Raw genomic sequence first — 68,651 nt, 5'->3', positions numbered from 1 at the left:
TGCCGCCCATGCCAAACGGGAGTATCTGTGCCCTAACTTTGCACCTAACTTTGTCCCTCCTCCCCACCCTCTTCATCATTAGGAATGCTCCAGGCAGATATCCTCCTATCCAACAAAGTTAGGACACAGATACTCCTGTTTGGCACAGGCTGCAAGTTTAAAAGTTGTTTTTAGGACAATAACTGCATTACTTGCCCAACGGACCCCAGGACAGATCTTGGAATAAAAACAGCTATCTGAAGGTACAAGTGGTTTGGGGGGGGGGGCAGATTGTGGGTACAGAGTCACTTTAGATACTTATTTTCCCCACTGTGTAATATATCTATATATACACCAGCTAGACCAGAGCAGAGTGGTGGTCTGTAACCTAGACAACAAGCTGTCAGCAATGGGAGGGAATGAGCAGCAAAAGACAAGTTGGCTAAATTAATGTACAGTATATGCAAAAATATTAAACTAAACAGGCCTACATTACTGTACAACTAACTAATAATTGTATAAGTTAAGATGAGAATTAAAGATAAGCGAATTTACAGTATTAACAAATTGAAGTGCTTGGTTAGCTCGGCGGTAGGCTTATTAGCCGGCTGCCTTTAAACTCCATGTTGCTCCTCTCTGGGTGCCTGGAAAAGCTCGATCCAGTCCTGGGAAACTGGGAGAAGTTCATGAAGTTCAAAGACAGCAGGCTGATGAGCTGACTGCAAAGCTAACAAAGCGCTTTGCTTCACTAAGGGCCCATTCACACTATGGAATCGGTGGTGAAATTCCATGCAGAACGCCTACGTGCAGACTCAGTGCCAAAGCCAAAATGCTTGCTATCTGTTTGAATGAGAGGGCTCATGCGCACGAGCCCTCCCACTCAAACACATAGCAGGCAGGATTCAGCGTGGAATGGAATTTCGGCGCTGATTCCGTAGTGTGAACGAGCCCAAATAATATAAATTCTCTAATCTCTTATGAAAATACCCTTTAAACTTCCCCAACTTAAAGGGCTCTGGAGAGTGTTCAGCTGCCTCAAATGAGATTAAAATGGACACAAAGAACTTCAGATAATGTCCTCATTATTTATTAGATAAACATTTTAAACCAAACACTGGCTGATAGGTGGGGCTATAGCTATGCAAATACACCAAAAATTTTCAATGTATCTCTTTTTATTTTCAACAATGCTCTATATTCACAAAAGTGTATTCTCCACCACTCAATACATTGAGACAGCTTTAATCACTACAATGTGCTGATCAATTCTGCCCTTTAGATCTGACACTGATGCAAGTCTGTCACCTATTGGGGTGAGCAATTGTTGTTGGTAAAAAATGGCTGATCACACATGCATCAGAGAAATGCTCAATCAAAGTATCATCTCAAATGCCTGTTGAGAAAGTTTAATTTTGCCAACTGTATATACATATTTTAAGGATGAATGTACTTGAACAACTACACCTACAGGAGCTTTAAGGACAATAAATTCTACATTTATGATCTTCTTGGGTGTTTCTGATCACTTCTGGTGTTCTCAGGAGATTTTCTACAAGATTTCATCCAAAAGAGCATGAGGTCAAACACTGAAGCTGGACTAGAGGGCCTGGCTTGCAAGGTCAGAAGTCTGTGCTACAAGTTGTTCCAAACATAACTTCCCCAGCCTTGCCTTTATGAGCCTTGCTTTATGAGCAGTCATGTTTGAACAGAAAAGGGCCTTCTCCAAACTACAAAGTTAAAACCGTACAACTGCCCAAAATGGCCCAAATATTTTCTTTCCCTGAGAGGTGGGCTAAAAAGAAAGGAGAGGCGCCATAGGATAATAACATCAGGAGATAAAAGAAAAGCGAGAGCACATATGGTTATGCTCACCTTTAAGTGTTGTACGAAGAGTGCAACACCTTGTAGCGCTATCAGTGGAGATAGTACGGGTGTCCGCAGCAGCCAGTCCCAAGAATGCTGTCGGGGATCATCAAGCCACGGGATCCACGATGCCAGGAGATAGTGAAGTGTCGCAGCCACGGGATTTAGGCCGGGCTGAAGTATGGAGGACCTTGCTCGGCGCTGGACGGAACCAAGTGCAGTTTCGTATATAAAGAATATTTATTGTCTCACAAACAACGCGTTTCGAGGTGTAGTACCTCTTTGTCAAGTTAAAAGAGACATAAAGGAGACCATTCTGTTTGTTTTTATATGTCTCTTTTAACTTGACAAAGAGGTACTACACCTCGAAACACGTTGTTTGTGAGACAATAAATATTCTTTATATACGAAACTGCACTTGGTTCCGTTCAGCGCCGAGCAAGGTCCTCCACACTTCAGCCCGGCCTAAATCCTGTGGCTGCGACACTTCATTATTTCCTTTCCCTGAGACTAAAGGACCTAGGCCAACCCCTGAAAAACAGCACCTTAGTATTATCACTCCTCCACCAAACCTTGGCATAATGTAGTAAATCAGTTAACATTCTACTGGCATTCCACTTTTCCATCAGATTTACAGAACATGTTTTAACTCCTCCAGGGTCCAGGGGTGATGTGCTTTATACAATTTATACAATGTGTTTGATGATGCAGGGCTTGTTTGTGGTTACCAGGCTATAGAGACAAATACCCTCAGAGCAGTTTTTGTGGTGTTTTTATTGGCAAATGAGGTTTGAAATTCAGCAGTGCTTTGACGACTTTCATGTACTATGCACCTATAGGCCCCTGCTATGTATCTGTACATGGACTGTCGCTTCATGGCTGAGTTTCCACTATTCAATAATACCACTCACAGTTAATGATGGAAGATCTAGAAGTGAAGAACTGGAATTCAGTGAACTTTATAGAATCACCCTCAATTCTTTCACAAGTGTTTGTAATGGTAGACTACATTGGTTGATGCTTGATTTTAAACATCTGTGGCTGTGAGACTGAAAATTATATCTTAACCAGTTGACTACACAAGACAAGCATACTTATAGCTCATAGCATCTCATAGCTAGCACAGAGCGACCCTCTGTACTTGTAGCAGGAGTGATTGTTCAAAAAAAGGTTGATGCATGTGCCAGAGTAGAAAAAAAGATTGGTGCTAGAGTTCCCCTTTAATACAGTAACTAAGATTTGTGTCCCAATGTGTCCATATGCAGAACTGTGTATAAGCATTACATTTCTTTGAAAGGGGACCTGTAGCCAACCCCCCAAAATTAAAAACATTACTATTCTTATATAGCGTGTAGTGCTCTGATTACAATTTCTTTTACAGTTTCTTAATGTGACCATAGTTTGACAATTCAGTTATTAGTCAGAAAGGTGTGAACTTAATTTGGGTTCTTTAGCCACACCCCTAACATCTAACTGACATCTGAGCCCAGAAGAAACCGCAGCAGTAAGGAGAGCATGACAGACTACAATCTCTGTACAGCACTGCAGCATAGGATGGAGCTATAAACAGTAAATAATGGATAATTTTTCAAAACTTGTGCAGAGGAACAGCAAAGCAGTTGCCCATAGCAACCAGTCAGATTCTAGGTTTAATTTTTAAAGGCTTTTTTAAAAATGAAAGAAGCAATCTGATTGGTTGCTATGGGTAACTGCTCCCCTGCACAGGCTGTGATAAGTCTTCCCCTATATTGTAACTATTGTACTGTAAGGATGTACAGTGTTAGGGCAGTGCTGCAGCTGTGTGTAATATAGAGAGGAGAGACGATACTTCACCTCATGGCAGTCATCATTCTGTTTCTTGCTGAGGTAAACCTGCAGCAGAATGATGCCTCATAGAACCCCCACCCACCAGTAGGATGGCTACTGTAGTATATATGTAATACAGGACTACAACTCCTATCATGTACAGGTGTGCTGGGGTTTGTAGTCCTACAACATATAAGAGTGTGAAAAAACAAGTTGATTTGATAACCTAAGTAATTGTCAGACACTGAGCCACCATGCTGCTCAACAGGCGCTTGGAGTAATACAGACATTACCTGCCTATGGGTAGAGTGGGTGAAGCTACAGGATTGCAGAGCTGTGATGTCACTGCTGACCCCTGTGACCTGGAAGTTCTTTATGTAAATAAACACAAATCCAAAAAGCAGCAACAGAGGAGGAGGCCCGGGGACACAGAGGAGAAAGAAGGTGAGAGAAAACCACTAAGGGAAAGGGACAGATTACATATTATTCACATTACCAATAAGAAAAAAATGTTGGACAACCTCTCTAAGATTTAGGATAGCTTGAAACGTAGATTTCCATGCTGTGAGTTCGGCAGCGGAATCCGCTGCGATACCCGGTGCTGTAATTTTTTATGGCTTTACATCCTTGCAGCGGATTTCTCATATTGCTGCAAGAATATAAAGTCCCTTCCCACTTACCCACCAGTGCTGGGCTAATACGTTACCTGGCCGCACTCCCTTTAGCTTGTCATCCTCCGGGCTTCCTGGTATCCGGCTCAACCAATCAGTGCGCTGCCCTGCCACAGCCACCTATTTGCTCAGCATCACTGCATCCCAATTTCACTCTACCAGTGATACCCCCATCCTGCCTAACCAGAAAGTGAGAGCAGGATACAGCAAGGCACTGCTGAGCTGAATCAGCCAGGCAAGAAAACCCCTTTAATTGAATACTTTTGACTGCAGGCAAAACTAACAGGCAAAACTATGTAAAATGCTGCGGAATCTGTGTGCGCTATACAAATAAAAAGCATTATTATTATTTTTTATTTTGGGATTTCACTCTAGAGGCACCTAATGATACCTACACAATGGTACCACGTTCTAGACTAGAGGTTGCAGGGATGCTAAGAAGTATTTTAACAACTAAAAGTGTATTATCACATTGTCCCATATTACTTTTATTATAATTATCATTATACGGTGTGGTATCATGCTTTCTTCACATCCCATTTTACAAAAAAATAAATTAAATGTTTTGCTAATGTGGTCTAATGTGTGCAAGCTCCAAAAGCCCTAGACAGTTTGGTGCTTATGTCCTTGCTTCATCAAAACTCAGTACCTAGGTTTATCTCCTCCAGAAAGGGCTTTCATATTGCAGCTAGGTGTGGAAGCTCAGGGCTACACACACCTCTAGACTATCAGGAGCTACCATATAATGTCTGGAGTTTGTTTACATATTCTACAGCACTTTACAATTCTACACAGTTCTTCACATATCTAGCTCCTAAGAGCTTACAATACATGAGGAAAGGGTCGGAGAGAAAAGGCAGATTGGTAAAGTGCCTAATCGGACTATCATCTTTTATAAATAGGATAGTGCATGTGAAGGTGGGTGCTATAGTTAAATGATTAGGGCTCATCAAGCAGAAACAGAATAGACAGGTCAGGAGAAGAAGGAAAGTCCGCTAAATAAATGTATTTTCAAAAATATTTAATTTGACAAGCGCTACAAGTATAACTGTATAAGTCGAGATTGGAATACTTCTTTAAGTTCTATATACCAGCATGATCTAACGTACAGGATAAAAAGTGTATTTGCCATACTGCTAAAGCTCAATGTACACTATAAAATGTAAATCGATCTGTAATTATAAAAAGGTAAACTGGAAGCTGTCAGCAAGTATCACATTAATATCCAGTAGTAGACCGCAAGTAAACAAAAACGTGGACAATGAGTAAATTGTTTAAAAGTTAGTTGTGCGGCAAAAGTTACCTATATCCGAAGAAGTATAGCTGTCATTATATTCCTTTCCTTATAACTAGAGCAAGCATTTCATCTTTTTATTACCAGACAAACCTTAATTTGCTTGAAATCTTTAATTCCTCTGCTCCCCCATAGAACTTAGTATTAGTTTGCAATAAGTATACAATATGTAAAAATCTAACAAATATAGCTGCATTTTAATTATTTAAACAAATGAAGGGATAGGTACTTGTGAGGCTATTACTGGTATTTTAGATTTCTACATACAGTCTTATGTATTAGCATACTGTAATTGTTACTCCAGAAGAAAGTGTATAAAATTCTGTACTAATAATAATATAATTCCAAAATTAGGTGTTTGCCCCTACCATTAAATTAATAATTTCTTCAATGATATAATTTTATTAAGAATCAATAAATCTAATTTAAACAATGGGTTCTCCGAACTTGTGCAAGTCATGTAAAGTGAATCTGTCAGCTGCAATTCACGTTTCCAACTGCTGAAACTGTTAGGTAGCTGTTGGGTCAAGGATACACCTCATATGGTTGATTCATCTGCCTGTGCATCTAGCAGAACAATGCTTTTAATCTCCAGTGCAAAGAGTCCGAGAGGCTTTCCCTAACCCCTAAACTGCTTCAAGGTGGAAAGCCTACTCACTCTTCCTCCCATCCTTCAAGTTGCTTAGGACTTTGACTCCAGCTGACTAATAATCAACTAGGAATGGGAGGGGAGCAAAAAGGTATTCCAGTTTACAGCATTTCAAGAGCTTGGAAAAGCCTCTCTGACACTTTGCACTGAAGAATAAAAGCATTTTTTACATTATTAAAGCACAGACAGAAATGTGCAAGCTATGTTATACTGTATCTCCTTGACCTAACAGCTTTTTAACAGTGTCAGCATTTAGAATATGAATTGCAGCTGTCAGATTCACTTTAATTGTAACAATTCACTTTAAATGCAACAATTACATTTATCACTGTCTGTGTACTGTCTATTGCTGAAATACCATCTACAGCTGAAAGCCAGTCACATGTGCAGTTACATGACCATGCTCCTTTTTGACTCATCTTCTCTCACTGAAATACAGGGTGTCACATATTTTGTCCTCTTCACTGCCTGCTATTTCCATTCCCCTGGCTGACCCCACTCCATGTCTATAAAGGGGTTAGGGAGGTATATCACACTGTGGGAAGCAAGCAGCAGATGGGCAGTGTCAGAGAGTAGCGAGGGGGGGGGGGGGGGTCGACCATGGAATCCTGCCCACAGCCAGTCCTAAAAGCATGAAAGCCGTTAAGCTGCACAATGTTGGACAAGGTGATGAAAATGAAAAATAATTCTGGTGATCAATCACATATTTAGTTATTCCGACAAACCATGGCTGTCAAGGTGCTTCATAAAATACATATTGATCGGATTTTGTTACCTGATTGTTATATTTAAATTGTGTAAATGTATACATACAACTAGAGTAAAAATAGCTAATACATATATCAGTCTAGATTAGAAATACCTAATCAATATATACCAATCAGTAGTGATTCAGTTATAACCTCCCATTTGGGACCATAAGGTAAACATATACTAAGAAAATCAATGCAACATTATGAGGCCTGAAGGCCAAGGAAAAAAATGAGAGAAGAGGAAATTGAAGCATAGGAGGAGGATATGACAACAAAGAGTATGGTGGGCACAGCTAAATAACTAAGAAGATGCAAATCAGTGTGTCCACAAGGACCAAATAACACAGAGTAAAGTGACCACACTACTTATGGAAATGGAAACTCTGAAAATTATACATAAATAGACAATAATAGAGGCAGCTTGTCTCCACCTGCTACTGCCGTTTGTCAATCCAGAGCCAGCTGCATTCTGACCCGTGCATTTTAACTCGTGCCTCTTTTTCATATTACGCTTTTTGCCTGAGCCCTGTCTGTACCCTGTGCCTCTCCTGTTGCTGACTCAGATTGTCTGACCTAACTTTCAAGCCATCTACCCTGACTCTTCACCTGTCTGACTAAAATACCTGTCTCATCCCTGGTACTGCGCAGACTCTCCCGCTGATGACCCGGCTTGCTGACCATGTATACTTGGCCTGTTCCTCGGTGCCTTGTACTGAGCCTGTTTGGTTCTTTGAACCCAACTTCTGCTCACACTTGTGAAGTGGCCTGGTGCCCTCTAGCCACAGAATTTCAGTTTCTGCATCCTCGTTTGGGATAAAGGGTGAAGAAAACCCACTCCCTGCAACAGGTCAGGATATCAGAGAACACTGAAAGCAGGATAAAATGCTGAATCACGCTATCAAGAGCACTGGACAGAAGGAGATTCCTATATGGGAAACTAAGTTTAGGACCCAAAACTCATAGATACAAGCAGAGAAGCACAGACCAATGACCAGACAATAACACACAATGACATAGGATGAAAGACCTGCCCTTCAAGGCACAGCAGACACAATTAGAAACTAGGCAAAAAGTAAGGTCAGTGATTCTTTGGTGACTGGTATTGTGCCAAGGGACTGGCGTAAGGCAAATGTAGTGCTGATCTTCAAATAGGGCTCTAGGACTTACTAGGTTTTACTAAGGATAGAAGCTGTCAAACCAGAGAAGAAGTCTGGATAGGGGTGCAGCTGTGGATATAGTATACCTGGATTTTGCAAAAGCGTTTGACACAGTCCCTCATGGGTACCTGATGGGTAAGTTAAGGTCTATGGGTTTGGAAAGTTTAGTCTGTAACTAGATTAAAAACTGCCTTAAAGGACAACTCCTGCGGGACCCCAAAAAAAAAAAAAACACAGACACACACAGACACCATACTCACCATCTCTCCGGTGACGATCGCCACTCGATTCGCCCGCCGTCCGCCTCTCCATCGCCGCCGTCCGCCATCCAGCGATTTCTCCAACTTCCGGGTCCAGGGGATGGAAAAGGCTGCCGGTGCGCTTGCGCACCGGCAGCCTTTTCATTGGCTGGAGCGCATCACATGGCTTCCAGCAAGCTCAGCCAATCAGGGCTGAGCAAGCTGGAAGCCATGTGATGCGCTCCAGCCAATGAAAAGGCTGCTGGTGCGCATGTGCACCAGCAGCCTTTTCATCCCCATTCACTTTGCATGAAGACGCCGAGGAGGAAGACGACCCGGACCGCCCCTCGGCTCTGACGTCGTCGTCACCAGATGCCGCCCCGGAGAAGAGGACCGTGACGATCGTAATAGGTAATGTATACATTCCTTAACTTCCGGGGTGGGGGGTCGGGGGTCCGAAAGTGGGGGAAGGGGGCCAGGCCGGGTATTTAACCACATTACAAAGTTATATAACTTTGTAATGTGTGTTAAATGAGCAAAAAAAAATTTTTGTGGGAGTTGTCCTTTAATAATCGTACCCAGAGAGCGATGGTCAATGATTTCTACTCTGAATGGTCCCCGGTAATAAGTGGTGTACCCCAAGGGTCAGTACTGGGCCCCCTTCTGTTTAACTTGTTTATTAATGATATTGAGAATGGAATTAACAGCAATGTTTCTATCTTTGCAGATGACACTAAGCTTTGTAGTACAGTACAGTCTATGGAGGATGTGCAGATGTTACAGGATGATTTCTTTGGGCATCCACTTGGAAAATGAGGTTCAATGTGGATAAATGTAAAGTTATGCACCTGGGTACTAATAACCCACATGCATCATATGTCTTAGGCGGAGTTACACTGGGAGAGTCGCTGATGGAGAAGGATCTGGGTGTACTTGTAGATAATAGACCACAGAACAGTACACAATGTCAGTCAGCTGCTTCTAAGGCCAGCAGGATATTGTTGTGCATTAAAAAAGGCATGGACTCTCGGGACAGGGATATAATATTACCGCTTTATAAAGCTTTGGTGTGGCCTCATCTGGAGTATGCTGTCTAGTTTTGGAATCAGATTCATAAAAAGGATGTTCTATAGCTGGAGAGGGTACAAAGACTGGCAACTAAACTAATAAGGGCAATAGAGCATCTTAGTTATGAGGAGAGATTAAAAGAATTAAATGTGTTTAGTCTGGAGAAGAGACGTTTAACCCCTTAGTGACCGCCGATACGGCTTTCTACGGCGGTCACTAATGGGCCTTATTCTGCTGCCATCAGCTTTTTACGGCGATGGCAGAGAATAAGGCTGCGGGGCCGGGACGGCCCCCACCCCGTCCCCCCGGCTACCGGAGGTAGCTGAGGGGTTGGGGCAGTGTGTGAGGTCCGTCCCGGCCCCCCCCCTTACCGACGATCGCCGCTATTAACGTTATAGCGGCGACCGTCGGTAATGGAGATTACCGGTGCCGCCGCCACCTTTCATCTCCCCCCGCCGTGAATCTACGGCGGTGGGAGATGAAATAAGTATCCCCCAGACCTCAGATCAGCCCCCCCTAGTGCCCCGATAACTAACCCCCCTCCCCCGGCGGCCATCATTTCCAAGATGGCCGCCGCTATCGCTGTGAACCGACTAACGTCGGTTCACAGCGATTAAAAGGTTAAAATGAATGAAAGCCCCATGCTCTCCGCCACCGGAGGTAGCGGAGAGCATGGGGCAGTCATCGGGGACCCCCCTGTGGGGTCCCGGTACAAGCGATCAGCGGTATATACTATATACCGCTGATCGCTTGTGCCATGTGCTCCCGGCACTTTTTATCCCCTGTCACCATAAATGATTGGTGACAGGGGATAAAAAGTGATGTCCCCCCACCCCCCAAGTCGCCCCCCACCCCCCCTGTCACCCCCGTCCCCCAGTCACCCCCCCCTTCCCCATATACTCACCGGATCGACGGAGCTCCTTCCTCCTCGACGTCCTGGCTGGTTATGAAGTGCGCATGCGCTTCACAACCAGCCAACTCTGAAAATTTAAAGTGACAGAGACCAATTTGGTCTCTGTCACTGAACTATGATTACTGAGATAGAAAATATCACAGTAATCATAGTAATACAGTGAAAATGAATATGTCAAGTACAAAAAGTGACAAACATACAAAAAAATAAAACACACACTTTTTATTATAGTAATAATTGCAGTTTACTCCCAAATTACCCCTAACCCCTCCCCAGATTACCCGTAACCACCGCACGTTGCCCGTAACCACCGCACGTTGCCCGTAACCACCGCACGTTGTCCGTAACCACCGCACGTTGCCCGTAACCACCGCACGTTGCCCGTAACCACCGCACGTTGTCCGTAACCACCGCACGTTGCCCGTAACCACCGCACGTTGCCCGTAACCACCGCAAATTGCCAGTGACCCCCTCCAGATTGCCCGTAACCACCCCAAATTACATGTACCCACCCCAGATTACCTATAAGCACTTCAGTTTATCAGTAACAATCCCAGATTGTCTGTAACCCTTCCAGGTTGCACATAACCCCCCCAGGTTCCCCGTAATCATGCCAGATTACATGTAACCCCCCCAGATTGCACGTAACCACTGCGCGTTGCCTCTGACCACGCCACGATGCCTCTGACCACGCCACGATGCCTCTGACCACGCCACAATGCCTCTGACCACCGCACGTCGCCTCTGACCACCGCACGTCGCCTCTGACCACCGCACGTCGCCTCTGACCACCGCACGTCGCCTCTGACCACCGCACCTTGCCTCTGACCACCGCACCTTGCCTCTGACCACCCCAAATTGCCAATGACCCCCTCCAGATTGCGGTGCCCATGTCAGATTACAGGTACCCACCCCAGATTGCCTATAAGAACTTCAGTTTATCCGTAACCACCCCACATTGCCCGTAACCACCCCACGTTGCCCGTAACCACCCCAGATTGTCAGTAAGCACTGCAGGTTGCGCGTAACCACCCCACGTTGCCCGTATCCACCTCAGATTGTCTGTAAGCACTGCAGGTTGCCCGTAACCAGCCAACGTTGCCCGTATCCACCCCAGATTGTCTGTAAGCACTGCAGGTTGCCCGTAACCACCCCACGTTTCCCGTAACCATCCCAGATTGTCTGTAAGCACAGCAGGTTGCCCGTAACCAGCCCACGTTGCCCGTTACCAGCCCACGTTGCCTGTAACCAGCCCACGTTGCCTGTAACCAGCCCACGTTGCCTGTAACCAGCCCACGTTGCCTGTAACCAGCCCACGTTGCCTGTAACCACCCCACGTTGCCTGTAACCACCCCACGTTGCCGTAACCACAGCAGGTTGCCCGTGACCACCCTACGTTGCCCATAACCACCACACATTGCCCGTAACCACCCCGCGTTGCCTGTAACCACCCCACGTTGCCTGTAACCACAGCAGGTTGCCCGTGACCACCCCATGTTGTCCGTAACCACCCCAGATTACCTGTAACCACCTCAGGTTGCCCATAACCACCCCTGGTTGCCCGTAACCACCCCACATTACCTGTAATCTAATTTTTTTTATCTTATTTTAGTAACTGCGCTATTCTAATAACCATTACTAGCTGCGGTTTTGCTCCTGTAAATCGGCGCTCCTTCCCTTCTGAGCCCTGCTGTGTGCCCATACAGTGGTTTATGCCCACATATGGGGTACCGTTGTACTCAGGAGAACCTGCGTTACAGATTTTGGGGTACGTTTTCTCTCCTGTTCCTCGTCAAATTGAGAAATTTCAAACTAAACCAACATATTATTGGAAAAATTCGAGTTTTTCATTTTTACTGGCCAATTTTGAATACTTTCCTCTAATACCTGTGGGGTAAAAATGCTCACCACACCCCAAGATGAATTCTTTGAGGGGTGCATTTTCCAAAATGGGGTGACTTTTGGGGGGAATCTATTCTGCTGACACTACAGGGGCTCTGCAAACGCACCTGGCGCTCAGAAACTTCTTCAGAAAAATCTGCACTGAAAATGCTAATTGGCGCTCCTTCCCTTCTGAGCCCGGCTGTGTGCCCATGCAGTGGTTTATGCCCACATATGGGGTACCGTTCTACTCAGGAGAACCTGCTTTACATATATTGGGGTGACATTTCTCTCCTGTTCCTCGTGAAATTGAGAAATTTCAAACTAAAGGAACATATTATTGGAAAAATTCGAGTTTTTCATTTTTACTGTCTACTTTTGAATACTTTCCTCAAATACCTGTGGGGTCAAAATGCTCACCACACCCCAAAATAAATTCTATGAGGGGTGCACTTTCCAAAATGGAGTGACTTATGGCGAGATTTTACTCCGCTAGCACTACAGGGGCGCTGCAAACGCACCTGGCGCTCAGAAACTTCTTCAGCAAAATCTGCATTGAAAAAGCTAATTGGCGCTCCTTCCCTTTTGAGCCCTCCTGTGTGCCCATGCAGTGGTTTACGCCCACATATGGGGTACCATTGTACTCAGGAGAACCTGCGTTACAAATTTTGTGGTACTTTTTTCCTCTTGTTCCTCGTGAAATTGAGAAATTTCAAACTAAAAGAACATAATATTGGAAAAATTTGAGTTTTTCATTTTTACTGTCTACTTTTGAATACTTTCCTCTAATACCTGTGGGGTCAAAATGGTCACCACACACCAAGATGAATACTTTGAGGGGTGCACTTTCCAAAATGGAGTGACTTTTGGGGGGGTTCTCTTCTACGGACACTACAGGGGCTCTGCAAACGCACCTGGCGCTCGGAAACTTCTGCAGCAAAATCTGCATTGAAAAAGCTAATTGGCGCTCCTTCCCTTCTGAGCCCTCCTGTGTGCCCATGCAGTGGTTTATGCCCACATATGGGGTACCATTGTACTCAGGAGAACCTGCGTTACAAATTTTGGGGTATTTTTTTCCTCTTGTTCCTCGTGAAATTGAGAAATTTCAAACTAAACGAACATATTATTGGAAGAATTCAAGTTTTTCATTTTTACTGTCTTCTTTTGAATACTTTCCTGTAATACCTGTGGGGTCAAAATGGTCACCACACACCAAGATGAATTCTTTGAGGGGTGTACTTTCCAAAATGGGGTGACTTATGGGGGGTTTTCTCTCTGCTGACACTACAGGGGCACTACAAATGCACCTGGTGCTCAGAAACTTCTTCAGCAAAATCTGCATTGGAAAAGCTAATTGGCGCTCCCTTCCTTCTGAGCCCTGCTGTGTGCCCATACAGTGGTTTACGCCCACATATGGGGTACTGTTGTACTCAAGAGAACCTGCATTACAAATTTTGGGGTGCTTTTTGTCTCATATTCCTTTTGAAAATGAGAAACTTTAATCTAAACGTATATATTATTGGAAAATTTAAATTTTCAATTTTTTTACTGCCTAATTGTGAATACTTTCCTCCAGCCCCTGTAGGGTTAAAATGCTCATTATACCCCTAGATTAATTCTTTAAGGTGTGTAGTTTCCAAAATGGGGTCACTTATGGGGGTTTTCAGGATACCAGACTTCTAAATCCATTTAAAAAAAGAACTGGTCCCTAAAAAAATCAGTTTCACGAAAATGTGATAATTTGCTGATAAATTTCTAAGCCCCATAACACCCTAAAAAAGTAAAATATGTTTACCAAATTATGCCAGAATAAAGAAGACATATTGGTAATGTGACTTAGTAACTAATTTATGTGCTACGACTTTCTTTTTTTAGAAGCAGAGATTTTCAAAGTTCATAAAATGCAAATTTTTTAAATTTTTCATGATATTTTGATGTTTTTCACAAAAAACACACAAAGTAGTGACCAAATTTTGCCACTAACATAAAGTGCCATATGTCACGAAAAAACAATCTCAGAATCGCTAGCATACGTTAAAGCATCACTGAGCTATGAGAGCATAAAGTGAGACAGGTCAGATTTTGAAAAATTAGCCTGGTCATTAAGGCCCAAACTAGCTGCAGCACAAAGGGGTTAAGGAGAGATATGATTCATTTATTTAAATATATAAATGGCCCCTACAAGAAATATGGGAAAAAGATGTTCCAGGTAAAACCCCCACAAAGGACAATGGGACACTGCCTCCGCCTGGAGAAAAAAGTTTCAATCTCCCGAGGCAACAAGCCTTATTTACCATGGGAACAGTGAATCTGTGGAACAGTCCACCCCAGGATCTGGTCACAGCAAAAACAGTAGAGGGCTTCAAAACAGGCTTAGACAAGTTCTTAGACCAAAATAATATAAATGCATATGTATAGAACCTATCACCCCTCTCCCTTCCCTGTATCCATCCCCTCCTTGGTTGAACTTGATGGACATGTGTCTTTCTTCAACCGTATTAACTATGTAACTATGTAACTATGAAGGTAGAACAGAAAAATGTGGAACGTACAACTAAAGTAAAGACAATTGTAAGTAACACTGAAAAACCTATACCGGAATATTAAGGCCAAAAACGTAATCTTTGCGGCAAAGGCAAAAATGCGTGCAACCAATAGCACTTATTCACCAAAAAATTAGTGAAATGCGCTTCATGAATGCCCCTTTTTGTTTTTTATTTAACAGGCCAATATTGCGACAGAGCCCCTAAACTGTTTTCATATATCAATGTTCTAATCCGCTTAATGCAGGAAACCCATTTTCTTTCTTTTAATTAACAGGCTAAAATTGTGTCAGAGTCCAACACTGTTTTTTCAAATGTCCACATTCTAATTCCGATAATGCTGGAAAACGTTTTATTTTTTATTTTTTATTTAACAGGCCAATATTGCGTCAGTGGCCACACCCCTTTTTTCAGTTATCCACTTTCTAATTCCCTTAATTGACCAATCACTTTGTTTTTTTTATTTGAAGAGGCACGAGTTGCATAACAGGCCCAATACTTTTATTAATAAGCTACAGAATGAGCCACAATAGTTACTCTCTAACTCACAGGCTAACTGGACCAAGACTTCTGAACTCACAAAGGTTTTACAGGTCCAGCCACAGCCCCAAGTGGGTCGGAGCATGGACCCTGGTCGGAACCACTCATGTCGACTCATGTCACCCCAGTTGACAAGCAAACTCTCAGCTGGTGGCAGATGTGCTGAGTCACCTACACTATTAATCCTTTGTTACATCAATTGTGCTTTCAAATATTGCCACAGCAGACAGCGACATCTAGTGACCAAAATGCAGAATGACCTGTACCATTCACAGAATACCTAACAATACATTTACCTTCAGTGCCGACCAATGTAAACACAGAACCCCCACAGAGGAAAGTATAGCGACCGACCAGTTGTCAGCATCAGGTGAAGTTGCTTGTGAGTGAGCTGCTTACCTGGCGTGGCCTGAGGAGGAGAGTCATGGCAAGTGGTGCCCAGCTTCAGGGAGGCTATTGGCTGGAATAAGGAGCCCACCGCAATAAGGTGACCTTATGCCTGCTATGGACCCTACACTGTCTTTTGGCCTTTCCATGGCTAGTAATAAGCCTATGCTCTGGGCATGCAGAATCCAACTAATACTGGCAAAAATAACCACTTAGGTGGGATGGGTGGAGTGCACGACCAAGAGGCAGCCACTCCCCACATCTGAAACACGGGCAAAAAATCTAATCTAAACAGAAAAAGAGATTTCCAGCAGTGTCCAATTAAAAAATCCAATGTCTGCAGCTTTGTCCTGCTGGGGTCAGTACCAAACTGAGCTATACTGCTCTGTATCTTGTTGAGAGATCCCTGGCATGGACAAGGTAATCCTCAGAGGATGTCCTTTCCCCCTGTGAAGTCTAGCACTGCATGCTTGGGGTGGTTACTTGCATAAGAATAGAAAAAGAGCCTTTAGGTCCCTGACTGGGGTCCTGGCCTGAGTCAGGCCCTGGCTTCACTGCAGCGAGAACTGTCTCTGTGTTGCTCTCTCTCCACTAAACTAACTAGAGAACTCCCCCTACCAGGAACTAGCCTCCTTTAATAGTGGCAAAATTAGCTTACTCCTAATTGGTGTGGCTGTGTGGTGCAAAAGAGAAAACAAAGGATATAGGAGAGAAAAAGAGGGAAACAGGCCTGCACCTGTGATTAAAGGGAACCTGTCACCCCCCGTTAGAGCCCCCTATACTCACCTGATCCCGCCGGGTCCCGCTTCTGGATCCGGTCGGGTGACGGAGATCTCAGCCGCTGCAGCCCGGCGCGCGCACTGAGAGATGAGTCCAACGCTCATAGAGAATGACAGGAGAGTCCAGCGCTCCGTCATTCTCTATGAGCGTTGGACTCATCTCTCAGCGCGTGCGCCGGGCTGCAGCGGCTGAGATCTCCGTCACCCGACCGGATCCAGAAGCGGGACCCGGCGGGATCAGGTGAGTATAGGGGGCTCTAACGGGGGTCGGGAGCCTTTCACCCCGGCACGGGGGGTGACAGGTTCCCTTTAAGTGAAAATAGGTGTGACAAACACAGTTAACCCAATGCTTCCTTTAGCTGTGCACGCTATAAGTCATACAGAAAACACAGTAGTGACCATACCTCCCAACCGTCCCGGATCCGGCGGGACAGTCCCGGTTTTGGGGTGATGTCCATCCCCATGTGTCTTGCTGTCTCTCAGCCCCCATCCCGGCACGGTGCTGACTAGGGCCTTTTCACTGTGAGTGCTCCTAATGAGCGCTCACAGCGACACCTATTGGCCCCACTGGCTGTGACATGAGAGCTCCCCCCCCCACCAAGCGCGGCAGTGTCTGTCTGCTCCTGCCTTTAGCACCACAGCCATTGGCGTAGCTATAGGGGTCGCAGTGGTCGCCATGGCAACCGGGCCCCTAAGCTAGGGGGGCCCGCCGGCCCCCCTCGCCACTTACTCCTGTGGGCCCCCAGCCCATGCACTATGTCCCCAGCTACACAGACATAACTGATGGCACTTGCTGTCATCTGACTGGATCTCTTACCTAGTCAGATGACAGCAAGTACCAATGTCCTCTCCTCCAGATATGGCAGGGGCCTCCTCCCTGCAGGCGGCGCTTCATCTGAGAGGAAACTGAGAGGATCGCGCTGCTACAATCCACCTCTCATCTCCTCATCACTGTAAGCGGCTCCTGCAGGGTGGAGGCCCCTCCCCCAGGCCAGGTCACAATGAAGTGCAGCAGGAAAGGAAGGAATCACTGAGTATGGGGTCGTGACCTGGTCTGGGGGAGGGGCCTCCACCCTGCAGGAGCCTACAGTGATGAGAAGATGAGAGGAGGATTGCAGCAGCGCGATCCACCCAAGTTCCTCTGAGGTGAGGTGCTGACTGCAGGGACACTGCCATCCTCCTCTCCTCAGTGGTATAAGCTGGATCCTGCAGAGCTGAGGGGTATGGGGTTGGGATCCGACCAGGGGGAGAAGCCTTAGCCCTGCAGAATCCTGCTTATACAATGGAGGAGAGGGGTACAGCATCACTGGAGTAAGTGGGGGGATATGGAAAGATGCCACTATATATATATATATATATATATATATATATATATATACACACACACACACACACACACACACACGGGGCACATGGAGGAGTACTGGTCTGCTATATACAGGGGGACATGGACGGATACTGGTCTGCTATGTACTGGGTGACATGGAGAAATACTGGTCTGCTATATACAGGTGACACAGGGAGGGATACTGGTCTGCTATATACAGGGGACACAGGGAGGGATACTGGTCTGCTGTATACAGGGGGCACATGGAGGAGTACTGGTCTGCTATATACAGGGGGACATGGAGGAATACTGGTCTGCTATGTACTGGGGGACATGGAGAAATACTGGTCTGCTATATACAGGTGGCACAGGGAGGGATACTGGTCTGCTATATACAGGTGGCACAGGGAGGGATACTGGTCTGCTATATACAGGGTACACAGGGACAGTGGCGGATTATAATATGGGCGGTATGGGCGGACGCCCGAGGCTCCGGGGGGGCCCATGCCACCCACATTATTACTATGCATGATGTTACACAGCAGCACATCACTTTCGGGCCCCTGAGTGATGTGCTGCTGTGGCGCGCTGTCCCTGGAGTCCGAACTCCCCCCCCCCGTCGCACACTTAGCCTCACTTAGGACAGGAGAGCTGCTCCAGGTGGGCGGGACGCAGCGCAGCCGTCAGAGGAAGCTGGTGATGCTGCAGGAAGTGAGCACCACCGCAGCCAGCAGTCTGGGGCCCTGTTTCCTCCCCCATCTGCTCTCCTCTGCTGTCGGTGCATGGGAGGAGGAGGGGGAGGGACGGAAGAACCCGGTGCCGGGACCAGGAGGAAGATGGAGGAGGGAGGCATGGAGCTGCTGTCTGCTGACAACCAGGAGCTTCTTCATAATAAGTAAGTGTGTGTGTGTGTGTGTGTGTGTGTGTGTGTGTGTGTGTGTGTGTGTGGTGTCTGTGGTGTCTGTTACACTGGGTCAGGCTGTATACTGTGTGTGGTGTTACACTGGGTCAGGCTGTATACTGTGAGTGTGGTGTTACACTGGGTCAGGCTGTATACTGTGTGTGGTGTTACACTGGGTCAGGCTGTATACTGTGTGTAGTGTTTTGTGTGTGTGTGTGTGGTGTTACACTGGGTCAGGCTGTATACTGTGTGTGGTGTTACACTGGGTCAGGCTGTATACTGTGTGTGGTGTTACACTGGGTCAGGCTGTATACTGTGTGTAGTGTTTTGTGTGTGTGTGTGTGGTGTTACACTGGGTCAGGCTGTATACTGTGTGTGGTGTTACACTGGGTCAGGCTGTATACTGTGTGTGGTGTTACACTGGGTCAGGCTGTATACTGTGTGTGGTGTTACACTGGGTCAGGCTGTATACTGTGTGTGTGGTGTTACACTGGGTCAGGCTGTATACTGTGTGTGGTGTTACACTGGGTCAGGCTGTATACTGTGTGTGGTGTTACACTGGGTCAGGCTGTATACTGTGTGTGGTGTTACACTGGGTCAGGCTGTATACTGTGTGTGGTGTTACACTGGGTCAGGCTGTATACTGTATGTGGTGTTACACTGGGTCAGGCTGTATACTGTGTGTGTGTGTGTGTGTGTGGTGTTACACTGGGTCAGGCTGTATACTGTGTGTGGTGTTACACTGAGTCAGGCTGTATACTGGGTGTGTGGTGTTACACTGGGTCAGGCTGTATACTGTGTGTGGTGTTACACTGGGTCAGGCTGTATACTGTGTGTGGTGTTACACTGGGTCAGGCTGTATACTGTGTGTGGTGTTACACTGGGTCAGGTTGTATACTGTGTGTGGTGTTACACTGGGTCAGGCTGTATACTGTGTGTGTGGTGTTACACTGGTTCAGGCTGTATACTGTGTGTGGTGTTACACTGGGTGAGGCTGTATACTGTGTGTGGTGTTACACTGGGTCAGGCTGTATACTGTGTGTGTGGTGTTACACTGGGTCAGGCTGTATACTGTGTGTGTGGTGTTACACTGGGTCAGGCTGTATACTGTGTGTGTGGTGTTACACTGGGTCAGGCTGTATACTGTGTGTGGTGTTACACTGGGTCAGGCTGTATACTGTGTGTGGTGTTACACTGGGTCAGGCTGTATACTGTGTGTGGTGTTACACTGGGTCAGGCTGTATACTGTGTGTGGTGTTACACTGGGTCAGGCTGTATACTGTGTGTGGTGTTACACTGGGTCAGGTTGTATACTGTGTGTGGTGTTACACTGGGTCAGGCTGTATACTGTGTGTGTGGTGTTACACTGGTTCAGGCTGTATACTGTGTGTGGTGTTACACTGGGTGAGGCTGTATACTGTGTGTGGTGTTACACTGGGTCAGGCTGTATACTGTGTGTGTGGTGTTACACTGGGTCAGGCTGTATACTGTGTGTGTGGTGTTACACTGGGTCAGGCTGTATACTGTGTGTGGTGTTACACTGGGTCAGGCTGTATACTGTGTGTGGTGTTACACTGGGTCAGGCTGTATACTGTGTGTGGTGTTACACTGGGTCAGGCTGTATACTGTGTGTGGTGTTACACTGGGTCAGGCTGTATACTGTGTGTGGTGTTACACTGGGTCAGGCTGTATACTGTGTGTGGTGTCTGTTACACTGGGTCAGGCTGTACACTGTGTGGTGTTACACTGGGTCAGGCTGTATACTGTGTGTGGTGTTACACTGGGTCAGGCTGTATACTGTGTGTGGTGTCTGTTACACTGGGTCAGGCTGTATACTGTGTGTGGTGTTACACTGGGTCAGGCTGTATACTGCGTGTGGTGTTACACTGGGTCAGGCTGTATACTGTGTGTGTGTGGTGTTACACTGGGTCAGGCTGTATACTGTGTGTGGTGTTACACTGGGTCAGGCTGTATACTGTATGTGGTGTTACACTAGGTCAGGCTGTATACTGCGTGTGGTGTTACACTGGGTCAGGCTGTATACTGCGTGTGGTGTCACACTGGGTCAGGCTGTATACTGTGTGTGGTGTCTGTTACACTGGGTCAGGCTGTATACTGTGTGTGTGTGTGTGTGTGTGTGCACACGCACCTGTCTCTGTGTATGAGAGCTGTGGATGTAAACATGCAGTGTGGAAGTGTATGTGTATAAAGTGTGTTTCTGTATGTAATGTGCTCAGTAAATGTACTATGTGTGTTTAAAGGATGTATGTACACATGTACAGTATGTGTATATGATGTATGCATGTAGTGTGTGTGTGTATATGATGTATGTATATGGTGTATGCATGTACAGTATGTGATATGTATATGTGTATGCATGTACAGTATGTGTGTATATGATATATGTATATGTGTATGCATGTACAGTATGGGTGTATATGATGTATGTATATGTGCATGCATGTACAGTATGTGTGTATATGTATGTATATGTGTATGCATGTACAGTATGGGTGTATATGATGTATGTATATGCATGTACAGTATGGGTGTATATGATGTATGTGTATGCATTACAGTATGTGTGTAAATGATGTAACTGTATGCATGCACAGTATGTATATGGTGTATGTATGCATGCACAGTATATGTGTATACAATGTATGTATATGGTGTATGTATGTACATTATATGTGTAGATGTAAGCCCCAGAGAAGAGCAGAAACATTGACAGGTTATCCCTAGAACTACAACCTCCATCATGCCATGTTAACACTTCATGATGGGAGTTGTAGTTATGCAGTCTCTGTCTCTCCAGATTGCAGCACTACAATCTCCATCATGTCTACAGGCAGCTCATGATGGGAGTTGTAGTTTTGCAGTCTTCTGTCTCTCCAGGTTACAGCACTACAACCTCATCATGGCCTGCTGGCAGTTCATGATGGGAGTTGTTTTTCAGCTGGGGTCGGTTGTGTACGAAGTGGAAGGAGGGGGGGGGCAGGTAGGGGGGACAGCCCAGGGTACATTTAATCCGCCACTGCACAGGGAGGTATTCTGGTCTGCTATATACAGGGGGCACATGGAGGAGTACTGGTCTGCTATATACAGGGGGCACATGGAGGAGTACTGGTCTGCTATATACAGGGGACACATGGAGGAGTACTGGTCTGCTATATATAGGGGGCACATGGAGGAGTACTGGTCTGCTATATACAGGGGGCACAGGGAGGGATACTGGTCTGCTATATACTGGGGGACACAGGGAGAGATACTGGTCTGCTATATACAGGGGGGGGCACAGGGAGGGATACTGGTCTGCTATATACAGGGGGCACAGAGAGGGATACTGGTCTGCTATATACAGGGGACACAGGGAGGGATACTGGTCTATATACAGGGGACACAGGGAGGGATACTGGTCTGCTATATACAGGGGGCACAGGCAGGGATACTGGTCTGCTATATACAGGGGCACAGGGAGGAGAACTGGTCTGCTGTATACAGGGGGCACATGGAGGGATACTGGTCTGCTGTATACAGGGGGCACAGGGAGGGATACTGGTCTGCTATATACAGGGGGCACAGGGAGGAGTACTGGTCTGCTATATACAGAGGGACACAGGGAGGGATACTGTTCTGCTATATACAGGGGGCACAGGGAGGGATACTGGTCTGCTATATACAGGGGGGGCACATGGATGGATACCTGACCTCTATATAGGGGATACAGGAAGGGATACTGATCTGCTATATACAGGGGACACAGGAAGGGATACTGATCTGCTATATACAGGGGGACACAGGGAGGGATACTGATCTGCTATATACAGGGGGACACAGGGAGGGATACAGTTGTTGATTCAAAGGTTAGAAAACAATTAGAGAATGACACAGTACAGTCAATTAATAATAGGGGGCAGTAGTACAGTACATGAAGGGACACAGTGCCACATTAGAGGGCGGCACCTTAGAGTGACTATAAGGAGGGGGGGGGGGCCCAAACCAAAATTTTGCACCAGGGCCCATCAGCCCTTAGCTACGCCCCTGACCACAGCTATCTGTCCCCTGCTGTCAGCTGGCACGATCCCCCCACACACAGACAGACAGTGTCTCAGAGCTGCCTGCCTCCTGCACTACAACGTACTCTGAGCCCCCAGGATGCACGAGGAAGGTAAGAGCAACAGGGTTTTCTTCCTGGACTCTCTGCAGGAACGACCCTGTCAGCGCCTGCCAGACTGCTTTAACCCCTTGTGTACTGCAGTATGTAAGTGACACAAGCTTCACTAACATGCTACAGCAAAAAAAAAGGGTTAAGAGAATGAGAGGTCTGCTTCATTGATTATACACTGATAACCCCTCCGGAGCTGTAGAGGTCAGGGGTCATCAGAGTACAATTGGTGAAGCACACCTCTCCTTGTGTCCTGCTCTTACTTATCTTTGTGTTGCAGCATGTAAGTGAAGTTTGTGTCACTTACACACTGCAGTATATAGGGGTTAAACAGAAGCTGTCTCCCCCAAATCTCAGGCTCACTGGCAGTGTTTAAAGATAGAGGAGAAGTGAGGGACTGGGCAGAAGCCAGGTGAGTATTTATGTTTTTTTTACAGGGGGCAGAGCTGGACGCATTGGGGGGAATTACCAACAGGGTAGAAACCTTCAGGGGCCTACTTGTATATATGCAGATTGTACATTCAGCTTAGTTTAGTGCCTGTGTGTCAGTCTATAGTGTAGCTCTGGCATTCTGTTCATGAATCAGCAGGCTCAGGATGAACAGAGCTATCAGTCCTTACTACAGAAGGTTGAGTGCTGCATGGCATTGTGGGAAGACAGTAAGACAGCTCACAGCCAACTACTATATGGATGTACAGAAGGCCTCCAATACTATATGTGGGCACAGAGTGGCCTGAATGCTAATTAAGGTCATAACTGCTTATATGGGGGGGGGGGGGGGTAACAGGTGATGCGGCTATAGGGGTGAGGCGCATTGCCGTGAATGTCCCCCTTTCCTCCAAGAAAAAGTTGGGAGGTATGGTAGTGACCCTATAGCCACATCACCTATTACCCCCAATATGAGCAGTTATGACCCTAATTAGTATTCAGGCCACTCTGTGCCCCCATATAGTATTGGAGGCCTTCTGTACAGAATATACTTTAACTGAGTGAATTACTTTGCCCAGGTGCATAAAAAACTTAGTGGCGTGCTCTGCTAGTAGGAGAAGCTGATGAGAGAAAGCAGCTGCTGCGGAAATGGCTTCTGCTTCTGGAAGTTGGCCTCCATGTATTGGTTTCAGGCCCAGGCCCTCAGGTGTGTCAACCAGGGCTTAACATGGTTACTGGGGATTTACTTCTTCCCACTTCAAGGCCCTGGGGACAGCAAACAGCTGGGTGGGTCATTAAAGTAGCCCACTATCCACGTGGCCCTCCCATAGAGGTATACTCCACCTCTTCACCCGCTTGAATATTATGAATGAGATCCAGGAGGTAGTCCCTTTTTACAGAGCTCCTGCATAGAAACAAGGTATGGCCATTCACCTTGTCAAACTCTGTAATAGTTGCCTTCCTCATGCCCTTTACCCAGTTCAAGATACTCCAGATGCCTTCTGATATCGTACTCCTGCCGTTCCTTTCCTGGTGCCCTCTCCCATAAGACAAAGGAGGACTGGGGCCTCTAAGGGTTTTCAGTTTTTTTAAACAAAATTTTATTTGACACATTCATATTACAGTACTTTACAGTACAGGTGGTACAGGGGTTCATGCATTTAGGCTTGCATCAACCAAAAAAAACATAATCGTCCCTCATCTCTCCATGTGCCTCCAATCCAAATACAATGCATGCCATTTCTCATATCGCTAACTAGCTATGAACATGGCAGTCAGCTTTAATGACTACATGATATATCTGAATGTGTTCGAAAAAGATGAGGCACAGAAAGAGCCACGGTTAACTAATGTCAACCCTACATTGTCAAGTAACTTTTAGTTTACCCAGGGCACTAGAATTTTCCTTACAGTACCATTCAGTGAACCTGAAAGGGGTCATGAGGGATTTGTTTTCTTCAAAAGTAAAGGGTGCGATAATAAAAGGTCTCCACTTTACGGAGAGACTTTTGGCTGGCAATTTTGTCCATAAGTAAGAGATGCTTGAGTGTTTCAGTCTATTTCCAACATGCAGGGGACTGTATCCTGTAATCAGTGTCCCATCAGGGGCTCAAGCAAGCATGGTGACCTCAGTGGGACTGCTGCACGCTCAGGAAATCTGCTGAGGGAGGGCAAGAACATCGTTTTTGCAGGATCCCTGGCAGGGACAAGCAGTACGCCACTACTGAATGCAGATCAAAGCAAGCGGGTGTTGAAGTGGATGGCGGATAACACAGCCAGTCAATTTGCCACCACGCAGTCTGAAATTATGGTTTAGGAGGCACCAGAGAAGATCATGTCCACTTACAAAGAACAAAAGAAAGAGGGGCTGTATTGCAGGTATGGTGCTAACTCCGCATATGGCGTCCCTATACTGTACATCAGAGTTAGCACCATACATGGAATACAGGCCTTCTCTCTTTTGTTTTTAACAGCGCTGTAACAGTTTTGATCCTCTGAGGACTTCCCTAACAAGAAAGAAATGCATTGGGATGCAGCCACCGTAGATTGTAGGGTTTAACTAGGGACCCTAGGGATGAAAGTGGCGGAGTCGCCCTTATAAGATTCTGTTTTGGGCTTAATGCATTTATTGATAAATGATTTTAATGAGGAATAATTAAAAGTTATATTTTATTACTAGTATTACATACTCTTGTCCGTGAAGCAGTTTTTGGTTGGTTTAGTGAGAGTGGTACTGTGATATTTTTTGGCCCCTTTCAATTTTTGGCAGCCCTAGAATTTGGTACGTTGGCTTAATGAGTCTACGCGTCCATACTTAAAAATTTAAACAGGGTGGGTCTATGTCACACACATGTGCCAGTTACTAGTGGTGTATTTTGAGTTCCCCCTTGTCTACAGCATGTATGGTTGTCAGATATGATGGGAACTAAGGTGAGAGATGAGCCAGCTTTTAACGGATGAAGGAGGACTTTGTTTTAGTTTCATTTTTAGTTTCTCTACAAGTAAATGTAAGAAAAGAGTGTTTCCTAACCTTTTCCCCAATTTTAATTGGCCTTTTTCTTGAGGGAGCACAATATTGTCAGTCTGTAAAAGTAGCGTAATTCAGGGACCTGGGAGTCTTTAATGCATCCAGACATACAAAATACTCTACTCCAATATTGAAAAATTTTAGTACTCGCTCATCTCTAGTTAATACTGAAATTTCCAGACCCCTTCCATAATGTAGCTTCCAGACCCCTTGTGCCTTTTAGCATGCCAGCCCCCTCTTTAGACCCCTGTTTTAACCCTCCAGACCCCCCTGTCTCCTTCTAGATCTTCAGTTCCTATTGAACCCCCCCTTCAGATCCCTTTGTCCCCTCCAGTCCTATCTATCCTCCTTCAGACACATCTGTTTTCTCCAAACCCCTATATCATCCTCTAGGCACCTCTGTCCCCTTTAGACCCATATCTCCTTCTACAGGCACCTCTGTCCCCACCAGACACCTCTATCCTCCTCCAGGCACCTAAGTCCCTCACAAACTCCTCTACCCTCCCCCAGGAGCTTCTGTTCCCCCTAGACCCCTCTATCCTCTTTCAGGCCCCTCTGTCTCCTCCAAACCTATCTATCATCCTCCAGGCACCTATTTGATGCCTGCCCCCCCCCCCTTGAGAACCTTTTGTCCTCTCCAGACCCCTCAAACTGCCCCACCCCTCCTAATGGCTATTCATCAGATAATCTGTAGTTATGAGTAGCCAGAGTGACGTCATTGCAGACCGCTGAATAAATATTCATGAGGAGGTCAGGTCAGCAGGGACGAATTAGTTTATTGTTAGTCCCGCCCCCAGTGCATCAAACTGCCTAATTTGATTGAAGTGAAGATCTAGTTAAAATGGCGCTGAGAATGAAGGTAATAAAAGTACCTTCAGTATCAGTGTCCCTGGCCACATAAGAACATAACAGCAGTTTACAGTCTTCTAACTTGCTCTTAGTTTCTTTTTAAAGTGTTATTGTATTTAAAAACAAACCATTTAGACATATCAAAAGTTTTGGGTCTGGGTCCTGAGACCCCACATGTTCCAGGAGAGGGATTATATAGAAAGTCAATGTCTTAAGTCTGTCTTATGCAAAGAGATTGGAGGAGAAGGTGTGGTGTCCCACCACGGGTGTTGCTATTCTATACACCCCTCACAAAAGCCTGTTCTTCAAGTAGAGTGGTAATGAAGTTATGCCTAAGCTTTGCCACTAGATGTCGCTATTTTTTGTTTATGCACTTGTATATTGCACAGCTGTAGTGAGCAAGGAGTTATTGTTTGTTGGTAATCTGCACACCAATAAGAGCTCTTCTCTGTTCTCCACCTATCTCTACTCTCCTTTCTTTTCTCTGCACTTTCTTCTCCACCACTCACAGGAGGTATTACATACCCTGTAGGAAGTTGTCACATGGGGAGAGGAAGTACACGCTCACACTTAGTGAGTCTTATCCAAGTCTTGGTAGAAAGAGGATTCACATCAAGACAGTCCCTGCTGTAGTTCAGCTGGGCCCTCGCTCTGCCAGGTCCCCCCACCAGTCCAGTGTAGTCTTGTCGGGACGTATGAGAAACACAGAGACTCTTTTCTTCTTCAAAGTAACACTTATTCTTGTTATGCAGTGCTAAACCACTCAGAAGAGGACAAGTCAGAGATCACCCCAACCCACGCCGTTGAACGTCTCTAACAGTGCAGGACAGTATCCTGAAACAAGAGGAACTGATCCGGATAAAGCAAAGTTGGTACAAGCCTACCTACTCTGTCTCGCAGTGCAGGTGTAACAAGGTAATCTTGGCCACCTTGCTTAACTCAGGTAACAAGGTCTGGGGCTTGTGTCAACCTAGGAGGATGGGTCACCCGACACTGTAGGGCGACAGGTAGTACAGCGACAACATAGGTTGAAACACGGGAACCAGTAGTCTTCTACTTTTAAGTATTTTCGAGTATTCGATTTTCTAAATTCCAGCAGAGCACACTTCTACCCTGGGTTGGGACTCTCAGCACAAATTCCTCTCTATTACTCTGAACTCCAAATGGTCCTTCCATGCCATGGAGTTAGCGACTAACTGCAAGGGAACGACGCAGAGGATGAAGGTATGAGACATACCTTCCTCCTCTGCGTCTCCTGTGCAAAAGGGACATATCAGCAGGTTAGATTCGTCTAACCTGCTGATAGTAAATATTCGTAACAAATTTCAGTTTGTGAAGTTCGGTTTGCTCATCACTAATAGACACACTAAAGTAAGTAGTAAGGCTAGCTAGCACCTTTCTTGTCCTGTCATTCATCTGTGTCTGTGTGCTTTCTGCCTAGTCTTTAAGATACACAGACACAGAGAGAGAAGATTTGGGGTATAGAGTACTTGGTGTATTGTCGGGTTAAATATAGGCAGCATTCTAAAATAATAAACTTTAATACCCTTGACATCAGTCTTCTCCTCATCCTGCTATGTGCTCACACAGGTTACATCTGTAGTAAAGTGAAAGTAGCAATCCTGAATGAGCGATATATTGCACCTAGACAAAATGAGTGGGTAAAAATAATAAAAGATATTTAATAAAATCTTTTTTTTCTTTCCTTCTTTTTTTATGGATACTGATGCATTTTTTTTAAATACTTTTGTCATTTACCATAAAACTCCTTTATATGATTTTTTTGCCCAGGCATCTTTATCTGTTTTATTCTCTAAAGGTATGTTTATTTTATAGAACAGAAATTGATAACAAGCTTTCTTTGACATAAATCATGTACCTGCAGGTGCAGTCCATGCGAACCCACATATAATGCATCATTATATCACAATGAACAAAGAGCAAAAAAATTAGCAAACATTGCAAATGACAAGCTCAGGTCTGATACAAAAAGTCATCTTAAATACCCAGGGGCTTTTGTTGTAAAGCATGTAGTTGGGCCTAATCCACACTTCAGTATTTTCTGTCAATAAATCAGGAACCTTATTTACAGACAGAAAAAGACACATGTGGACCTGCTGTTATGTTGCTATAGGGCTAATTATGCAGATTGTAATGTTAACTAGTTTCCTGATGCACTGCAGTTTTCTTTTTAGATAAAATTATAAACAGTTCTATGAAAATGAGTTTGGTGCATTAGGGACATTCTACCCGCTGTCTGCCTAATAAGCCACCCCTTGTAGTAAACACTCATTTAGTTACTACACTGCAGGTGAGTAAAACACATATGGTTTGGCAGCCGATCCAATTTCTCTGCTTCCGGGTGCAAAGAGAGACTGTGCATGTACAGTAATGCTGCCCAGCTACTGTACAGCTGATGTTACTGTGCTCGCACCAAGACTATACAACTTGATTCCCTATGTCTCAGCAGGAGAAGACACATTACATTACATTACAAGACATGACTTCCTAGGCGGGTGAACCGATGCACTTGGGGGCCAGGGAACACCCCCAGTTAACCAAACTATCTCATTTACATAAAACTGTTTATAACTTTATCTAAAAAAACTAAGCAACAAATCAGGAAACTGGAGGTGACCTTACAATCCGCATAATTAGCCGGAAGACTGGTTTTACACTGGCTAACCTTTTTTAAAAACGTTGTGGCCAGATGTTAGCTGTAAAGGCCCTATTACACAAAGCGATTATCGGCCGTGTTTGCCGATACCGACCGTTACGGCCGATAATCACTTTGTGTAATAGAAGACAACAATCAGCCGACATGCACAATGAGATGTCATACTTGGCTTTTTGTAGAGTTTTTCTCTCCTTTCTGATGTTTGTTTTTTTTTTTTATTTGTTGCAGTTTCTTCAAAACACCGCAGGTAAGGGTATGATATTTTTTTTTCTGCAAACGGTGGCGTTTCTCTCCCATAAAGTTCAATTAAATCTCTTCTGTTCATCTCAAAAATGCCAAAGGCAAAAAAGACCCAGTAACATCTAAAGTCAAAAAAGTCAAGATAATCTTTTGCAGTTTTACTGGTGTTTTTTGGAGGCCATAAAAACACCACAATAAACTGTATTGGGGTGCACCCTGAAGCAACATAAGAGAAGGTTCACATGTGTAAACTTGCAGTTAGTTTCCCTTTAAAAACGTGACATTCCTAGAAAGTAATAACACATTCTATCACCAATCTTAACATATTCTCTCTAAAACATCATACTTAAAGCGAATGTAGCACTTGGTACACCGATTTGTGTTTATTACATGAACAGACCAGTGCCGGGCTGGGGATGCCAGTGCCACGGCGCTTTTCTTAAACCGCCACCTGGTTCCCGTGTACTTTGGGTGGGCCCGCCAGCCCCCACTGTGATGAAACCCCCTCCCCTCAGTGACGTGGCTCCATTAGAATCAATGGAACAGTGTCACAGAGGGAAGGGGAGAGCTTCATACTGGGGACTAAGCAGTGCTTCATGCCCATCCTGTGCTCGTGAATAGAGATGATTCAACATCGGAAAATCTTAGGTTCTATCGAACTCGAACCATGTTGAACTTTCCACATTTGATTCTTGATGCCTTCCCGGTCTGTGGGGAAGGAGGAGACAGCCCTGGTACTGCCTGGAATTCCGGGATTCAGCTTAGGTAATAGGCTTAATCCCGGAATTTCAGGCAGTACCCAGGCTATCTCCTCCTTCCCCACGGACCGGGAAGGCATCAAGAATCAAATGCGGAAGGTTCGACAAGGTTCAAGTTCGATAGAACCTACGATTTTCCGATGTTCAATCATCTCTACTCATGAATAGACTGGTACCATGTGTGGAAACCAGTCTGTTCATGTAAAAAACACAAATCAATGTACCTAGTGGTACACTCACTTTAAAGAATATTTCATTTCAGCATTGTTTGAGTACTAAAAACTATTTACACAATATACAGCCAATATAAAATTAGAAAAATATTTTCCAATTGATGTATATATACATCATAAAGGTCATTTTACATAGACACATTTATCTGACAGATTATTGAAGCCAAAGCCAGGAACAGACTATAAACAGAGAACAGGTCATAAAGGAAAGAGTGAGATTTCTCCTGTTTCCAAATCCATTCCTGGCTTTGCCTTCAATAATCTGTAAGGAAAATCTGTCTGTGTAGCAATAGAAACCAGGTGGTTGTCCCCTCATCTGTTCATCACATAATACAGATGAGAAATGGCTAGGCCTGCTACCTCAGTACTCCTAGTACGACCTGCAGAATAGTATAACATTATTATTAAAAAAATAAATAAAGTAGTATTATTGCATTCAGAAATGTCCTATTTCCAATGAACACCATTAGAAAAAAACAATGCCCCAATGCTGATTTGCTGTTTCAGGGAGCCTAGCCTCCCAAAAACATGAATTAAAAAGTGATGAAAAAAAATAATCTCTCTCCTCAAATTGTACCAATAAAAAATATAGATCATGTCTGCAAAAATGAACCTTCAGGCTAGGTTCACAATATGTAAAAACAACGACCATATTTCATAACAACGGCTGTTGTGCAAACAACGGCCATTATTTCACAAATAACAGATGTTGTTATGAAATACGGCCGTTGTATTCTCTTATTATTTTTTTGTTATTTTTTTTTTAATTATGTGGTAAAATTAAGAGTATTATTAAAAAGGACATCTCCCAAAAATATGCCCTCATACTGCTATGTTGAAATTAAAATCCTCAAAAACGCTGCTTTGGGTAGGGGTTAATTGACATAGAAGCTATAACTTTTAATAATAACCTTTTAAATACTTTCACATAGCCTTTTTTTTTACATTAAGGCTATGTTTCTACTTCGTAATAATATCGGCAGAAGGCTATTTCGATATGGCTGCTAATAATGATCATGATAATTCTGAACGTCCGTCAATGTTACAAGATGGCCACCTTCCCCGATATTTTCCTGAAGTGGGAACATAGCCATAAGATGCACTAGACCTTCAGTGCATTTTTTCAAAACACAATATGCTCTAGGTATGACAATTTTCTGCTGTTTACTATAAGCTTCTATACATGACACACAAAAACATTTGTAGCCAAAAAATGCTGTAAAAAAAACAACAACAAAACCCGAAGGAGCAACATTTATATAAACAAAAGAATTCTTTCCAATAAACATAACATTTGTTCAAGCCAGATGTGCCACGTTATTAGAACAACACATTGCTGAAAAAAGGAGACCTTGACTGCTTATATTCTTGTAGGGAGTGATTTGATGCACTAGGTCCTGTATAAAGACATGCTTCTCTCTCTCTCTCTCTCTCTCTCTCTCTCTATAGATATATATATATATATATATATATATATATATATATATATTGTTTGTTTTTGGGTGTGGGAGGAAACCGGAGTACCCAGAGGAAACCCACACAAACACGGAGAGAACATAGAAACTCTTTGCAGATGTTGCCCTTAGTGGGATGCTTCTCTTTTTACTTAACAGAAGAATATCATATTTAGTGAAATACAACTCCCAAAAAATTTTCTGTAGTTCACTGGAATATGACTCAGAGATTCTTGACATATTATATACATGTTAAATTGTTCCATAGAAGCTAGTCTATGATCAAAAAACGGTATGATTTATTGAAGATTTTCAAGGAACAAGGAGCAGTAGTAATATGGTGTCCGTATGTCTTCAATTTCATACAGTATGAATCCATCAAAAAAAATGACAACGAGATATCACCATTGGACACTTCATGCTCTAAATCATGAATGTGTATCTTGACTTTTACACTTGTGTCCTTTAAAACCAGTTACTTTAATCTGAAAGACCATAAGGTATTTATTGTTTCCAACACGTCTTGTTCATTAGCATTTTTCTTTTAGAATTTCCACCGTTAACTGTCAGAGGTAGCAAATGTCACACATGGAAGACGTAATCCAGTAAAATAAATTTTAAATGTTTCCCGGCTGCAGTTAAAAATAATATTTCAGTGAATTTGTATCATTTTTAGCTTTCTTCTTGGCATGGGAAGATGGGCAGTCTTTATCTGCTGTACCTGCTATAGTCAAAGTGTTCTTTAGGAACACTGCTAAAATGTGTTCATATATACAGTATACTGTCCTATGAGATGCATTCCCAGTGACTAGTTCTGGTGTCTCTTCATGTGCAAGGCAAGATGATCGGAACGAGAGAAGCAGCGGCCACAGGCTACACATTTAAATGGCTTGGCACCTGTGTGTTTGCGGTAGTGCCTTGTCAACTCATCAGAACGGGCAAATCGCCAATCACAGCCCTCCCAGGCACATTTATACGGTTTCTCACCTGCCAGAAAAAAAATAAACACCAAAAATTAAAACAATGACTATAATTACTGTAACAATAAGTCAGGTAATGGCTTCATATGAGAGAGCCAGGAAAGCTTACTGTTGCAGCAAAATGTAAGTTTTACGCTATTTTATTTTATTTTTTCTTTCATTATGCATTATTGTATTGTATAGTATTTAGTCATTTGTTTTTATAACACATTTAGGGCCATTTACTTTAGTGTACTGCCTGTTCCAATTTTTCATAAGATGGGTAAGAATTAATATAATCTGGTTGATTATTCCATGACGTGATAACTTCTGCGTCTATGTGATTTCTAGGCCAAGTTCACACAACGCGAACAACCGGCCATTCCGTGACATGTCAGTTACTTACGGCGCCGCACGGATCCCGTCCGGAGCGTATATGATGTGTATACGCTCCGGCCAGGATCCCATTAAAAATAAGGCATTGTTGCCGATGGCAACAACGGCCATACTTTTATGTAGTGTGAACATAGCCTAAAGCTGGACAGCATTGCTTTATTAGGCTATGTTCATACATAGTATGAGACCGGCTTTTCGGGTCACGGATCGACCAGTCTCTGAAAAGATCATCCCGGTCGCTACTGCAGTACTGGCCGGATGATCTTTAGCCCCGCAGAGTTCTGATGCAGGCGCTTCCGCGCGCGCCCGCATCAGAACTCCCCACTGCACACTACGGAGCGAGCATCGGAAGCCGCTCGCTCCATAGTGTGCACTGACAGGGTTTTCTGTGGCTGCAATTCACTGAATAGCGGCTGCAGAAAACTGCCGTCTGTTTTCTACGGTGCCGCGAGTGATTGCGGTCGGAGCGTATACTATGTGTATACGCTCCGCCCGGTATACCATAGAAGACTAGGCAACGTATGTTTTCATTCAAAGTACGGCCGAAAATATATGTTGTGTGAACATAGCCTTAGTATGTAAAAGCCATGTATGTAGGGTAAAATGTAACTCCTATTTTGGGAGATGTAATTTTAATATACTTTTATTTATAAAGTATTGATTACTTTTACAATTTTAAGATGGTATTTGACCAGTTTGATTTTACATTTTGATATTCTATTAATTATACAAAATTGTAGGATATGTAATCAATGAAGGGCTGACTTCTGGGGAAACAACCCACAATATCACTGGGGGGAAACAACCCACAATATCACTGGGGGAAAAAAAGTAATCAATTTTTTTGCAATACATTTTTTATTTAAAACAGGAAAAGGGGGTGGGTGATTTAAATTTTTATTAGGGAAGGGTGTTTTTTTTTTTTTTAAAAAAAGCATTTTTAACTTTATTGTTTTACACTTTTTAAATCCTCATATTAGTAACTTTTTGATTGCCCATGGGGATCAATGTAAAACAATAGTATTACACTGATTCATTAGAGCAGAACTGTATATAACTGCCTATAGCAATACAGTGGTCTCTGTGACCTTGGAGCATTGGTGTGGACCCAAGGCTACCATTACAGCAGATCTTGTCACGGAGAGCTGGTCTGCTCCACTAAACCACTAATGACATGAATTTAATGTGTTTAAATACCACTGTCTGTGGAATGCCATAGTGGCCTAGGAAAAGAAAAAGTAAATTTATGTGTGTATGGGTTTTTATATGGATTTAAAATGTGTTAAAAGTCACAAAATGTGTATTATTCCACTGGATGTGGTAGAAGTTCACAATGGTAGTCTATACTTACGCTGATACAAGCATTTCTTAAAATGTATCACTTGAAAGATATAGACTTACCGTCTATATCTCTGAACCCCTGCAATCCCGGCTGCTTACTGCAGCACGGGACCGCGTCTATTGGTGTGTCCCCCTGTCCCCGGCGTCTAGTGGCGGGGGGGGGGGCAGATCTGGTTTACTGAGCCGGCCAGGGCTCAGTGTCGGAATGATGCTGATCCCGGCTCGGCAATCTATTTAGATGGTCTGCTGCAGACCATTATAATAGAGCACCGATCTGATGGATCTCTATTATATACACAGCATTATTCTCAATGGGAGATCAGTGCTGTGTATATAGAAGTTCCCCAGGGAGCTTCTAATTACTGTTAGTGAAAATAAAAAAAAGTGTTTTTAATAATGAAAAATCCCCTCCCCTAATAAAAGTTTAAATCACCCCCCTTTTCCCATTTTATAAATAAAAATAAATAAATAAACAAACATATTTAACATTGCCTCGAAATATTAAATTATCACATTCCTGATCTTGCACAGTAAACGGCAGAAGCACCAAAAAAATCCCAAAGTGCAAAATTGTGCATTTTTGGTCGCATCAAATTTTGAAAAATTTTGATAAAAAGCGTTTAACCCCTTAAGGACAGAGCCTGAAATGGCCTTAATGACAGAGACAAATTTTATGAATATGACCAGTGTCACTTTATTCATTAATAACTTCGGGATGCTTTTACCTATCCGGCTGATTCTGAGATTGTTTTCTCGTGACATATTGTACTTTACATTTCTGGTAAATTGGAGTCGATACTCATAACGAATCTTTATGAAAAAACCCCAAATAATGTGAAAAAATCTGAAAAAATGCATTTTTCCAACTTTGAAACTTTTTTGCTTATACAGAAAGTGGTTATACCACATAAATTATATATTAAATAGCATTAGCAACATGTCTAATTTATGTTGGCAGCATTTATTAAACTATCTTTCATATTTTTTAGACAATAGGAAGCTTAAAACATTAGCAGCAAATTTCCAAATTTTCAGTAAAATTTCAAAATCAGATATTTTTAGGGACCTGTTCAGGTGGGCCAAGTGTATTTGAGGGGCCTGTATGTTAGAAAGCCCCACAAAGCACCCCATTTCAGAAACTGCACCCCCCACACTCTGCAAAAGCATATCTAGAAAGTGTTTTAACCCTTTAGGGGAGTCACAGAAATAAAAGCCAAGTGTGTAAGAAATTTGAATTTTTTTTATTTTCTGTGCAGAGATCCAATCCAATATTTTGTAATCCAATATTTTTCATAATTATAAACCTAATACCAGAGAAATGCACCCCAATATTATTGCCCCGTTTCTGCAGTTTATAGAAGTACCCCATATGTGGCCCTATTGCGCTATTTGACGCAACCACAAGCCTCAGATATAAAGGAGCGCCTAGTGAATTTCAATGCCTCCGTTATATTTGGTCATTTTTGACTGTACCACTTCAGGTTGGCAGAGGTTCTGGGGTGCCAATACCTAAAAAACACCCCTAAAGGGACACCATTTAGAAAACGACACCCCTCAAGGAATGTAACAAGGGGTGCGGTGAGCATTTGGACCCCACAGGTGCTTCACAGATTTTTCGAACAATATGGCGTGAAAAAAGAAAAAATTATTTTTTACACTAAAACGTTGTTCTAGCCTTCAATTTTTAATTTTCGTAAAGGGATAAGAGGAAGAAAAAGACACAAAATGTGTAGCGCAGTTTCTCCCGAGTACGGAAATACCCCACATGTGGCGATAAAGTGCCAAGGGGGCGCAGGACGAGCCTACAAAGGGAAGGAGCGCCAATTGGCTTTTGGAAGCTGAATTTCACTGGAAAGGATTTCAAGGGCCATGTCGCATTTACAGAGCCCTCGTGCTGCCAAGACACTGGAAACCCCCCACAAGTGACCCCATTCTGGAAACTACACCCCTCAAGGAATCTAACAAGGGGTGCAGTGAGCATATGGACCCCACTGGTGACGGGCACAAATGTGGAACAATGTGACGTGAAAGGGAAAATTTTCATTTTTTCACTTTCATGGCACAAATGTGCCCATCATCAAGTGGTCTATATCCTCACTGCACCCCTTGTTAGATTCCCTGAGGGGTGCAGTTTCCAGAATGGGGTCACTTGTGGGGGGTTTCCAGTATTTTGGCAGCACGAGGGCTCTGTAAATGCGACATGGCGTTCATCATCCATTCTAGCCAAATCCAACCTCCAAAATCCAAATGGCGCTCCTTCCCTTCGGAGGCTTGCCCTGCGCCCACATGGCGCTTTATGTCCACATGTGGGGTATATACGGACTCGGGGGAAATTGCTCTACACATTTTGTTTTTTTTTCCCCTCTTTTAACCCCTTGTGAAAATGGTAAATTCAAGGCTAAACCAACATTATAGTGTAAAAAATGTAATATTTCATTTTCACGCCACATTGTTCCACATTTGTGCCCGTCACCAGTGGGGTCCATATGCTCACTACACCCCTTGTTACATTCCCTGAGGGGTGTAGTTTCCATAATGGGGTCACTTGTGGGGGGTTTCAACTGTCTTGGCAACACAGGGGCCTTTTGAATGCAACATGGCTCCTCGAAATCCATTCCATCCAAATCCAGCCTTCAAAAACTAAATGGTGCTCCTTCCCTTCGGAGGCTTACCCTGCACCCGCATGGCGCTTTATGTCCACATGTGGGGTATTTCCCTACTCAGGGGAAATTGCGCTACACATTTAGTGTTTTTTTTTTACTTTTAATCATGACAAGATTAATGATTAATCATAAAATCATGACAAGATTAATGATTTAGAGTAAAAATTTTACAAAAATTACACTAAATGTTGGTCTAGCCTTGATTTTTTCCATTTCCACAAGGGGTTAAAAAATAAAATGAACACAAAACGTGTAGGGTAGTTTCCCCTGAGTACGAAAATACCCCACATGTGGGCATAATGTGCCATATGGGTACAGGGCAAGCCACCAAAGGGACAGAGCGCCATTTAGAGGCTGGAATGGAGGATGGAGGCCATGTTGCATTTACAAAGCTCCTGTGCTGCCAGGACAGTAGAAACCCCCCACAAGTGACCCCATTCTGGAAACTACACCCGATAAGGAATCTAACAAGGGGTGCAGTGAGGATATGGACCTCACTGGTGACGGGCACTTACGTAGAACATGTGTCGAGAAAAAAAACCCAAAAAAACATTTTTTTCATTTTCACGTCCCAAATGTGGCCGTCACCAGGGGGCCATATCCCCGCTGCCCCCCTTGTTAGATTCCTTATCGGGTGTAGTTTCCAGAATGGGGTCACTTGTGGGGGGTTTCTACTGTCCTGGCCGCACAGAGGCTTTGTAATTGCATCATGGCATCCTCTAATGGGAATGGCGGCCATACCTACTTAGCTGGGGAAAAGGGACAATTCTATTTTATTTGGGGGTATTAGGCCAATTATTAGTTTATAAGGTTGAAAATGACAGATGTCCATGAAATTCAACCTGTGTTGATCCAGAGGAAGGCAAAAAACCCTCGTGAGGCAGACCCTGAGGTACGCTCACAGAGTTTGTAGAATTTCACGCCATATCGTCATCTCTTATTGGGACGGTACTGGCGGAAAAGACGTGTCTGGGGGGCAGCGTACGCTACACTACCCCCAGACATGTCACTGGATGATGAGGATGAATGGAGGAAAGAAGGATCCCCCCCATTCATCCTCACTGGCTGTTTCGGTGTAGGAGGCAATAATAATGTATGCGTCCGACGCCGAAAACACCCTGGGGGCCATCTTTATACGGGGACTAGTATATGGGGTATGTAGTGGTGTAGTGTCAAACTTTATTCAATGTAGTGTGGTGTAATGTAGTGTTTTTTACGTGTTTTTTTTTACAGTAAGTATAAAAAAAACCTACACCAACAAAGGCGTTGCTGATAAATGCCGCACTTATGTGCGGCACTTATCAGCAGACCGTGGCAGTAGGATATAGAAAAAAAACACCCTACGCCAAAAAGGAGGAGTTGCTGATTAGCAGCGCACTTTCGTGCGATGCTGATCAACACTCAGCGGCGATAGGGTGTGGAAAATAGAAAAAGAAAATTTGGAAAAAAAAAAAAAACTTTTTCTACATTCTGAACATCCCTGTAGCTGCTGATAAGTGTATTACACATATCAGCCGCTAGGGGGCAGCAGAGCGCAAAATCCGGAAAAAGACGAGGCTAGAGCCGAAAAAAGACGATGGGGACCGCCGGAAAGAGCCGAAGACGGCCAGCCGTTCACGGCAATCGGGCCGGTGGCACCGTGACCACCATTACTTTTTACAGTAATGGCGGTCGGTGCCGTCCTCGGACAGCACCGACCGCCATTTTATTCCGACCCGGAAAGGTTCCGATCGCCGCTATTGGCTGATCTGAATTGAATTGAAAAAAAAATAAGGGCTTATGTGGGTCTGTAGGTGAAAAATTGCAAGTGCTATGGCCTTTTAAACCCGAGGAGGAAAAAACGAAAACGCAAAAACGAAAATATGCCCAGGAGGGAAGGGGTTAAAAACTTTGCCCAGCTGGGGCTATATATCATAAACAATAACTGCCCAAAGGGTGTATAACAGAGGACCTATAACTATCTGGCAAGATGCAGACGAAGGACCAAGAGATAACCTTAACATGTGGCCCCTAAGACTTCTAGGCATCCTCTAACCATTGATGGCACACACAGTTGGGCACCTGTGGATGCAGAGATGACAGCCATCAAGATGGAAGATACCTGCTCTGGTTCTGGGTGAATCACTGCCATTATGGGAGAAGAAGGAATAGTGTTGGCCCCTGCATGGGTGGTTTCTGCTCCTAGGAATTGCCTTCCATTTAGTTGTTTCAGGAGCAGGCCGTCAAGCATGCCAAACAGGGCTTGAGATAGCTGCTGGGGATCTTGTTCCCACTCCTCTGACTCCAAGGGGATAGAAGAAGGCTCTGATGGCAACACGTCCGGCTCTGTGACTGCAGCAGCTCACCATCCATGGAGCTTTCATATAGGGGTATACTCCACCTCCTCATTGGGTTCAAGATTATGCATTAACTCCAGGAGGTAATCCCTTTTTATAGCCATGCTAAAGATCCCTTAGGAAGCTATACCCCTTATAATTGTTGAATTCCGTTACAGTTGCTAGGTCACTGTTTACCCCAGAAATTTTCTGATGTTCCACTCCTGCTACTTTTCCTCTCCAAACCTTCTCTGAAAAGACAATGTAGAAGGAAATGGTGCTGGAGAGGATGACTGTCATCTTCCTAGCCCACATGAGGATTGTCCACTAAGGGTTGTTGGAGGGGGCTCAGGCAAGTATGATGGACATGATGGTACTGCCGCATGCTTAGTACAGCTCGATGGCCTCAGTGAGACTGCTGCACACTCAGCCAAAAAACCTGAAGGTGCAGCAGCAACCCACAGGTGCAGGGGCTCACCGTATATACTCCTCCCAGCGTACACACAGTAAACACCTGCTCTGTAGATATTAAAAAATGAGGATCTTAGCAAACTATTTGATCAAACAGATTGTACCACGTCGCCAACATTAAGGCGTCCTCGAGACACGGTCCCTACTCTAGCATTTTCACACTAGCAATGGCCTCTCCTGGGCTGAATAAGCCTACAACTGGGCAGATAGGAGCCAAATTATCTCTTTTATAGCACCCTTGGGACATGGGTGGAGTGCAGGCCAACAGGAGGTAGCCACACCCCCCCCCCCCTGCACACTCAGCATCGCTTGATGCCCTCAGTCGGACTGCTGCACGTTCATAGCATAATGGCTTCAGTGGGACTGCTGCACCATGGCTGCATAAAGTGTCACTCACATTAATGTTCATATTCATTTCCTCCCAGTATGATGGTGGTGAATCCCCTGGAAATGGCTTATGCCATCAATACCAACCAATTCTTAGACAAATTACAGTCATCACTGCCCCCTGTCTCTTCCCTCTCCTGTCCAAATCTGCCTGCCAGACATTACCATACAACTCTGGACCACCCTGGACAAACTTGCACCCCTCCCCCCATATCCCAGACAGCCCAACAAACATGGCCAAGACCCTGGCACATATCTAGAACTCATTTTCTTTGACAGTGCTAGGGGTGTTGAACTTCTGTAGATGAAATCCAGAACAACAACAAACTTTATACTTCATAATTTTGTGCTAAGAAGCTACTTCTCTGCTCTTCACTCTGCTAAGCAATCCTACTTTACTACTTTCAAATCTCTCTATCCCAAAACGCCTCTATGACACCCTCAACTCTCTCCTCAAACCCAAATTCAGACAACCATCACTGACCTCTGCGCTGAATATCTCAACTCCCACTTCAAAGACAAAATAGACAACATCCATCAAGAGATCCTCTCCCAGTCCCCAAATAGTCCCCAAGTAGTAGTACATAAAAATGTCATAGGTACTAGAAAGAGTGACTGAGGGGATTGCTATTAATGCACTTTTACATTACAAAGAAACTAGTACTGCAAAAATAACTTTGCACATAGATTGTTTACTTGCATGCTATCCATATCCATTAATATTGCTTTGTATATTGCGGTGACAATCATGAACTTGCAGTTTATTTTATGTAAATTTTATGTTTAAGTCTTAACAGTCTGTTTACTTACAATTTTGTATGTTATAGTGGTTACCAACATTAATGAGTTAACATAACGGCATGCTGGAACTTTTTTCTATCTTCAGAAGGATACCAGTGTCTGCCAACCTATTGTCTGCCAGACTTATAAAAATGTCAGGCCCAGGCTCAAAACAATGGACACTGAATCAGAAAAGGGACAGCCCTATTGTGTCAGAGTCTGGCACATTTATTGGAACACCACGGAAGGGCTACCCTAAACAATAGAGAAACATCATATCTTCATATTCCCACTGCCTGGGCCCAGACTAATGTTCTTGCCTAATACAAGTTAGCATAGAAATATAAATTACTGGCAGAAAAAGACCACTTGGTCCATCTAGTCTGCCCTTTTAGTATTCACTTATTATATGTATTCCTATTATTTCCTATCCTATGGGATAGATATATGTTTATCACAGGCATGTTTAAATTCAACTATTTTATATTTACCTACCACATCTGCTGGAAGTTTATTCCAAGTAATATTTTCTCATGTTGTTTCTGATCTTTCCCCAAACTAACCTCCAACTGTGTCCTCTTGTTTGAGTTCAGATTTTTATTTAAAGCACCTCCCTCTTATGTAGTCACTTCACATATTTAAAGGTTTCAATCATGCCCTCCTTTCCCTTCTTTCCTCCAGACTATACAGACTTAGATACTTAAGTCTTTCCTCATTTCCTAGTTTTATGCTTCAGACTGTCCATTATTTGTGTAACCCTTCTTTGGACCTGTTCTCTTTTATCAATAACTTTTTGTGGGCGAGGTCTCCAGAAATGGACACAGTCAGGGCCGGCCTTAGGGTAAATAGCGCCCTGTGCGAAACCTTTTTTCGGCGCCCCCCCCCCCCCCCCCTTAAGGTAACATAAAGCTCCTTCAGCCTCGTACGAACCCGAACTCTCGGTAATGATTCCCGCTGTCTGCCCGCTCCGTGGAGAGGGTGGATACAGCGGGAGGACCGCCTGGAAAACTGGGATACAGCCATAGCCATAGGCTGTAACCCAGTTTTCCAAGCGGTCCTCCGGCTGTATCCATCCCTCTCCACGGAGCGGGCAGACAGCGGTGATCTGATGCCGAGCATTCAGATTCATACGAACCCGAACCTCGGAAGATTCGGACCATCCCTACTGCAGACGATATGGAACACCCATCACTCAACCCCCTCCTCCACCATACACACAACTAACCCCCCCAGCTATTCACACAACTACCCCCCCAGCCATACACACTACTACCCCCGCCAGCCATACACAGAACTACCCTACCCCTCCCCCCATGCACAAAACTATCCCCCAGCCTTACATACAACTACCCTACCCCCCCCCCCACCAGCCATTCACACAACTACCCGACTACCCCCCAGCCATACAAACAAGTACCCCCCCAGCCCCCACACAATTACAAACTTTAAAGCCAAAGCCAGGAATGGATTTGAGATGAGGAGAAATCTCAGTCTTTCCTTAATGACCTGTTCTCTGTTTATAGTCTGTTTCTGACTTTGGCTTCAATAATCTGTTATATAAATCTGTCTGTGTAAAGTCACCCTTACAGATATCCTCCTGAGCAAGTAAAATGTACATCAAATGCTGTGTTTCCATATTTGCATTCAGAATGCATTTTTAAACACATGGAAAACAACGTCCCTATTGCAAGAGCCGTGGAATATTGCCAATAATCCCCACCACATTGCACGGCTATTGGAGAGGAAAGCGCGATTTCATCCATGTTTGGACACCAATGTGGAAACAGCCTAACACCACCTGCTGGCCACAAAAGGGGGAAAAACACTGAAAACAATGTGTAGTTTTTCTGAAAAATGCTATGTGACATGTAAGGGCTATTTTATAATATATATATATTAGATTGCTGCAGCATGTATGCAGTGTATCTTAGCTATCAGCCTCCCACCATAATTGGGCCGCGTTCAGGTCACCTCAGCAGGTGACTATGGTCAGACCGCGTCCTGCTGGTATACGCACATGTAACAGGACACAATAGTGCAGCATATCCCACTATTCAGTCCAGTTACATTGGTGTATATCAATGGGAAGTGGCCTGACCAGTCACTAGTTGACTACAATTAAAGTGAATGGGATCTGTCTTGGGGTGGGCTGCTGCTGCTGCTGTATGGCACTGGCTGCACTCATCATGTCCTGTGTATTAGGGACCCCCATAGTGTACACACCTATGGCCTCTCCTGCCTCCTTAGCTGTGACTTTTATTTATTACAGCAAGTCAGGTTTAACTCTTTCACTGCTTTTCACCATATATTTCTGTGTCATTAGCTGCAGTGTAAGGGTTAAACCTCTCCTGCCCCAATAAATCAAAGTTACAGATAAGGAGACACAGCAGAACAATGGTCTCATCCCCCTCTCCTCCTCCATCCCAGCTGTGACAGGACTGCTGCCCCCACCTCAGTGCTGTGCTGCCCCCACCTCAGTGCTGTGCTGCCCCCACCTCAGTGCTGTGCTGCCCCCACCTCAGTGCTGTGCTGCCCCCACCTCAGTGCTGTGCTGCCCCCACCTCAGTGCTGTGCTGCCCCCACCTCAGTGCTGTGCTGCCCCCACCTCAGTGCTGTGCTGCCCCCACCTCAGTGCTGTGCTGCCCCCACCTCAGTGCTGTGCTGTCCCCACCTCAGTGCTGTGCTGCCCCCACCTCAGTGCTGTGCTGCCCCCACCTCAGTGCTGTGCTGTCCCCACCTCAGTGCTGTGCTGCCCCCACCTCAGTGCTGTGCTGCCCCCACCTCAGTGCTGTGCTGCCCCCACCTCAGTGCTGTGCTGTCCCCACCTCAGTGCTGTGCTGCCCCCACCTCACAGCCCACTCCCAGCTACCTGACAGGATCACGGCATGAGCAGAGATGGAGGTAACACAGAGACATTACTCACACTGGCTGCTGCTGTTCTGTCAGGACGGGTCAGCCGGGGGAGGGGCGCTTCCTCTCTCTCTCTCTCTGCTCTGGCCGCCTGTCTCTCTTCACAGAGCAGCTAAGCTGATTGGTGGAACAGCAGGGGAGCTCGTACTGTTCCACCAATCAGCAACAAAGATGCCCTGCAGCAAGCACGGAGAGTGGAGAGGAGGATTATACCACTGCAGGAGGCAGGCGCTCTGGCAGACAGCTGCACAGAAGATAGATGTGCTTTCTGTCTGTCTGCCAGAGCGCCCCAAACGAACCACTATGTGAGGAGGAGGCCAGGGGCTCCAGCAGACAGACAGAAAGCACATCTAACTTCTGTTTCTAAGTTAGATGTGTAGCTGTCTGCCAGAGCGCCCCCCTGCTGGCCGGGAGTGAGGCGCCCTGTGCAATCGCACAGCTCGCACACCCCAAAGGCCGGCCCTGGACACAGTATTCCAGATGTGGTCTCACTAGAGCTCTATACAGTAGGATTACAATACCTCTAGATACAGCCTAGCTTATGATTTACTTTCCCTGCTGCCTGGTTATACTGTTGATTTAAAGGCTTTCAGAAATCACTACCTCTAAATCCTTCTTTTCTGAAGTCTTTGCTAAAACAGAACTGCCAATATGATACTCGTATGGAGGATTTCCTCTAGTTTCCATTGTTTTGACCACTTATCTAGTAAATCCAATTTTTTTTCCATATCACTAACACCTATAGAAATATAATTTACATTTATGGTGATATTTATAACACCACCTTTATCCAGGAACACCCCCAGGCAGGATTTCTATTCATCGCTCGTCTAAACTGTACCTGTGTCGCCTGGGGGTATTCAAAATGATAAGGGTGGGGAGGAAGAAAGGAAAGGCATCGCAGACCTGGGGCAAAGACACTCTGGGCCACATCAGTGCAACTTGCCTGCTACATATTAAAAGATTATCTTTGCTCATATCAAACGGATGATACTAGCGGTTTGGTGGGGTGGGTTGGTGGATACAGACTCGCATTAAATGTTACCCACAGCATTAGTTTCTCTGAAAGAAAAGCGTGTTGCTGCTGATTTTCATTTATATTCAACGTTTGGTGCATCTCGTATTATTTTACATCAATAGAAAGTTAGCATTGATGGATTCCAGGGAACAATTCCGAATGTGAATGCAGAAAATACATTTTTATTGACATGTTGCAGATTGTCACTTTGTAAGACAAGGGTCTTTATTACATGGGGCAAAAACTGTCCAATTCTGTCTCATTGGACAGATAATCACTCTGTGTAATGGGGCCCTTAGGAAAGCATGTAAATTTTAAGGTAAATTGATATAAACTTTATTACCTGTGTGTGTCCTCTGATGTGCCTTGAGATGTGAGCTTTTAGTGTACACCTTTGTGCAACCTGAATAACAATTGCAACACACATTAATATCAGGTTAAAACAACAAAATATATCTAAATGCAAATACAACAGATATATGTACCGTACACAATGCTTACTTTAGATCATATATGGCTATTTTTGTTGGTTGTACAACAAAAGAATATTTTGTGGCAGACAGACTTTACCTATATCGGAGTTTGCTCAGGACTCAGAAATGCATTTAGTTGCATTTAGTCTAACATTTTACAAATAACTCTAAGGCTAAGTTCCCACAATGTAAAAAGAAGGACAAATAATGTCTATTGTTGCAAAACAATGGCACTAATGAACGTGACCATTAATAACGGCCATTGTTTGCCCTTATTTGTACATTGTGAGCCAAATTGTCTGCCAATTGTGTGGAACGAATTGTCTATATTTCAATGATTTCTTATAGGAAAATTTGCTTTAGTTTAAGAGTGGATTTAGATTACAAACTTAGTCCCGGAACAAATTATGCTCGTAGTCCAAGGCACCAATGTACATATGTATTATGGACATGTATTATGAAGGGCTTAAGGAAAGACTTTTCGTTCCTGCTGTATTCACTTCACTGCAAAAGCAGTTCTCCAAAACAACTGCCATGTGTCAGCCTTAAGGTGACAGTGTGTCCTTTTACCTACTGGGCTCCTGTACAATTATACGGTTGCACATATATGTGCTCCTGTGCCAGCCACTATACACACCTTCCAAACAATACGGCTAATTTTCTTTCCATTGTTACATTACATATCACATAGTGATTGCATTAACAATAGGTAGTAAAAGTAATCTGTCACAAACCGCTCCTGCATAGGGAAGATAAATATTTGAAATAAATCTACATTTAAATAAAATAGTTCCTTACCTGGATAATCACAGTGATGGATTCGTCTTTTTTCAAGTTCAGGGTTATTCCGCCTGTTGTATTTAGGGACTGTCATAATCACCTGTCCGAGTGGTAGCACAGGCAGGGCACTTTGCACTGGGTGAACTGCTGGAGCTTGCACCAGTTTTACACCAAATGTAGCTTCATATGATGGAGGTGTTATAGTGTTGATTATCTCTGACTGATTTTCAGGACTGCCTGGTTGGGAATTAGGTGGAGATGGTGGTAAGGTGACAGAGGGAGACTGATAAAATTGCCCAGAAACCACAGTGCCGTCTTGACTCAAGCACTGGAACTGCTTCCTGAGGTGTTGTCTTGCAGAATGGGGTAAAGTAGAGGTTGCATTTTCTGCCAATGTGCTTCCACTGGACTGCACAACATTTAATGCATCATTGGCCACAGACATATGGTACAGATGAGTTTGGAGGCTGTCACTGTTCGACAATGGCACTTCAGTAGGTGTTTCCTGTTTGATAAGTATGTTGTTCACTGCCACTGAATGTGGCATACTAAAAACACTGGTGAAATCTGGTAGAGTCTGGGTCAAAGAGGCAGAGCATGGCTGTGGAAAATCACTATCTGGTTCACTCTTTATTTGTGGGAGTACAGTGAATGTTTTTGGTGGCCGGTATAAACCTGTTCGTAGATGAGATGTGTCTGGCAGAATAACATTGATGTTAACGCTGTATGGAACTTGAGGTGGCTTTTCTGATTCAAAGAATTCATCTACTACTGAAGCACTCTCCCTTCTGTATTTTTTGTCTGAAAGCATTTGCACAGAAAGGCCGTGACTTAGAAGATACTTGTCCATTTCTGATCTGGTCTGTGGAAAGAATATACAATTTGTTAAAATGGGAGGTATATGAGGCACGTAAAATTCATGGTTGTTATCCATGCTCAAAAAAGACTAAAAACTTATATTCACAAAAAGTTAGAACAGTGTTTGTTAATAAAACAAAAAAAAATTTTTAGTATACGATTTCCCTATTATGTGTACACAACGTGTACAGTGACAATCAAACATAACCATCTCTTCACTGAAAGTGCTTAGAGGATGCAATAGTCTGAATCCATCAATGAACCCTCAATAGGTAGACATCTCAGATGTGGGGCCTGTACCAGTCAGACATGCCATAATCTGTGAATATGCTATAACTAAGATGGGCATACACCTTTAGGCTATGTTCACACTATGTAGAAGTAACAATGGCCGTACCTTGTACGGTGTGGAACACTGCCTTTACTGCTATGGGATCCCGGCCGGAGCGTATACACATCGTATACGCAGGGGCGGTCTTGGCATTTCTGGGGCCCCAAGCGAAGTTAAGTCTGGGGCCCCCCCTCGACACACGTTCCAAAACAATAGACCGCTGTGTGTTGCCCCCAGTAGTATATACCCCTTGTGCGCTACCGCCAGTAATATATACTCGTGTGCTGCCCCCAATAGTATATACCCCTTGTTTGCTTCCACCAGTAGTATATAGACCCCTGTGTGTTCCCCCAGTTATATATAGCCCCCCTGTGTGCTGCCCCCAGTTGTATATACCCCTGTGTGCTCCCCCACTAGTATATAGGCCCCCTGTGTGTTCCCTCAGGGGTATTTAGCCCCCCTGTGTGCTCCCCCACTTGGATATAGACCTCCTGTGTGCTCCCCCACTTGGATATAGACCCCTGTGTGCTCCTCCAGTAGTATATAAACCCCCTGTGTGGTTCCCCCAGTAGTATATAAACCCCCTGTGTGCCCCACCAGTATTATATAGACCCCTTGTGTGCTGCCCCAGTTGTATACAGACCCCTGTGTGCTCCCCCAGTTATATATAGACCACCTGTGTGCCTCACAAGTAGTATATAGACCCCCTGTATGTTCCCCCAGTAGTATATAGACCCCCTGTATGTTCCCCCAGTAGTATATAGACCCCCTGTGTGCCCCACCAGTAGTATATAGACCCCTGTGTGCTCCCCCAGTAGTATATAGCCCCCCTGTGTGGTCCCCCACTTGGATATAGACCTCCTGTGTGCTCCCCCACTTGGATATAGACCCCTGTGTGCTCCCCCAGTAGTATATAAACCCCCTGTGTGCCCCACCAGTATTATATAGACCCCTTGTGTGCTGCCCCCGTTGTATACAGACCCCTGTGTGCTCCCCCAGTTATATATAGACCACCTGTGTGCCTCACAAGTAGTATATAGACCCCCTGTACGTTCCCCCAGTAGTATATAGACCCCCTGTGTGCCCCACCAGTAGTATATAGACCCCTGTGTGCTCCCCCAGTAGTATATAGCCCCCCTGTGTGCTCTTCCACTTGGATATAGACCTCCTGTGTGCTCTCCAAGTTGTATATAGACCCCATTCTGCTGCCCCAAGTAGTATATAGACCCCTGTGTGCTGCCCCCAGTAGTATATAGACCCCTCTGTGAAGCCCCAGTAGTCTATAGCCCCCCTGTGTGCTCCCCCTGTTATATAGCACCCCTGTGTGCTCCCCCTAGTTATATAGACCCCCGATGTGCGCTCCCCAGTTAAACAGACGCCTATGTGTTCCCCCTCCCATATAGTATATAACACAATAAAACAAACACTTATACTCACCTGGGTCCGGGCGTCTCCTCTTCTTTTCACTCTTGTGGCCACAGGAAGGGTTTTCCCTGTGATCACAAGAGGCCGCACTCCCCTTGTCCTGGCTCCGATGCTCCAGTGATGTCACTGGAGTGCCGGCACCACAAGGACAAAGCTGCCCTTTCTGCGGCCACAAGAGTGACTGACAGGAAGGGAGCCAATGTCTCCCGCCCTGTCAGTGCTGCTGCATGTAACTATGAGTGCTCATTACGAGTGCTCATAGTTACAGTTCAGATGGCAGCAGTGAGCGCGGCAGCGGCCCTTTCCAGCGGTCTTGAGCACAAGAGCGGGACGTGGGGGCCCCCCTGGATGTTGGGGGCCCCAAGCGATCGCTTGGGGTGCTTGGTGCCAAAGACCGCCACTGCGTATACGCTCCGGCCAGGATCCCACATGGCGCCGCAAAGAACTGACATGTCAGTTTTCTGCGGCCGCAATTCAGTGAATTGTGGCCACAGAAAGACCTGTCAGTTCACACAATGGAGCGAGCGGCTCAGAACACTGTGGCCGGAAAGATCATCCGGCCAGTACTTAAGTACCGGCTGGAATGATCTTTGCAGATCTTTCATGGAACGGCCGGTCTCTCACGCAGTGTGCACAAAGCCTTAAAGTAATACTAGATTCAGCTATTTAGAACAGTTCAAAATGACCTAATCTTCAAAGTGTACTAAATGATTTAGTTCACTTTCCTGGCAAAGATTAGATCAAAATAAACTAAAGCCAAGGGGGGCGACTGAGAGTCCAGCTCAGCAGCTCCAGCTATATCACTGTCACACTGCCATGTGCTTTTAAGTTCCCCATGCTGAAAAAGGAAAGTAATAAAACACAGAACATTGTGGATAATATAAATCTAATAAGAAAGAAAATAAAACCTAGGAAACTATACTGCCTATACACAGTCAATTTTTGAGAGAGTCTGTGTTCGAGAGCATATGTTCATAAAGCTCACCTGTTGTGATAAAGTCATCTTGTTAGCCCAGGGCTCCAGTCTTGTTGCTAGCACTGGCTCCTCTATCCTCTATCTGTGCTTGTATATGCTACTTTCAGTTTTACTGCCTTTCAACTCCTTTATACATTCACAATGAGTCAGTACAGTTATATACAGCACAGTCATATACATGTGATTGAACTAGACTCTCCTGATTCGTTCTCCTGGCATTTAGCTCAGTAGTTCACAAGTCACATAATGGATTCATCACCTATGAGGCTCCTCAGGACACTGTAAGCTGCAGCCATGATGGAGCCTAGACTGCACCTCTCTATACTCTACCAAGTATCTCCATAACCTACGAGCCTCCTCGTGATAAAGAGTTGTAAACTGCAGCCATGGTGCAGCCTAGACTGTACTTCTCTATACTCTATTAAGTATCTCCATCACCTGGTGAGGTCAGGTTTGCAAAAAAAGCAAGAATACACCTTTCCATGATGTTGAGATTTACATACATAACGGAAGGGCAAGAGGCATAACCATGCAAAACAAAATCCACAACATGACAGCAAGTTTAAAAAAGGTCAGCAATACATAATATGATGTCCAGGGTAGGTGATAGAAACTGTAGGTAACACAGAGCTGGTTTATGGTGGTGAGTATAATGCAGTCCAACTTCTTCACATAATCCATATAGAGAATAAAAAGAAAAATCCCCCCCAAAAAATTGGTACCATTACCAGCGCCATCACTGCCAGAAAATCCAATTCACCAGGCGGATGAAGAAAAACTTGTTTATTTAGTTGCACAACGTTAACATGTTTCGGGAGAGTATCCTCCCTTCCTCAGAACCAAAGTACACCAAGTCCACTAGATTTATCACCAAACGGGCATTTGTAGGACCAGCAGAGACACCAGCTTCAGAAAATCAGCAGAAATTCAGCAGAATAGCATACAAAACCTGTATGCCTTTATGCCCAACCATATCTCATCTTGTATCCTGGCGAGAGATAATAAGGGTACTAGAGCCTCATTTCAATTGTAAATTTTTTAATTTGACTCCAACAACTCCATCTTGGTGCATTACTTTTTTTTGTCAACGAGTGTATGCTACACTGCCATCTTGTGCCTTGTCCATCATGTTCCACACTTTTTTACTGCTGCTGCTGTGGGTAGCAATGGTACCAACAGCAGCAGCAGTAAAAAAGTGTGGAACATGATGGACAAGGCACAATATGGCAGTGTAGCATACACTCGTTGACAAAAAAAGTAATGCACCAAGATGCACCACTGCTATGAACACTGTCCACAAAGCTACATTTCCAGCCTTATCTTGTAGTTTTCGGCTATGTTCACACTACATGAACATTCGCCCATTACGTGACCCCGGCCGGGTCATGGAACGGCCGGTCTTAGCCCGGATCATCACAGCCGGTACTCGCTCGCTTTACTGTGTGAACTGACAGGTCCTTCTGCGGGCGGAATTCATTGAATTCCGGCCGCAAATAATGGACCTGTCAGTTGTTTGCGGCGGCGTATGGGAACCGGCCGGAGCGTATACGATGTGTGTACGCTCCGGCCGGGATCCCATAGCAATTAATGCTATGTTCCACCCCGCAAATCTACGGCTGTAGTTCTGCGGCGAGAACTACGGCCGTAGATTTACATAGTGTGAACATAGCCTTCCTGCGCATAATATAACTTTATTTAACCTCTTAACAACTGCCCATACACCTTTTTATAGCAGTCTGCCTATCGCTGCATATAGCGCGGGCTCAGGAGCTGTATGTAGTGTATGCTATATGAAGTAGATGTCAGCTGTATGTTACAGCAATTATGGTAGCAGACTTTAACCGGATAGGTGTTTCATAAGATTAACTACACCCAGGAGAGCTGTGGACTGTGGTGGATCACTGATGTACAATAACAGTTATCTTGCTTCCAGACACAGTTTTACAATAGGATTAAGGCTATGTTCACACTGCGTATGAATCCGTCCGTAGTGCAAACCGCGAATATACGCACGTAGTTTTGAGGTTGATGAAAGTATACGATAGACGCCCACACAGTGCACACTACGTATGAGCTTACGGCCGTATCCTATACGGCGCCTTGAAAAATGAACAAGACCATTGTTTGAGGACGGAAATGTTGAAACTCACGGCCGTGGATTTCCATGCGGTCCCGTACGAAGTACTTATTTCAGCCAAATTGAACTTGATTTTTCGATCCAAAAAGTTCTGTGTGGTTTACGGGGCTGGGCAAAGATTTCCAAGTAAATGACCTGCCTCAGATCGCTTCGAAACAAGCTAGGGAAGCATAACTGTACTACGGGCGTATGTTCACGGTTCGTACGCATCTGGCCGCATGTCTGTTTTTCCCACACCCGTTGTTTTAGCCGCACATGTACGGCGGCGTACGATCTACGGACGGATTCATACGCAGTGTGAACATAGCCCAAAGATGTAACCGGACACGTGCTACACAAAGTTAACACCCAGCAGAGTTGTGAACAGTATTGGACAGCGTGTACTGACACAGAAAGTGACATATACATCCTTCTATAACCCTCTCTAACCCTGCCTCTACCTATCTCTTTCTTCATTTTCTGGGTGTATATGTCCTGTTCACTGAACAGGACCTGGCTGGCCGGCTTCTCGCACGCTCCAGTGAGGGAGGACGTGTGACGCCATAGGGGGGTGGCTTGCAGCCAATTGGCCGGCTACAAAGGATTATGTCTTTTACTGATGCTATCTATCTACTGATCATCTGTCACTGTAATTCTGTACAGGTCACTACAGCAGCTTCTTCTTATCACCACAGACAGACCAGGAAATAGCGCTTAGTTTTAGACCCAATGTTTTAGACCACCAGGTACGTCCTCTTTAACCTGACACAGGAGTAGAACGGCGCTGTCACAGGGAAGCCGGTGCCGCGGTCCGTTTTTCGAACCGCGGCCCGGTTCCCTGTACGGCACCGTTCTTTCCACAGTTACCGGACGGTGCTCAAGCACTGGAGGTAGGCCGGCCCGCCCCCAGTGGGAGGGAATTCCCTCCCCTCTATGACGTGGCTCCGTTAGAATCAAAGGGAATTCCCTCTCACTGTGGGCAGGCTGGCCTACCTCCAGTGCTTGAGCACCGGCTGGTAACCGTGGAAAGAACGGCGCCGTACAGGAGAACCGGGCCGCGGTTCGAAAAATGGGCCGCAGCACCGTCTTTCCCGTGACAGCGCCATTCTATCCCTGTGTCAGGTTAAAGAGGACGTACCTGGTGGTACATCCTCTTTAAGGATTATTTTATAATATACAAATTAAAATTTAATTTAAAAAAAAAATCATATTTTTAACATTAAAACTTGATTCCAACATTAGGTCATTTTCAGTCCCTTTAAAAAGCTTGAAAAGTGTTGAATACAGGCCTAAGAGTTTTATACGTGTTTTTTCTGGGAAATTGAGGCATTTCCCAGAAATTTTTTAGGTTATCTGAATCAACATTTAAAGGGGTTATCCCATCTTCACCTTTTCAGTTTGGCTCCACTGCATCCTGCTTTCACTTACTGGTTTGGTGCGCACTGAGGGAAGGGGTGTGTGTAGCAAGGACGTGATGCAGTGGTGCTAAACTGAATAAGCACATTATACGTGATACCAAGCCGTGGAGACATGTGGGATGTCAGAGGGGACATAAAAGTCTGTGAACCTTTTGCTGTCAACGTGACAGCAAGAAAAAGTGAACAAACGTCAAAAAATTTTTTCCCCTAATGGGAGTGTTCCACAAAGCAAAGCTAGTAAGTCACCAAAGTTAAAAATCTCAGACAGGCAGGGGGTGCATGAACATAATAAAGAAAGCATGTCCCCGTAGCACTGACCTACTGATACTTGCCAGCTGCTTGCCAGCTGCTGATGGCCTGTCTGCTCAACCAATCTGCGACTGATGAGGGACACATTGCAGCTGGAGGAACCACATACGTGACATACCCGGCTGCTGGTTGAGAATAACATCTGGCTGCTAACAGCAGCAGGTGAAAGCGGCACGATAGGGGCACGTGGACGGGTAAGTTTGCTTTCTTTATTATGTTCTTGCCTAAGGTTTTCAACTTTTGTGTGACTTTTCTTTTAAGGCCAGTTTAATCCTTAGGGGACACAGCCAGTTTAAATCTTTTCGCTTTAGTTTTTTCCTCCTTGTGTATATAAGGCTATAGCGCATGCATTTTTCCACCTAGAGACCCAGATGAGGCCTTATTTCTTGCACCACTAATTGTACTTTGCAATGGCAATGGCAGGTTGTTTTTACGCCATTCGCCCTAGGGTAAAACTGACTTGTTATACATGTTCCACAAGTTAGTACGATTACAACGATATGTAACTTGTATAACTTTTATTTTATTTGATGGCTTTTAAAAAAATAAAAACCTTTTAAAAAAAATATATGTTCCTTAAAATTGCTCTATTACCATGCTTATAACGCTTTATCCTTTGGTCTATGGGGCTGGTGTGAGGTGTCATATTTTGCGCCATGATGTGTTCTTTCTATTGGTACCTTGTTTGCGAATATGCCACTTTTTGATCGCTATTTATTACAATTTTTCTAGATTTGATGCGACCAAAAATGCTCAATTTTGCACTTTGGAATTTTTTTGCGCTTAGGCCATTTACCGTGCGTGATCAGTCCCTGGGGGACTTCTAGTATGACTGCTCTGATCTCTCATTGAGATCTATGCAGTATAGATATACTGCATAGATCCATGAGATATGTGTTCTATTGCCTTCGGCTGCTGCAGACAAAAGCAATAGAGTGTCGAGCCGGGATCAGCGCCATTGCGGCCCAGACCTCGGCCGGTAACAGATGCGGGGATCTTCTCTCCGCGATCACGTCACGGGTGGCGATGTCCCCACTATACCACCAGGGTATGGGGGACAGTAAGTATTTAGATGCAGCTGTCAACTTTGACAGCTGCATCTACATACTTAATTAGCAGGCACGGCGGTCGAACCGTGCCTGTTAATAGCCGCGGCCCCGGGCTGCATAAAGCACCCAGGATCGCGGCAGTTCAGAGCGGGGTCCCCGCGCGACCCCCCTCTGTACTCCCCTAGCGACGCCAGGACGTTCAGTAATGTCCTGGTGCAGCTAGGGGTTTACACAAGGCAGTTGCTGTTTCTATTCTTCTTCTTCTTCTTCTTCTTATTATTATTATTATTATTATTATTATTATTAGCATTATTATTATTATTATATTTTGCAAGAGAAGACACCATTTCGGGTTTAGACTTTGGGGCAGTCAAGGCAACAGAAAATTATTAAATGAAAATGAATTATAGGGCAATAAAGGTTGATTGTAAAGTTGGTAAAGGAGAGGTCCAAAAGGTGACCGTGGCATAATTACAGATGAACACATAATCAAGCACTCAGTTTTAAGAGGCTGTGATAGAGCCTAGTTACCTGTTTCCATTAATACTGCAACCTTTCTTAAAGGAGAAGTTCGGTGAAAAATTAAAGTATTGTATTGCCCCCCAAAAGTTATACAAATCACCAATATACACTTATGATGGGAAATGCACATAAAGTGCTTTTTTCACTGCACTTACTACTGCATCAAGGCTTCACTTCCTGGATAAAATGGTGATGTCATGACCCGACTGTGGCTACTGGAGAGTATGATGGCAGAGGGACACAGGGCACTGGAGGGACACTCAGCATCCCTCTGCCATCATCCTCTCCAGCAGCCACAGCCCGCACAGCTCTGGGAGTCGGGTCGTGACATCACCATTTTATCCAGGAAGTGAAAGGGGTAGTGCGGCGGAAAGCAATTAATCCCTAAATAACACACATTACAAAGTTATACAACTTTGTAATGTATGTTACGTTAGTGAATGGCCCCCTTCCCCGTGTTTCCCCCCAACCACACTAGAGCCAGAAGTGTAGTGCTCTATACTCCACTGATTTGTGTCGACCCCCATCCGCCATCTTGTGACAATGATGTCATCTTCGGCCGAACCGTCGAGCAGCTGATGACGCGGCAGAGGGCGGCCGGCACTAGGGACGGTCGGAGCGGTTCGGCCGGCCGCCCGAAGATGACATCATTGTCTCAAGATGGCGATGGGTCGACACGAATCAGGTGAGTATAGAGCACTACACTTCCAGGGGTGATGTGGGTGTGGGGGGGGAAACACTGGGATGGCGGCCATTCACTAACATAAAATACATTCCCCGCCTTTCACCCACGTCCCGCCTGGGTCTCCGGGCCCCGGTCATCTCCTTTTCTCTTCACTCTTGTGGCCGCAGGAAGGGTTTTCCCTGCGATCACAAGAGGCTGCACTCTCTTTGTTCTGGCGCTGATGCTCCAGTGATGTCACTGGAGCGCCGGCACCACAAGGACAAAGTGGCCACTTGTGACCGCAGGGAAAACACTTTCTGTGGCCACAAGAGTGACTGACAGGAAGGGAGCCAATGGCTCCCGCCCTGTAAGTGCTGCTGCTGCATGTAACTATGAGCACTCATTACGAGTGCTCATAGTTACAGTTCAGATCGCATCAGCGAGCGGGGCAGCGGCCCTGTCCAGCGGTCTTGAGCACAAGAGTAGGATGTGGGGGCCCCCCTGGATGTTGGGGGCCCCAAGCGATCGCTTGGGGTGCTTGGTGCCAAAGACCGCTACTGTGTGTGTGTGTGTCCGGGGGGGGGGGGGGGGGGGGTGGACTAGACACTGGACTAGCAGTGATGTTAAAAAAAAGGATTTTTTTTTTTTAATATTGACTTCTTCTAGCATTATCGCACAGCTTGATAATGACTCCAATGAGGAGTTGAAACGTTGCCTACTTCCTGGATGAATTAAACATCATTTTTTTTAAAACTACTTCTGAGTGCTGCAGTGACCTTCTAAATCTAGATAGATAGATAGATAGATAGGAAAAAAGACAGACAGACAGAAAGAAAGAAATGCCTGAGGACTGCAGAACCAGGTGAGTATGATTTTTTTTATACTACAAATGGGGGATACCTACATGGGGGGAAATACCTACGGGGCTAACGTGGTGGGGTGGATTACTACAGGGGAGGGATCTTACTACAGTGGGGCTAATATATGAGGAAGAATTACATACAGAGGGGCAAGCTTACCTTTGGAGGGATTGCGTACACAGACAATGCCAATTTACTTGGGGACATACCTACCAGGAGGATGCAAAGAGGGGACCTACATACTATATGGGGACACAGGGGCACCTAACTACTGTATTGGACATAGCGAGGTTTGGAGTGGCATCACTGGTTGAGGGGGGCAGGGGGGCCTAAGTTGACTTCTTGCATCAGGGTCCATGAGATTTTAGCTACGCCCCTGAATAGACACAATACACAATGGGGGAGATTTATCAAACTGGTGTAAAGTAAAATTGCCTTAGTTGCCCCTAGCAACCAATCAGATTCCACTTTTCATTCCTCACAGATTCTTTGAAAAATGAAAGGTAGAATCTGATTGGTTGCTAAGACAATTCTGCTTTACACCATGTTTGATAAATCTCCCCCATTGTGTATTTTCTAATCAGTTTAAAAAGAAGGTAGCCTGGGAGATCTTTAGATCTTTCTCCCACTCACTTCAAAGGTATTTGTGTTGAATAACAAACATGTCATGAGACTTACTAAGGTAGAAATGAGTTAAGTATTGAACTGGATGATCAATTACATGACTTTACAAGGATTAAACTCCCTGTAGGTGATAAGTCAATTTCATGGTCATGAATGATTGGTGAGGAGCTTGTGTTACTTCCACAGCTCAAATGAGTGCATCTGGGATAGATCTAGATTCATTTTTTCCTGCTAAAAGCATGGGTGGATCCCAGGAGAGAAATATAAAGCAATGTCCCTCTTCCTGCATATATTGTATTATTATTATTTAAGAACATACCATGATATACAATATAACTTGTTCATATACCAAATCAACAAGATGTTACAAAAAATTACCATATAAAGTACAAGTAGTGATCACCAAATATTCCCAAGTGTCATACAAACTTTTGGCACAGGGTATTATACGGTTGTAGACTCACGTTTCCCCCCCCCCCCCCCCCCCCCCTGGTGTGGATGTCTATCCTATACCTAATTATACCCAGATATACCAGTAACTTTCATACAGTCGTCATTCTCTCCTGCACTGACCCTTTCTAAGATGGTGGTGCACACACTGGATGTCCCAACACGTGTTTCACAATCTTCCTCAGGGACCTGTACATCTAGTGGTACCATATGGATATCGCATATCTCTGGTTATCTATTGCTTGTGAACCTTTTTGTGTCTAATATATTGTAGTATTGTATAGTGTGAATCTAATCTTTTACGGTAGTAGACTGACCATTCAGCTAATCAGTCAGCGCCCAATTACCCATGTCCAAAGGGGAGCCATTGGGAAAGCAATGTAGCAGAAGACACAGGGGGAGATTTATCAAAGGGTGTAAAATTTAAACTGGTGCAAACTTGCCACAGCAACCAATCACAGCTCCTCTTTCCTTTCACCAGAGCTGGAGGCTGAGCTGTCATTGGTTGCAGTGGGCAGTTTGCACCAGTCTAAATTTTACACCCTTTGATAAATCTCCCCTACAGTGCTTACCAAGTCCCATATACACTGGCAAGCAGAAGGTCTGCTGCCCAGTACAGAACCAATGGTCCCTAACCCAGTAAATCATTTCAGTATCAGAAAATAAATATATGAAAATGGTCTTGTGAGGAGACTTGAATATCATACCACATATAATGTACTTTTATATGCACTGATAAATAATCTATGATACACATTTGGGCTATGTTCACACTACGTATGAGTCCAGCCGTAGTTCGTACGCAGCCGTACATATGCGGCTGAAATTATGGCTGTGGGAAAAATAGACATGCGGCCGGATTGCAAACATGCGGGCGAACCGCAAACATACGCCCGTAGTAGAGTTATGCCTCCCTAGCTTGTTTCGAAACGATCTGAAACAGGTCTGCGGCCGGAATTCACTGAATTCCGGCCGCAGAAAACTGACATGTCAGTTTTATCTTGCACGGCATGGGATCCCGACTGGAATTTATATGATGTGTGTACGCTCCGGCCGGGATCCCATTGAACATACCGCAAAACTACGGCCGTAGTTCTGCGGCGAGAACTACGGCCGTAGTTTTACGTAGTGTGAACATAGCCTATATTTTGTATGTAAATTTCAGGCAGATTAAGTACCATGGCTGTGTTCACTAAGTGCTGTTTTGTTGCATTTTTCCATAATTTGTCTGTAATGTCAATACTAAAAAGAAATAATTTTACCAAAATTATGATAATTAAAATACATTTGCATTGTTTATATCACTGTTTGCATAATAGCCTCAGTTTCCAGTTTGATTTTGGAAAAATTACAGAAAGAACATTAATGGGAATGTGGGCCTCCTGACTGCCCCAGTGACACTATGCTTGTGTATTCTGCTGTTTTAGATGTGGTGACTCATACGACCCTAGTGAAATACTGTAATACACTTGTAAAAGGTCAACGACTGACATAAACTGCAATCTATTGCTTATAGCTCATGTGAATGCCTTTGTACAGAGCCATAATAGACCTGCTGCAGAGGTACATAGGACATCTACTGAATCTTTGTATCCCTCTATTTTGACATGAAGGCATACAGTGATCTTTTCTGTCAGATTTAGTAGAAGTCTGAAAGAATAAAAACCACATAACTTAAGTCAGCCATATGCAGGGCCGTATTTACCACTAGGCACCCGTGGTCCGGTGCCTAGGGCAGAACCTTGCAGGGGGGCAGTACCAGGGAGCAGGGGGAAGGAAACAATTTTTTTTTATTGTTTTTATTTTTTTAGTCTCCCACCACCTGTTCAGACTTGCCAGTAAATCTGGTGTCTTTTCAAGGGGGGTGAAGGTGGAAGTGTGGGGTGGGGGCTATGGTGGTATTGGTCAGGTCTGGTATGGCGGTGTTATCCAGTCACAGTGTGGGGGAAATGGTCAGGTGTGGTGTTGCAGTGTTATCCAGTCAAAGTATGGGGGTATTGGTCAGGCCTGTGTGGTGGTATTAAATGTGACGCCTTGAGCTATTACCTACCAATCTACCAATCCTGATGCTAATTGTTGAGTGAAGATGAGGCATCTTCAGGTTTAATGCCTAGGGCAGAAGCAGCTGTTAATATGGCCCTGGCCATATGCCATTTGTACTGTAGGTATTCTACCCTATAAGCATTACTACCAAGATGTACAGACTCCAGTACCTGCCATACAGTATCTTTGTGTGTATGAATCCTAAAAGTCACCACATTTCCAACACCAATAGTAAAAATGCAAATATGGTATAAATCTAGGCCAGTGACAGGAATTTACTGTGTACCGTTGTACGGGTTGTCAAACTCGCAGCATGATGGCAATTGCAATTTTGCAAGAGCTGGAGGGCCACACTTCTGAGCATGCATATAACTACAAGAGAATAAACTATTCAGGATCTCACGTGTTTTCAAGCATCACTTATTCCAGCAGGATGGACAACATAGGATAATTCTTATACACCACACTAGATGGACCAAGTGGTCTTTTTCTTTCCACAATCTTCTATGTTGCTATGTAAACAGAATATATGTTTCCAAGTGTTATAGAAATTAATGGCCACACAAACAATCCAGAGATCATTCATGCAGTCTTCACTCATGCAGACTTAACCTATGTAGTAATGTTCTAGTTGAATCAAGTTCCAACACTTAAGCCAGACTGCAGCTCCATTCAAAAGTTCTTAGAATTATTCTTGTTATCTGTGAGGGTCCCACCGCTCAGGTTATGAATTTTGTTTGTGGCAAAGCAACCATGACCAGCTAAATGTTTCTGTTTTCAAACCTTTTTCATTTTAGCTACCATAATTTTTTAAAAAATTTATTTTTTAATTGCTCTTTGAAGCTTAACTCACATTGGAGAAACTGATTTATTTATTTTTTGTACTGTTTAAAGTTACACAAAAATCCAGAAGCATTTTTAATGCTCCTTTTGTTTCACACCGCATAGCTGATAAATTAATGAAAGGTGCTTCATATTAAATAATCACATTTTTATCTCCGGTTTTTGTAGTCTTTTTTTTTTTTATTGAACTAGGGTGCGTTCACACATAACAAGTTCACAGCTGATTTCACACTGCGACTTTCGAAGCAATACTGCTTCCTGTGATACTCAGTACCATTACAGTCTATAGCTATGCATTCTTGCAGCAGATTTTCATTCCATTATGAAAATATAGTGACAGCCTTGGTTAACTATTAAACTGCCGTGAGGTTAAAAAATAATAAACAGCCAATGCTTACCTGCCTGCAATCCCCGATGCACTCCTGCTTCAGTCTCTGGATCCCTGCTCACTGACTACCCTCTCAGCCAATCCCTGATTTGTCACGCTCCAGAGACCCAGAGACTGAAGCAGAAGTGTGCCAGGGGATCACAGGCAGGTAAGCATTGGCTGTTTATTATTTTTAACCCATCCCAGCTAAATAGATAACCAAGGCGGTCACTACATTCTCACAGCGGAACAAGAAAATCTGCTGAGTGTAATGTTACTGCACTTGCTGCGTAACTTGCAGCAAGAAATCCGCTGCAAACTCACTATGTGTAAATTCATTTTCATCTTTATTTTTAATGATCACTGATATTCATATAACTTTATATCCTATGCAATTCCTCATATTTTTGTTAATCACTTCATTCACCAAAAATGACTTCTCATTTCAGAAAAACAGCTCCAAAACCTTGCCCACTACTTGTCTCCCTTCTCTGCATTTTGATGTTCACTGCCTGTTTTTAGGGGACATCCATCTCTAGTATTTTTAACTCAGTCCTAGTACAGTAACTAATATAAAAAGCAAATATAGTGAGCCTGTAGTGCTGCACTGCAAATAGTTCCTCTGGGTGTACTGACTGACAGAGACCCCACAACATGTTTAATTGCCAAAGCAACATCATCAGAAGAATAAGGGTCCTATTCCACGGGCCGAGGAGGGCCCGATCTACGATGTAAACGAGCGGCGATCTGCTAGATCGGCGCTCGTTTACCGGGCCTATTCCACGGCCCGATGATCGTTGAGCGAGGGCTGCAAGGACATCGTTACCGATGTCCTTGCAGCCCTTGCAGCAGCAGTAATTACATTACCTGTCCAGGCTTCTTCTCCGCGCTGTCTTCATCCCAGGGTCCCGCGCGCTCTATCTTCTGAGTGGCCGGTCAGCTGACAGGCCACACTCAGCCAATCACAGGCCGCGGCGGTCCCGGCCTGTGATTGGCTGAAAGCTCTGTCAGATGACCGGCCATTCAGAAGATAGAGTGCGCGGGACCCTAGGATGAAGACAGCGCGGAGAAGAAGCCTGGACAGGTAATGTATGATGATGCTGCTGTCAAATCGTCGGTCGCCCGCCGCGCACCGCTATTCAACCGTAGCGATGCGTGGTGGAAAAACGATGATTTTAGGTCTGGCCCTAAATGAACGATCAGCCGATGACACGATCATCGGCTGATCGTTCTCTCTATTTCACCAAACGATAATCGGCCGAATCGGGCCAAATGGGGCTGATCCGGCCGATTATCGTTACTGTGGAATAGGGCCCTAAGGCTATCCACCTGTGGCACTCTGACGGATGTCTTTTATTTCGAAGTAAGCTCCTCCTCATACATACAACTGTCCCCCCACCACTCATGCTGTCACTCATGGATCAGAAGCAGCTGATTAGAAGTCCTGTAACATGCGCAGTTTGAGGGAAGCAGTAGTTTGTAGTTATGTTCTGTGACATGCGCAATAGATCCTGAATGATATAGTAGGCATTTAGGTCTCATGATCCTTCTGCATCCGGAGCTTAATTGGAGCCGGCATCAGGCACATATGATACAATACAGAATGTCAAGCATATCAGGTCTTTTGTTATTCAAGGGTGACAGCATGAATGACTGTGGGAGGTGGAGGGACAGTTGTATGTTTGGGGAGGAGCTTACTTATTGTGATACTGTCACCCCCTTACTCTATGTGCGGTTCCCCGCACCATCCACAAGCTTAGATGCTGCTTATTTGATATGTATAAAACTTGTCTGACGTCTCTTCTTTCAGCTCTAAAATCAATTCATTTTATCTGTGGAAGATGTTATTTCATCGGTAAAAAGAGTCACCTAGGCTGGGTTTCACAGCAGTTGGCCATCTCTCTCTTGGAAGAGGGGGCCCAACTGCTGTGAAGCCCCATCTAGGTGACACTGTCAACCGATGGAGTAACCTCACATTATAGGACATCGGCCATATAGGACGGCCATCATAGTGCAACAGGTTGATCCATATTCTAGCCATATTCTGATGATGTTGATTTGGCAACAAAACATGTCGAGGGGGCTCTGTCAAGGCACCGCTACAGGCTTACTATACTCGCTCACTATATTAGTCACTGTACTAGGACTGTGAGGGATTTATCTCCTGGGAATATTATTCATATCTACAAAGATAAGCTATTGCTGGGTGTTTGTGTTTTTAAAGTTCAGCTCAGAAAATACATTATTTTTAACATATCACAATAAAAGTTACATTTTAAGAGGAGGTTACTTTCTAAAAGGGGTATCGTACACTGGGCCTTAGTATGTGAGGCTTGAGTTGAAAATACCTACCGGTGGGAGGCGTTTGAGTATTTCACCTACTCTGGTAGCAGCCCCAGCTAGGAGGATTACAGAAAGTGAAGGCGGGAGGATCTCCAGAGGATATCCGCTCTCCATGCAATGTAAATAAAGGCTTCCCTCTCATCCCAGCAGCAATGCTTAGTGTAACAATTTCCTTGCTTTGCTGTGGTTTATTGCTCTCTTGTTCTGTCCGCTTTTTCCCCCACAAGCCATCTATGGCAGAGAAATGTACAGTATAACCCCCAGCATGGTGCTAGCCTCTTCAGTGCTTATGGTAACCCCTTTTATGTTCAAATGTTTCTTTCATGTCTATTCAGGTATTCTCCCACCCTACATGTCATCTATAGTAGTGTATTGTGCACATCATCTGCCTACCACAGTCTGAGTGGAATTTCACCAGCACCATGGCACAATGGAATATATGTTGTGTAGTGCTGTGCTTGGCTAGAGAGGTAAAGGAGGAAGTAACTATGTGAGTACTGTTGGAAATTCACCATTCACCCTGTAATGGAGTGAATGTGAAATAATTGCGCATCTTGGATGAACTTCTCAGAGACAGAATAGCAATGAAGAAGGCACTAAAATCACATTGTCACCACTCTCAACAGTGAATGTAATAAAGTCAAATCCAGTACATTATAAACTATGAGACAAACTACTGTTAGTGGGCATACAGAGCAGAAAGCCCTGGGCTTCATTTTAAGTTCCCAGGGCTGACAAGAAAGGGATGTCCTGGTATGTGATCAGGTTCCCCGGAAACCTGGTGACCTATCTAAAAGGTAAGTTCCCCTTGATCATGCTGCATTTATGGGCCACAGTAATCAGATGGTTAAACAGCCAAGAGCCCATATGCATTTTAGCTTTTTCATATAACATACAGAAGCAGCTTTAGCTTTAACATAGCTAACACAAAGTAAAATAAAAATGAGTGAAAATAAAACAATGCGTGGGCAAGCAGAAAAAAAAACACAAAATAAGGTTGTAAATTATGAGTATGTACATTATGTGGATGGTCTTAATCAATTACAGCCATTATTTTACACTGTGTGTGTAAAAGCTAGTCAATTTCCAATTAACTTAAATGGAGCACATTATTAAGGGTAGCTTCACACACACCGCATCGCAGCAGATTTTCTGTTGCGGATCCGCAGCAGATTTCATCTAAATAACTGAACACAATATCAAATCTGCACCATAAAATCTGCTGCGGATCTGCTGCGGATCCGGTGTGTGAGGGAACCCTTAATGTACTTTTACCTCGAAAATATTTAAGTATTATTTCACTGTGAAATGCCACTATACTATACAGGTACTGGGATGCAGTACTCCAAAGCCTTTAGTTACCAATATTTTAAAAACTTAAATTTTAGCTCCTCATTTATCAAGACCACTTTGAGGATTAGGGATTTTTGCATTTTTTCACCCACTCTGTCAAGAAAGGAGCTTTTGGTAAGTATATAATCCATGTATGCATATTATTATAATAATATAAAATGGTACAGAAACTGTATGAAATTACCCTCTATAAAATCAATGTGGAAAACTCACTTTAAAAAGAATATAATGTTCCTTTTCCAAAAGCACAGGGGATTTTTGCTTGCCTTGATCCTTGGCCTAAAAGTCATTATGATCATTTTATGACATAATAAGTAAGTAATTTTATTTCCTTTTCAAATATTTTATCTTTAAAGTTTCACAGTAAAGTAAATTACTGTTTAGTTTTTTCTTACAGAATAATATTACAATAATGCTACAACACTGGACAGGATGTAATTCTGAAGATCATTACTAGACATCCCTTCAGGCTTATGTCAGCTTTTCCGAACTATTTAGATTTCTTTCGTTTTCTTACCCAACCACCAACACACTTTTTATATTTGAAAGCATTTTTCAATACTGTCTTTATTTTTCTCTGCCAACACGCAACTGCAATAATTCTTATCTTCAATAAGGAATGAGGTAAAATTGTGATATTACAATAGAAAGAGGTTTAATCATTAACTGGCCACTCCTGTGTGCGTGCCCTCTTGCACACCTGGGACAAGTTGTCTAAAAGACAGGAGTGTCTCCAATCTAGTTACTGTTTACTGGCGGTATGATTTAGTAAATTGTGAGTATGTGGATCACACAGTATGTTCATACAGCTAGTTAGTAAGTGGTTTCAGTATACATCTTTGTATATGTAGGCTGGGTATACTTTTATGAAATTCTTTCCCTCATTTTCGTTGGGGTCTTGAAAATTTGGCAAGCATATTTTCAGATTACATTTTTATATGACAAGATCTGTAACTGTTCCACTCAGTTCACTGTCCAAACTAGTTAGAATCATGTAGTAGCTTTTCCTGTGTATATCACCAAACAGTACATACTGCAGCATGCGCATGAAGAATCTTGCTGAACAGGTAGGGTTATCTGGTTCATATGCTGCCTTTGTCTCCACTCCCAGATAAAAATGCATTATCTTGTCCTCAGGCATTTATTAAAGAAAAGGAATCTGTACATTGTAATACCTGCCTTAGGCACATGGAGTAATCCCTGTGTGTATTACAATGAGTGCGTGACAGTAAAGATAATTTACCACATAACGTAATTCCTCTATAAACCACTCCCTTATTATTGCCAAATTCACTAGAAAGTTCTGCATGCTTTGTGTATAAAGTACATTTCAGTATATACCTTCTATACACATACAGAAGCAGTCAATATTTCAGCAGTTTCATTAGAAGAGGATTTAACATGGTTTCATACCTTTAGTTTTCTGACACAACCAATAACCTTATTTCCAAAAGATGCGTATGGCTATGTTCACACATAGTATTTCCGTCAGTCTTTTTTCAACCAAAATCAGGAATGGAACTGACAGGGCAAAATTATAATGGAAAGATTTGCCCAATTTCTGTATTTTCAACCTCATTCCTAGTTTTGATTAAAAAAAAAAAAACTGACGGAAATACTATGTGTGAACATAGCATATAGGTGTATTTCTCTTTAAATAAATGTATTCTACGTACGTAAATGTAACAATATATAGAATGCATTTATGTAACTATAGGGCAAACATCTATTCCAACTTCAAGGGATTACATTGGTTTCAGGTAGAGACAGTACATACACATATTCACAGCTATATATATGAAACAATAGAAAAGAGTCTGTGCTATGAACTTGTTAGAAATACATACATTGAATTGTGGATGCTTAACATTTCCTTATACATTGCATTAGGAATAACACATTGGGAATAATTAAAGAAAAGTGAAACTAAGGTAAAACACAAGAGAAGGAAAGGAAAAAGAAAGTTGTCAAAGTGATTTAGCAGCACATAAAGAAGTCTAATAGTAAAAAAGAAATAGTCTAGCAGCTCTGGTTCACATTACTCTCACCTCACTGAGCTCAGGTTGGGTTTCGAGCATCCTTATAGTAGGTTTGATATCCTCGAAAACACCATTGTCTTCCACATGTTCCCCAGACATATTCACAGGTTTTAGCTGAGAGTAAACAGCACTGTCACTGGAACTAGTTTGCAGGGTCATAACTGGCCCCTATATGTTGAGATATGAAGAAATCAAGAAAGTGTGTATTTTGCCTTTGTTAGATCCTTGGGTGGAAATTATAGGATTAAAGTGTTGTGTAGAGTTTCTTTCCTTTACCTGGAAAGGGAGGAGTTGATAAGGGGGTTGGATGATAACTTAGTGACAGGTATGTTTAGCCAATTGACAGAGTAATTTAGCTAAGTATGGCCAATGAGTGTGAAGTGTAGTTCAGGTATTTATAATACTGCTGTATACTTATCTGATTGCAGAGACTACAGTGATTTAGGTCTGCCATGCCAGACGAATCTATACAAGGCATGGGATGATTTCTAGTGTGTAGCCTCGACCTTTATACTGCAAGTAAACCATTACTCTGCACATCATAGCATAAGTTATATTCATAAGTGCAAACAGTAATATATGTAGAAAGTTTAGTTTGGAGACAATATGTTTTGCATGGATAGTGTTTTTCCCTACAAAGTCTATTATAATAAAATACATACAATTACATTGTTTGTCAGGTGTACCTATTACATGAATTAGAATTACTCTTATTTCTACACATATTGTATTGTATATTAAAAGCAATAGAAAGATCACAATTTTGTACCAGTCATAGATGATATACCTGCTCCGAAACTCAACAGTGCAGTTTGCACACAAATCTGCTCCTTTCCTTGGCGTACACCAATGTTTCTGCCTTTTCAAATAACCCTGTGTAATGCTGCGTTTACACGAAACGATAATTGGCCCGATCGTACGAATAACGATGTCGGAGTAACGATTTTATTTTTCATAACGATTAGCATTTAGACGGTACATTATATTGTACGGAAAATCGTTTTGCGATCGTTTTGATCTCACACATTGGTTAAATCGGCGAACGACTGTTTACACGGAACGATCTGCGAATTTTTCGTGAAAGACTAACAACGTTTTGAGAACATGTTGTAAGATCAAAATAAACAATTTCTTGTTCGTCATTTGATCGTTCGCTGCGTTTACACGTACGATTATCGTTCGAATTCGATCATTATCGCGCAAATTCGCACGATAATCGTTACGTGTAAACGCACAATTACACAGACAATATTGCTTCTCACAGATTTCATTGGGAATCCTGGAGTTAACATACATGATCTATCAGGGCTAGCATTATATTGCACGTGTGGTACTTTTAGATTACATCTATAGTATAGTGTCCAAATAACTGTGCTATGCATCTTGGCAACCAAAACAATAGCTATATGATACAGTGCTCAGATAATACTTAGATACAGTGACAGATATTAAGACATTAAAGGGAACCTGTCACTGAGGACGTG

General features: G+C 44.0%; 1 protein-coding gene across 1 annotated transcript; it reads right to left on the bottom strand.

Moving 5' to 3' along the window:
- Positions 1–32,363: 32,363 nt before the first annotated feature.
- LOC138802486 (Krueppel-like factor 5) lies at positions 32,364–67,441 on the bottom strand. The gene is made up of 4 exons (XM_069985861.1): positions 67,177–67,441; positions 46,596–47,439; positions 45,668–45,727; positions 32,364–33,071 (listed from the first exon to the last, which is right to left on the bottom strand). Exons 1-4 carry the CDS (start codon positions 67,324–67,326, stop codon positions 32,893–32,895), a joined length of 1,233 nt encoding a protein of 410 aa, XP_069841962.1. The 5' UTR covers positions 67,327–67,441; the 3' UTR covers positions 32,364–32,892.
- Between the last annotated feature and the right edge of the window lie 1,210 nt (positions 67,442–68,651).

The sequence above is a fragment of the Dendropsophus ebraccatus genome, chromosome 10, assembly GCF_027789765.1.
Source record: "Dendropsophus ebraccatus isolate aDenEbr1 chromosome 10, aDenEbr1.pat, whole genome shotgun sequence".
Lineage (NCBI taxonomy): Eukaryota > Metazoa > Chordata > Amphibia > Anura > Hylidae > Dendropsophus > Dendropsophus ebraccatus.
The sequence above is the reverse complement of the archived record's forward strand: the minus strand, read 5'-3'. Positions and strand labels throughout refer to the sequence as shown.

Bases quoted from the DNA above. Each gene is read 5' to 3' on its own strand.
- LOC138802486 (XM_069985861.1), bottom strand. From the start codon at position 67,326: ATGACCCTGCAAACTAGTTCCAGTGACAGTGCTGTTTACTCTCAGCTA. The intron at 47,440-67,176 runs GTGAGAGTAATG...TTCTTTCCACAG, and splicing joins CCCAACCTGAGCTCAGTGAG to ACCAGATCAGAAATGGACAA. The intron at 45,728-46,595 runs GTAAGGAACTAT...ATTGTTATTCAG, and splicing joins CCATCACTGTGATTATCCAG to GTTGCACAAAGGTGTACACT.